Here is a 72,089-nt window from a genome sequence, read left to right as displayed (position 1 = left end):
CCCAATCAACTATGCACTCAGATTGTCATTACTGCATCGTTCACTAAGCGTGGACTAATAGAGTGGTGCTCTCACTAAATGCTATGTTGAAAATGTTACATTGTTGATTATAAAGTGCGTGATGAAGGTCGTGATTCAATTAGCCAAGACAATAATGTTCTCATTCACGTTACTGTCATGGGCTGGACTACAAGAGATGCGGTTGAACGCTATGACTGCGCAGAATTATTGAAATTCCTTCACACGTCTACTTCACGTCGCGCATGTCATTTTGTTTCACGCCTAACTCTTACAGTACAAAGTTACGATACTATAGAAGCACTGATTCTCTCTTCTTTTTTTAAACCAGAATATACTAAAACGGTGAGGCAAAAAAAAAAATGTGTTTATGCGTATTTTTTTTCCCTGGTCTGTTACTCCGAGTCGCAAGCTCTGATTAAAGTGATTCTAAACTGTCCTACTGTGAATATGAACTATTACAAGCGAATCACGTACTTCAGAAAATAATAATTAGAACTAACAGACAATATAGCCACTAACAGACAATATTCGTGAGCAGCCATTCTCGTACAAAGCCCACATACTGCCTGACGCCAAGCAGGCTATAACGAGTGTTCCGCACTCCCCATAATGGCAAGAGGTGGCGCTGAGTGACTCTTCCACGTTTAAATGCATATATATACCCTACAAAGTGGACAGAGGGATGACCACTACCGTAGCTCAGTGGCATAGAGCATCGGACGCGTTTCGCGAAGGTCGCAGGTTGGGATCCTGCCTACGGAAAGTTGTTTTTTCGCCTACTTTTCTTTATTCACATTTACATTACAAGTACTTTTAATAACATCTCATATATACTTTCCCTGGTATTATTGTCCGTTAGTTCGACATTAATAGTGTGTCTAACAAAGAAAACGAGCCCTTACATTTACGCTTTGCTTTCTTCCGAAAATAACTAGCTTACACTGTTATAATTTAAATCAGAGTGCATAACTGTTTTAACACTCCAACTTAATAAAGGTAGAATATATCACGCTTTTATTCCCAGCCACAACAATTATTGTATCGCTACATAAGGCAGTGTATACCTAACTAATTGATCTATCATTCAGCATGCACAAAACAAAACCTTTAGATTATTAACTTTCATACCGCAGTCGTGCATCATCATGATAACTGCGATATACTCCCTACAGCTAGTTTATTTGCATGTCATCTCACCATTCATCTGTTTAGGTCATTGAGCTATCTCATACCATCAAGTGTATTTTGTCCTCATGATATTTGCAACACATACTCCACAATATTTGCGTCAAATAAAAATTTTTCACTATCTTTTGTCTGAACCAATTACGAAACACACACTGATTTTTTTCGTTGTATGCACTTGGAACTGAATGTAAGTGCTGTTGCAATTGCTCCAAAAGAAAAATGCTGCTCCAAAGTGTAATATTTGTAAGTAATTGTTCGGAACCTGCTCCAAAATGGCTCTGGGAAACTGAAAACAGTAAACTTTAACCGGTGGACCATCCAGCAAGACTAAACGAAAACATAAATAAGCTGTCTACTACTATCACAATATATATATATATATATATATATATATATATATATATATATATATATATATATATATATATATATATATATATATATATATATATATATATATATATATATATATATATATTTAAATAGACAATGGAGGGGGGGGCATAGGTAGATTTGCAACCTTTATTACTTCTGTAGAAAAGCTGAGCGACTATTCTAGAAAAAATAAAAGTTAAAAGTTTCGATCAGCTCACTACAATTTCAAGTCGCTCGCCGCATTTGCCAAAACTTGATTACACCACGTTTTCCGAATGATTGCGGGAATGGCGGAAGAAAGTTGGTGTAAGAAATCTCAACGGGAGTTTATAACGCAGATAGATGAGCCGAATGGAAAGAAGTCATCGGTGCTCCTTACACTGCACAAGCTGCTGCTAGTGTTCCGCAGACGCCTATCACCTGCGGCCACGAGGCGCCACATGTGCGAGTACAGCACGAGCTAAATAGGAATTTCGAGCCATCACTTTCCGATCACTCCTTACAGCTAGTACAACTGGCGAAACGCGACTGTCCCAACGTTTTCACGCAACCGGCCTTGACCCACACACCATGGAGAATCAGCGCGCGAGGTTCGAGCACGCGTAAAGCCTGCTGCGTCGCCGCTTCACCGCCTGCGCCTTCGATTCAAGGAAGAGCGCGCTTCCAGTTGTGCCGCGCATGGTGCGCGTTGCTTGTGCTCCGCCAGCAGAGATGTCAACGGCTCGGCTGTGAGCGGCGGCGCCGGATCATTGCGAAGCTAGAGCACAGGCTGATTATTTCGAGACGCAAGACCTGGGTGCCGGTGCGCTTGTCGTACACACACACACACACACACACGCACACACACACACACACACACACACACACACACACGCACACGCACACGCACACCAGAATGTGTAAACCTATTATTATTATTATTATTATTATTATTATTATTATTATTATTATTATTATTATTATTATTATTATTATTATTATTATTACCTAACTGTTGGGGTTTAACGTCCCAAAACCAAACCACAATATGATTATGAGAGACGCCGTAGTATAAGGCTCCGGAAATTTCGGTCACCTAGGTTTCTTTAACGTGCATCTAAATCTAAGTACACAGGCCTCAAGCGTTTTCTCCAACGAAAATGTGGCCGCCACGGCCGGGATTTGAATCCGCCACTTGCGGGTTAGCAGCCGCGTGCCTTAGCCACTCGATCCCCGTGGCGGGGTCAGGATGCGCAAACCGAGTCCGACAAAACCCCACTGACCCTTTTCACACCTTCGCATGGCACATCAATATCTCTGGCACTACGAAGCCACACATATCCATGCGTGCATTCGGAATGCTCGCTACCACCTTTTGGCTGTTCATTAAAATGCGGGTATGCGTGCTTCTCCGATGTATACGCACCTTCCAGCGGTCGTTGTCCTTGGAGCCTCCGTTGTTGCTCTTCTCGGGCATCGTGCGGTCCTCGTGGGGGCTGGAAACAAGACGGCAGGCGCTCAGCTGAGTCGGAGTACAGTGGCGATGTGCCGCGTATTCGCCACTGGGCGAGAGGGTCGGCGTGGTCAACTGAGCCCTCTCCTGACCAGCGAGTGGCCTCGTCACCGTTTATCGGCCCTTCTTTTACATTTCTTTTGTTTTATTTTCCCCCTTTTCAGCGACACTCCAAAAATAACTCAGCGACGCGATCTTCTCCCCGCATGTATCTTTGCTGACGCACGCACGTGCTCTTCAGCGCAAATTCCGTTATGCACAACAGCGTCCCACGGGTCTTACGCGTGTCTCTATCGGCTTGTAGTGCGCATTCCGCGTTGCTGTGTCATCTGCTATCGGCGATGCGTTTCGATAGGCTCGTTTCGCGCCTTCGGCCCCCTCGCCCTTTCCACCGCTGAAACGTAAACATAAACACAGAGCCCACTGTAAATTACCTGCGATTCAATAGTTGGTAAGGTTGGGACTCCCTGAAGTCCCTCTCACAATCTGTAAAGAGTCTACATCGTCACGTGAAACTCGTTTTCACTTTGGCCTAAAACTATTATCGTCGTGGGAAAGTGAGCAGTTCGTGGCGCACTGTCGCCAGTAAAAACTCGGCACTTTGATTAGAAACATCAATGTAACGTTTTTCTCGCTCCCTTCCTACTTTTTTTTTTTGTTTAAACCAGATTACGGGGCACTCATCATTTAACGTAAGCAAACACATCTCAATGTTTACATGACGATGTGCATAATGCGAGATTATGCGCAAATGAAAATGTCTCGGTGAACAGTGTATATACACATATGTACAATATGAGTAGAACAAAGCATATTTACATGCAAAATGTCTTACAGATTCTTCTCTGTGCAACGAGAAATTTGACGCAGCCAGAGGAAGACGAGGTACCAGACTGGGCGCAATTTCTGCATGCCCCCTCACTTCGTCCGTCGTCTTTTGTTAATTGCGCCGCCTGTCTCTGTGAATCATGCGCTTATTAAGGATTTCTTCTAAAATTTATGGGCACTTCAGCGATTGACTGATTTGATTGATTGATATGTGGGGTTTAACGTCCCAAAACCACTATGTGATAATGAGAGAAGCCGTAGTGGAAGACTCTGGAAATTTCGACCACCTGGGGTTCTTTAACGTGCACCCAAATCTGAGTACACAGGCCCACAACATTTCCGCCTCCATCAGAAATGAAGCCGCCGCAGATCCCGCGACCTGCAAGTCAGCTGCAGCCGAGTACCTTAGCCGCTAGACCACCGCGGAGGGGCGGGCACATCAGCGAGTGGTTCCTTGCATACTTCAGAAGACGGAACATTTCTAGACTATCGTCATTAAACTTTACCCCTGGGATAAGTTACTACAGGTCAACCAATATTCCTGCGGTCGTTGTTGGTACAGCTTTTCTTCCTTCCCTCATCCCCCCCCCCTTTTTTTTTACAGTATACATGTAAAAACATGCTTGGAAACACAGTACGAATCAACGATGTGCACGAGTCGCACACTTTCCTTTTCACTGAGGAAAATTGTAAATAATTCTGAAAGCTTCGCCCGTACAGATAACGGAACGCTACAGCTACCAAAGCGCTCAGCCTGTATCGAAGCCGAGCAGCATGCGACGGGCAGGTGGTGATATCAAACGCACCCGTGGTACTCCCAAATGTCACGCGATGCAACGTTACGACCTATATTAGAAACCTATTAGCGCTAAATAAAAACCTTGGGTGAATACGCGCGTGGACTTCCGTCATGGAGCTTCACGGTCGTCGCCGCAATAGTAAATACGAAATGACGAGACAGAAACGCCGCGGGGTCGTTTCGGAAATCCTGTCAAGGTTATACGCGAGCTATTTGCAATATCGAGCCTATGGAGCGCGGTAAATGGGGGAAAGGTGGTTTGAGAAATGGCAAAATGTTCGTTATTAACACTTCCAAATGCATTTGCAAGCACCGCGCCCGGTAGCCCGTTAGTTTACGCTCCAACGCGAAGGGCACTTAGGCGCGCACGTACGAATACGCAATAAAAACTTGACTCGCTCGATCGTCGGACGCAACTCGTGGTGGCTGTGGTGAACATTCTGGCGCGAAAGGCGTTTGGCCACTGTAAAGTACCCTCTGTCCGACTGCGCGTGGTGTTCAAAGCGTCTCGTAAGATTCGTCACGTAGCACCAACTGTTTCAACACTGACCGTCCTTACAACTGCTTTTTGTATTGTCACAGTATATCAAGTCCACCGCAGCCTATCTCCACGATGTCTCACCTCCGCTAATGATATGGCTAAACGTGTTCGCTTAGGAACAATTCGCAAGAGTTTTCTTTACGGACACAGATCCTGCAAGCATAGGCGTAGCGAGGAGGGAGGGGGGGGGGCAAAAAAGGGCCTTTGGCCTTCTTAAGACACACCAGCACGTGCACCCCACCCAAGCTGCATCAGCTCTCGGGGTTTTATTGATGATGATTTGTGGGGTTTAACGTCCCAAAACCACTATGTGATAATGAGATAAGCCGTAGTGGAAGTCTCTGGAAATTTCGACCACCTGGGGTTCTTTAACGTGGACCCAAATCTGAGCACACGGGCATTCAGCATTTTCATCTCCATCGGAAATGCAGCCGCCGCAGTCGCGATTCGATCCCGCGGCCTGCGGGTGAACAGCCTAGTATCTTAGCCACTAGACCACCGCGGTGGGGCAGCTCTCCGGGTTTGCAGCTGCAGTAATATCCATAACTTCCTGTTCGATTCCTTAGTTATACTCCAAGTTTCAGCTATCTATGGGCATACTGAAAGGTGCCAGAATAGAATAACGTTCGTGAGACTCAGTTTAAAAAAAAACGTTCTTTATCAACTTATTACAACACGTTTATAAGTTATTGGTTACATATATATATATATATATATATATATATATATATATATATATATATATATATATATATATATATATATATATGTGTGTGTGTGTGTGTGTGTGTGTGTGTGCTGATTAGAATGCACCGTTTCCAAATTCTTAATTCGCCACTCGTCTATACGTACACCGAACTTGGGAGAAACATCATATTCATGTTTCACTTTGTGTAGCACACACTTTGTGCGTGCGCACTGTAACACGTAAGAAGAGGCTTTGTTGAAAAACGAAGGCATATTTATAGAGTTCGTTGAAAGGTGCGAAAGTAGCTCAAAATACAACACGCGCACGATACACACAACGTAGACATATGGTTTTTTGCTTTCAGTTAGTAGAACTATAAACATATTGCTCCGCTCCGATGTATACGCGCGCTCATGATGAAGGAGTGACTGGTGGACGGCCACGAAGGAGCGACCTTCGCTTTCGCTCCACATGCAGCTATGTGTTTGTCATTGCAATCTGCGTGCGGCGCACTCTTGCTCCTCGTGGATCTATAATCAGACGAACCTTGGAACTCAGGGAAGGGCTGATAAACACTGCCAGGGCAGCAAAGACGAGGCGCGCCCCCGCGCAGACAGCGCGTCGCGGCTTCCATTCCAACCTGCACCCATACGCTGTACGGAGAAATGCCAGAAACAAATCACTTACGTGGTTATATGCACCACTCACCTACCAAGACTGCATTTTACCACGTACACTAAACGTGCAATCCCAGTAGATATGCAATGTGGCTACGCGGTTTCCATTGCCACTTATCAGAGAAGTTTCATTATTTTAGAAGCTGGATATCTTTATTATTCGACGTAAATTTAGCAGATAAAACACGACAGATGCGCCCCCTCTTTAGCTTAGTATACTGGCCATTCCCGCTTCAAGAGTGGGTCGGCAGACGCGGCATTTTAGAAAAGACACTTTATAGAAGGCGTTTCTCTTTTTTTATGTACATGAAAGCATGCGTGTTCCTCGAAACTTAAATTAACCCATCATCTAAACCGTATACTGCATTGGTTGTTATCTGGAAAACTTGAAAGTCACTTGCGCATGTATCCAATAGCGAGAAGGGGGAGGGTATAGGTTGGATTTAAACAAAATGTAAGCGAACGTTACCATTTTGAAGAAGGGTTTTCTCATAGCTCACATATCGATCATGTATGAAAGAGATTTGACGTCAGCATGCGAGATGCGTATCGATAGCGATCTTTACAATGACTGAAATCTGTGCATCCGTAACACTGACAAGACAGGGACCACATAAAAAGATCAGGACGTCCGCTGTGGTCCCTGTCCCATAATGAGTGCTATGGTTTCATTGGACGTCCAAAAGTCTGTTCTCTTCATAGGTCGGCGGACTCACTCGGACTCACGGCTCGATCTGAGTCTCAGTGAGTCCGAGTGAGGGATGTTTTGTGAGTCTGAGTCCGGTTGAAGAAAATTTTTCTGAGATGTGCACGCGTGTGTGCGTGTGTATGTTTGTGTGTGTGCGTACTTTCTTGTCCCCCTATGAACAAAAATAACCAAACGGTAGCATTGTCTCAGTCGCGCTGTGCGTTCTTATTTTTTCCTATTCATGCAAATTTGGCCCACCGCCTGAAAAGGTTGCCGACGCCTGCGTTAGAGCATGTTTTAAATCTTAATAGAGCATTCAATAAAAGTGAACCCTTGATGTTTTTACCGAATTGTTGGTTTTCGTTTGAAAAATTATTTTAGTAAATTTCCTCTCTCTCTCTCTCTCTCTATCTCTACACACACACACACACACACACACACACACACACACACATATATATATATATATATATATATATATATATATATATATATATATATATATATATATATATATATATATATATATATATATATATATATATATATATATATATATATATATATATATATATATATATATATATATATATATATGCTCTAACGCAGGCGTCGGCAACCTTTTCAGGCGGTGGGCCAAATTTGCATGAATAGGAAACAATAAGAACGCACAGCGCGACTGAGACAATGGACGAGGAACACGCTACACAGACGATTGCTGACTTACAACTGGATTTATTTCGCACCAAGATGCCTTATAAACGCGCATAAATCTCACAAATGACGCATCAGTACGCAAACAGAAATTGGTGTACTTGGTTTATCAAGCATACACCAGTAACATTATTTTTGTGTTCTTTTTTTTTCTGTGAAAACATATCGGCAAGATATTTTTCCTGTCTGATTGTTTCGTGCATGTGCGTGTGTTTGTGTGTCTTTTGTATGTGTGAAGGTATAGAGCCATTACAGTAAGATGCGTACCTGGGGCCTGGGGCGCATTGTTCTATACGCAACATACTAAACGAGCACGGACTGTCTCCAACAACAACCATTGCACAAAGGAGGCCCAAGAGGCACAACCTTTATACTGAATAACTATGCTGATTTACAATTCAATCGATAAACTACCACACAGGCTAACCCGGAAGAGTAGTCACTGTTCTGTTCGACTGTCAGATAGTGTGAGACGTATACAGTCGCGCCCAATATGAGTAGCAACATGCAGCCTGAGGTCTAAGCGGCGCCAACACTGCACAGTGGCGCGGATATAGACAACAATCAATGACGTAAACACCGTTTCGACTTTTGGCCTTTGTAAAAGCAGTTTCGCGGTCGTCATTGTTACAATGTAGGCTAGTGACCTCTTGAATCACGGCCAGCCGACGTGGTGCAACGCATGCACATTGAGCGCCACTGTTCGTTGCCTGCCTTAACTGTATATTCATGTACTATTATGCATCCAGGAGACTTCGCGAGATGTAACAGCCTATTGAAGATGAGTTATCACTCTGGTCCTGCCATCCGCATCCGGGATTGACAAGCACAATGCGTATATACGTAAGAGCTTCATGATGTAGTAACTATACGTTATTAGTACAAACATCCTACGCTGAATTACCTCTCCGTTAAACGAATTACCTATCCGTAACATTTAACCTGGTAAACCTTACAGAACTTAGTCTCCGAGTTTCTCTTTAAATTGTGGAACGTGGACATTAGGTGACGATAGGAGTAATATTCCTCATACTAATGTTAACATATCCCCTTTTATCGTGCCATTTTGCTTCAGCAGTGATGTACCGAAGCAGACCACATATATCTGCACTGGCATTCAATTACTAATACGATAATATTTTTCAGTCCGCCTCGGTGGAACCGCGGCTACAATGCTCGGTTGCTCATTCAACGGTCACGGGTTCGATCCCTGTCGCGGCGGTCGCATTTCGATGGAGGCGAAATGTAGAGGCCCGTGTACAGTGCCATGTCAGCGCACGTTAAACGACACCAGATGTTCTGAATTTCCGGTGCCCTCCACTACGGCGGCTCTCACAATCATATTGTGGTTTTGGGACGTTAAACCCCAGATATTAATATTATTACCATCTTTTTCAAGCCAGGCTAAGAGGTGTTGGAAGAGTAGTCGGTGTAAACAAGGAACGCTAACATGTAGGGCATCAATAAAGGCCTTGATATATGTATCAGCCAATATACAGGGCCCCTTTAACGCACAGAAACAATGACGTCCACAATGATTGGTTGAAACCTGATATAAAATAATTTTCTGAACCATGAACCCAAACTTTGGAATCCAGAAATAGATTAATGTGGTTTCCAAGTATATGCAGTGCAGGAACGTCGTAGATATGTCGATAAATATATGTGTGTCAACCTGATACGATAAATGGAGAACTAAATGTCGGTACGACCTCGAAAAGATGGACTCGCTGAAACATCACAGTTGCAAGCCACATGCATTCACAAGTTTTGCAACTCCCGATAAGGGCATTACACCCTCTGTAACAATCGCATTCATGTTTGCGCTCTTATAACGTGCATTCACTTAAAAGCTGCATGAACTTACTCAGCGTGTTCGTGCGCATAGTTGTGGCTGCTTTCTTGTGGCCCGCAAACGACGTCTCGCGCATTTTCGATTCGAAGCACCCCATGAATTATATGTGAGGTTTAACGTCCCAAAACCACCATATGATTATGAGAGACGCCGTAGTGGAGGGCTCCGGAAATTTCGGCCACCTGGGGTTCTTTAACGTGCGCCCAAATCTGAGCACACGGGCCTACAATATTTCCGCCTCCATCGGAAATGCAGCCGCCACAGCCGGGATTCGATCCCACGACCGATTCGAAGTGCCTCAAAATTAGTACAAAAGAAAGATGTCTGGGCTTCTTGTGGAGGCTAAAACGTTTAATGTATGCGGCGCATTGGAAAGTATAATATGATTGATTGATTTGTGGGGTTTAACGTCCCAAAACCACATATGATTATGAGAGACGCCGTATAGTGGAGGGCTCCGGAAATTTTGACCACCTGGGGTTCTTTAACGCGATGGAAAGTATAATAATAATAATAATAATAATAATAATAATAATAATAATAATAATAATAATAATAATAATAATAATAATAATAATAATGATGATGATTATGATGATGGTTGTTGGGGTCTTACGTTCCGAAAGCACGATGCGAATATAAGGGACGCTTTAGTGGAGGTGCTCAGAAAATTTCAACCACCCGGGGGTTTCAACGCACATATAGATCTATAAGTACACGGGACATAGCATTCGCGGCCGACATTATATCCCACGGCTTTTGAGTCAAAAATAGTACATCATGCATATATATATATATATATATATATATATATATATATCAACTATAGACCATCACGACGGATCATAGAAAATTATGCCCAAATCTAATGAAGGAAGAATGTTGATTTCATCTGCGGAAATTGTAAGGCATACAGAACGGCCAGTAAGCATCGCTATTCCATTAAAAAAAAAGGAACGTTTGCCGATTCTATTATTCTTTAGGGTGGCCCACATTGACAATTAAGTGATATATCTCAGCTTATAAGATTTGAAATCTATAAATATCAGCTGTAAGAGATGGGTTCCCTGCAGATAAGGTATAAAAGCTACCGAAATCTTCTTTTATTTTTTTTTCGCCCGTTTCGCGATGCAAGACCGTCAATTCCGATGCAGCGAATTGATTGTAGGATGACGGCGGCCACAAAGGAAAGCTTTTAAAGCAGACAGCTTTACTTGGCTCCGTCAGTAGTTTTCTCTGTCGATTAGTAGTGGAAGGAGGTAGGAGAAAAATACTTGAACAGCTTCGGTTTTGTGAACTCAATTACAATAGAAAATCACCGCCTTAATTTTCTAGTTGTACTACCACCATAGATCGGCGAACTCATTCATGAGTCAACTCACTCAGACTCAGATCAAGCCGTGAGTGTGAGTCCGGGTGAGTAATAAGTTTGAGTCCGAGTGAGGCCAGCTGAAGATAATTTTAGTGAGTCTGACCGAGTCCATAGACAATATAAATTTATTGAGTGAGTCTGAGTGAGTTCCACATTTTTTTCCCTACCTATGGTCCTTTTTACACATTTTCAGCGTTAGATTCAGCCTCACCTCTCACGCCATGTCTACTCACACGTTCTTCAAAGCAGTATCATTCATAAACCCTTTTAATATTCATTGATCAGGGGCGTAAATTACGTGAGGTGGGGGAGGGGTGTTTCTTGACCTCCTCTCTGCCTACTCTTAAAGCGAAGTTCTTGATAAATATATCTTACGTTGTCATCTCTTTGAAGTAGAATGTCCTCATTCGTTTGCAACCTATCATACATCATATTCCAAGGTATACTGTATCAAAAGAGGCCAAGAAGAGCTATTGGTGTTAAAGTGCATCGACACCATAGTCAAACAAGCTGATTCTAGGCTAACCAACTCATGAGTCGATTCACTCGGACTGCACTCAGTCTCAGATAAAGCCGTGAGTCAGAGTCTGGGTGAGTTCGGGGGAGTAATGTTTGGTCAGCTTGAATCCGACTGAGTCCGGCTCAAGAGAATTTTCGTGAGTCCGAGTACGAGTGAGCCTTAAGTGCAAAATGCATGTCGTGAGTGAGTTTGAGTGAGCTCCACAATTTCTGCCGACCTGTGACAACCACTATATGGATGTGCTGGTTCACAGCTTTATTCTCCATATGTTGTATGGAGAATAGATTGATTTGATTGATTGATTTGTGGGGTTTAACGTCCCAAAACCACCATATGATTATGAGAGACGCCGTAGTGTAGGGCTCCGGAAATTTCGACCACCTGGGGTTCTTTAACGTGCACCCAAATCTGAGTACACGGGCCTACGACATTTCCGCCTCCATCGGAAATGCAGCCGCCGCAGCCGGGATTTGAACCCACGACCTGCGGGTCAGCAGCCGAGTACCTTAGCCACTAGACCACCGCGGCGGGGCTGTATGGAGAATAGAGCTGTGTGTGTCTGTATGAAACAGTTTTCGTGCGTATAAGAATTAAACAAGCATAGTACGCTTCGTTGGGTCGATTAGCCCTTATTAACAGCCCACGACTGCGGAACTGCAACTGCGAAGCGCGAGGAGCTAAAGACGGGATATCTGCGTGGATCCCGTTTACTTCCGCATTTCTTGTCGCGTCTTACTGGCACGCTGTAGCCGATGTTAAATGGTGTCACATGATTAGGCGCGTTTGCATGCAGCGTGTTCCAGAAAACGTCTTAAAATTTTCTTAAATGCATGAAATATGCGTTAATTAAGATTTTTTAAATTGATTCTTTTTTTTTCATATTGCACTCGAATCGAGGTATTATTCATACGAGTCGCAACAAAAAAACTACGGCAGTTTTGCATTGTAGTATTACCAACCCAATTCTTAAGGAATGAGCGCCGCTGGCTGGCCTTGCTGTTTCTCTTAGATTTTTTTCTTTCTTTCTTCTCTTGCTGTCTCTTTCTCTTAGTTTCCTGCGTCTATTTCTGTACATGTTTCTTTCTAATTCCTTCGTTCTCTCACTATTACTTCCTTTTTTTTCGCTCTTCCTATATTTGTATTTCTTTCTCTCTGCTTCTTTCTCTCCCTTTTTCGTTTCTCTCTATTTATCTTTTTTGTTCTGTTCTGTTTTTCTTCTATCTTTTTTTTCTGTCTGTTTCTTTCTATATCTTTCTTTCTCCCTTTCTTTCTTTCTCTCTCTCTCTCTCTTTGCTTCTTGGTCTCTGCGGTTTCGTCATGTAAAGGCCTATCACTAATTTTTTCTTTTATATTTCGCTTTGTCGTGGCCGGTAATGAACCCGCAACCTCGACATCAGCAGTGCAACGCCACAGCTACTGGCCAACCGCTACGGGTGGGCTTCAAGGCATACAAAGTGCGTGCGATTAGAGAAAAGCAACGCTTATCAGAGGCCATTCGTGCGGGCACACAGGCTATACGCGATAATAGACCACGATAAACGATGCAGCGTGCGAAGTTCGGTCGCCAGAGCTCAAGAAGCAGTTATCTGTAATCTGAAAGGGCGCATGCCGTGCTGTTTTGTATAGCGACAGAATATATAGGAAGTGCACCATAGCAAGAGTAGAAGAAAATCTGCAAGGCGAGTTTCCTAATGTAATTGCTGGGGTTTTATGTCACAGAGTCATGATCACGAGAGACACCGCAGTAGAGGACTGCGAAAATTCCCCAGGTCACGGGTTGTGATCCCGCGACAAGGAGGTCAGCAATCGAGCTCCATAACCACTATAGAAAACTGTGGCGGGTTGATCAAGTTTCATACAAGACTAACGTTGACAAATGTTGAACTTTGCGGCCGATCAGTTAATTTCGAAGCAATAACAATTATTTTACGCGGCCTATTCCCCACCATACATCGCAGAAAAGGAATAACTAATGAGTGAAGAAGGGAGAATAACAAGCGGACGAAATGCAAATAGAGTGAAAAAAAAATTGTGTAACCACGTCTACTCCGTCGACAAGTACATACGCAGAGTAAATCGGAGCAATCTGTAAACGTAAATCACAGAAAATTTGAAAAAAAAAAATGACGACCAGAAATTTGTAGCCGGTGGATGAAACCCCCAACAAGGCCGTCTAAAAATGGAAAGCAATCTATGCAGCTTTAGGCGCCTGCTGCAAAACATTTGTTGGGAAAAAAATGGTGCAGACTTACACCTCGCTATCTGCAGCTACACGTCTTTGAACAAATAATAAATTGTCGGCCACGATTTTCCATGTTCGAGTTGCCTCAATTTTTGGAAGATATGTCCGTAGTGTTTGTTCCAAAACTTTGTATGGCAAGTGAAAAGCGAAAGTACCGAAAAAAAAAAAACGCGAATCGCACAGCGGTACTGTTGCTTTCACTTTGCAAGACTTCTTACAGCTTAAACCGATAAAATAGTATTTTAGGAGGCAACCTTTGTATCAAGAGATTGTTCAAACAATGGTGTAGCGTAAAATGTGTTGGCTGTTTGCTACGCGCGCGATATCAATAACTGCTATTAAAACCTCACGGGAGCTTTCACAAAATGTCAACTTCCGCCTTATATCCCTAAGCAGCTGCGTGGGGGCCGATGGTGGAAGCACAAACCCTCAGCACGGCCCTTTCAGTGTTGAGAAAGGGGGAATTAAAGAATGGCAGATATATACAACGCGATATATCCTAATCGGCGATGAAACAGCAACGCCAAGACCAGCTGTATATAGTTAAAACGGATCACAGGTGGGGGGATGTTGGAAGATGAAAATGGGTGCTCATAGCACACTTGATTCGGTTAAACGGGAGTCATTCAGAGGTATTCTTTGGCGAAGTTAAATAAACTTTGACAGGTTACGCTTCACCGCAGATATATTACAAGAAGAGATTGCTCGGAAGCGCCAGCTATGCCCTAGCTATGACAACCTGCATCCTAAATGATGAATGAGAAAAAAAATCCGCAATCTAACACCTCAAGCACATTTTTAAAAATTATTTATATCACTCGTATCGCTCTCCCGAAACTCCTAATTAAATAATGTCAAAGTGAGTGTCGTCTTACAGGTGCAATGATGCGAAAAACTGGCATTTCTGGTTTCTTTAGCATTCTTACTGCGAGGCAGAATGATACAATTTGTCCGCTTTTTTTTTTCTTACTCTAGACTTGCGTCTTGCGCTAGTTTGCAAAGTACCGCCTATGCAGTTTAGGCGGGTGTTTTGGTGATCAGAAAAAATGCGACTAAAATTGTGCCGCGAATTCACATATATGGCCGTTGTCCTGCATAGGCATCGAGCGTGTCACTTTTGCAAATCACCGATTAGAATCACAGATCACGTCGAAGTGACAGCCACAAGACAGATAATCTTGGAATGGCTGCTATACAGACAACGCATTGAAAAGACACACACTCCGTAGCTCAAAAGTCACTCATAGTGCACGCTCACAAACCGGACCACACACCAGAGAACCTTCCGACAGCATGCAGCTTCCTACGCGACCGGTAGTAACCCTGTCCGAACTCCGTGCTCCCTCGTTTGTGACGAGCGGTGCCCCCGATCAGCTGGCGGACTTTCGCCGTCGGCAACGCGAATAGCGCGGCTTCAACCGGGTCTCAAGCCGTCAGAAGACGTCGCCGCGAGACCGCCCGCAAGCGGCGGCGACGGCGTCCCTCTGCTTGGTGGCGGACGAACCTTACCTGAACAAAGCGGCTTCTCCTTTCCCTTTCGGTGGCTGCGCCGAGAACGCCTCGCCGTGCCCCCTTCCGTGCACTTGTCTTCGCGCGAAAAGACCGCGACGCTTGCGAGGGCTCCCGACGGGGGAACGGCGATCGGCTTCAGCGCTCGCACGCCCCCTCACCCAAGAGCAGCAGGACCAAGGTCGCGAGCGCACAGGGATTGAGGTGAACGGCCATAGTGAGCCAGCCGCATGAGGCGCTGCCCAAGTCGCCGGTAAACCGGAATGGCGTTTCTCGTCGAGCCCTTATCATCGCAGAGCGGGTGAGCGCGTCGCGCGCGGAAGACGCCATCATCGTTAGACTACGCCTCGGGATGAGTACGGCACTCGTAATGGACATTTGGCGCCTGTTGCCGTGTGTGTCCCGCCGCTGAAAGGAGCGACCGTTTCAACGGATCCCGGCGGCCACACCTCCCGCGATATGTGTACGGCCTTGCCGCGGCATCGACGACTCGCCGTCGTCGCGCACGAGCCTCTGTTTTTGAATAAATGGTGGAAGTGTGCGCAACGTGAGGATGCATACTATTTTCACAGAAGTTGCGAGAAAGCAACTAGAAACCGTGAACGCGTGACAGGCGCTTTTCAGTCGTAATACATTCATGAGCGCCAATAAGTTCTCCGATAACCACAGCAAGAAAGAAAGAAAACGCTCGCACGTTGAGATAGAGGGAATCGATTGCATTCTCTCTACTGGATTCAAAACGGGCATGAAACACTGGTCGGGATAAAACGTAATCATTTATTAAATAACAGGAGTGGTGCTGAGGAGCAAGAACAAGTAGCCGCCGAAAACAAATATATTGCAGGTAGCTGCGAAACACTTGAATCAGTTCTGAGATTATCTATGAGTCAAGAAAAGAGCGGTGTGCATCGGACACGGTGTGATGTGAACAGAGTGCAAGAAGCCCAAAATGACCTAAACCTAGTTTTTGCCATGTTTGCTTGAGAAGTACCCGTAATATCCAATTACAAGCTTCAGAGACGTCCGTGCTTTTCTTTAACAATGTGTGTACAGCAAAATCATACAATTGTTCAATGAACGTTTTCGTTAACAATTGATTACCACACGACGCTCAACGCTCCCCCCCCCCCCCCCCCGTATACGGGACTCGCGAAAACATTGATCCTGTTTCAAAGCGTTCCCAGACAATTTTCCCGTAATAAATTTTAGAAAGAATATACATACTCCTCCCTCGGCTTTTACAGTCTCTTCTTCTTCTTCTGTGTGTGTGTGTGTAATAGTCGTGACGCCAACGGGATCATGCACGTGATGTCACCACGATAAAAGCTGTCAATTAGCCCTCACGTTACAGACTTCAGTGCATCCATTAGACGTCATGTGTGAATACACCTTGCGGTCGCATCAGATCAAGTGCCAGTTGAGCGCAGCCAGCCGATATCACCAAGTGTGCCACCAGCCGTATCACTACCTGCTACGGGGCCATAAATTAGTTCGTTATATCCGACATTCGTTCTCTCACTAGTGATAGAAGTGGGCCCCAACAAATCGGCAGTCTGGCTCGCGAAGCAGCGATACCAAAACGCATTATTCAAGGCTTGAAACCCACTGCAAACGAGATAATCCTTACGTGTCTCCGTGTGGCTTTTAAAACTTCTTTCCCACTCCTGTGCAGGGTTGCAAACCGGTTACTAGTTGGTTGGTTGGTTCCTGTAACAACTTGGCGCAACGCACCCAGGGGGATGCCGCACCCAGGGGGATGCCTCGGACGGTGCCTTGATTTTTAAACTAATTCACTTCTTGAAGAAAAGGCTTGAATTCATTAGGTACTACAGGTAATAATTTAAAGTTGTAGGATTTCAAAACAGAAAAAAAAATCGGTAGATCCCACGTACCTGGGAATCGACGTTATGCGAAACATGCGGGGGGAAGGTGACCATGTTGGAATTTTTTTATAGAGCGACACGTCATGAGTTGACGTTAAATATATGTACGAATGTTGCACACACAGACATATGCCGAAGAGTTGCAGATGTTCATATAACTAGTTGTTTGCACTTGCGCAACGATGTCAACTGGAACATGCGTATTAGCAACACCAGAAGCTGATATGAAGCGCTGATGCTCGCGAAAATGCTGGCCCTAGACATTGCTTTTTTTTTTCACTTTTTTTCACGTGGCTCGAAGCCAAGAACCGCATGACGGACTACAACGACATCACGAAAGCGCATAGCTCGTAGGACTTTCCCATTCTCGCACCCGCGGCTGGGTCGAGCAGAGGCGGTACTACTGAGGCAGCTCCGGACCGGATCACTACCGAGCCCGGCACTGATGCACCGCATGTACCCCGAGACATGCCCGACCGACAAGAGCAAGGTCTGCTGGAGGGAGACGGCAGATCACACGCACATCTTGTGGAACTGCATCAAACACCCAGAGGAAGCAAGATCAAGAACAATCTCGTCGCGGCTCGAGGCGGCCGCGAAGATCTACGACCAGGAAGAACAGCTCTGGCCATCCAGCAGGTCCTCGGCGTAGGCCCCCGTCGGGACGCGCGAGCGACCCACTGCAGGCACCAATAAAGTTTATCCACCCCAATCCCGCAACATGCCAAACGGCAGGCTAAGCCTAATCAGCGCTGGTTGCTTTTCGGTAGGGGACGATCAAAGTGACGGTTTGGTACGGAATCAACGAAACTCTTCGCGGTGGCGGCATTGAGGGAAGGGATACATACCGTTCATGAAAACAAGGCCACGGCTGGCACGTTCAAGTCTAATGGTGTTTCGCGACTCGATTGCAATGTCTTAAGCACGCACGTGAAATCAAACAATCAGTGCAGATCAGCGTGCAAAATTTCAGTCGTGATTCGAGATAGTTTCTGTGTAATGAGCGAAATCAAGGCGGTCTGAAAGGTGGTCGGCGAATTTCCGCAATGGTGCTTACTATAGTTAGACCCCTTCCATCCCCCCTCCGTATTTGTTTCGTTGGCAATTACCAAAGGCCTAATTTGAATGTTAATTTTTAACATTCAGAAATTTAAGTACGTCTAAGCATCACGCATCGCATGCGTCGATTCTCGGACACGCGAGGCTGCATGCTGAACACATTTTGCATAACTGCGGCCTTTGAAAAAGGTAGTTTTCGTTATAATGCGGTACCGCTTATAGCGCATACTCCCGTGCGGTCTATACTGTACCATACCTGCCAACCTAGTAGCATGAAAATTTGGGAGACCGCTGCGGGGTCGAATATCAGAAGTTACTGAGACTGAGACATTGGCGACCCGCTGTCGTTGCTTCCGTCCACTGCGATTGCAACAACACGGTGTTTCAGAGCGTCCACCATAGTGTTCGGCATCTGCAGTCATTGCCCCGCCGATGGCTGTTGTTTTCGTACGTTCGCACCCTTACCACTTCGTGTCCTTGCACTCAGCCGGGAACATTTTCCAAAACAACAGTCCTGCCTAATCACCAACGCTTAGCGACAAGTTGTGCTCCACAAGAAATCCCGTCAATAGGCATTCTGCGCGGATCGCACTACCTTTGCGGCTCTTTTGGAAAAACTTCTCATGTTGCCCTGCAGGCTCGAAAGAAAATAACTGAAAAGAAAACTTTCTTTTCATGTTGGCCTAATGCCCCATCTATTTCGATTAAAGCGATCTTACTATAACAAAAAAAAAGTTACAAATACACGGTTTGTCTCTTCAGGCAGAATGACATTTTTCCCACTATTTTTGCCATTTATCTCTATTTTTCTTCCAAAAATACCCTAACCGTCCCTTACTTGCTTCTATCGCGGACGTGTTCAGCTTTCCATGGTTGTTCCTAAAACCAAACACCTCATGTAGGCTCATACCCACACGTATACCTAGATGGATATCGCCACATTCAATCAGAACATGTTCCATCGTTTCCTTAGCTCCCCCATAGCGTGCGCGTACATATGTCCTTCTTTATTGAATCTCGCTTTACAACTATGCGTTGTAAGACAACCTGACCTCGCTTAGAACAGTGAATTATCATAAAACCTCTCCCTCCTTATTTCGCGTTTGCCCTTTCGGCAGTTACCGAAAGTCAGCTTGTTTTTCATCGCTGTCATCCAATAAATCCTCTCTGTCTCTCTCACTTTTCACTAAATGCTTTTTGTTGCCATATCGTCCACACTGCCAGCCGTATATTTACTGGTGAGCCTCCTAGTTTTTTTTCTTCCACTTTGTCCACGCTCTTACTATACAAATACCTGACCACATTTCTGGTCCGTCTACTCTCCATTTTCCTAAGCCTCTCTTCAAATCTCACTTTGCTTTGAGCCGATTCTTTTACTTCAAAGCCTGTGCATCCCATATCCCTCTTTAAATTCTCATCTATCGTCTTCTCGTGAGCGCCCAATGCGAGGTGTCCCACAGGCCTTTGATTTACATCCATTCCTGATTACACCTCACACTTCATACACACCACTGATTTCCCAAATGTAAGCACCGGAACCATCACGCCTTTCCACAGGCGTCGAAGCACTTGTACCTATTGTGTTTCCCTAAGGCTTTTTGCTTAATTACTGCAAGGTAAAGCAAGCGCCTAGTGATGTGCACCTTTATGTCGGCTTTGCCACCGTGCAAAACGCTCACATTGTAGGCACACGTAGTAAAGTATCAGTACTTGTCACCATACTGTGAAGTCGCAGAGCACAGATGCTCGGCTGTGTACGAGTCCAGAAGTAAATTAGCAGATTGGGCTAGTTGGAACGTACCCATCCCGATCAGCGCACGAAAAAGCACAAGAATACAGCACAAGAAAGTGGTGCACTTTATTGCACTTTTGTGCTTTTTTTGTGCGCTGATCGTTAAGAGTTCAGAAGCACTAGCAAGTACCTCTTTGTTTTCGACACCGCCATCGACTTCCCAACTGAACTTGGGGAAACACGCAACCCCCACAAACAGGTAAAAAACGCAGCTGAAGCCTAGGCATGCAACAGAGGCCATACAAAATGTGGGGGTCAAGACAGACAGACGCAAAAGTAGCAGCACTTGTTCCCTCATCTGCTTTTGGTACGACAAAAGCGCGTCCCTTGGCCGCCGACCTTCGCCCAAATGCGTCGTACATACTTTGCAGTACGATTTGTTAAAAGTGTACTCATCTGCAGCACCACCACTATCGCTGCAGAAAAGGCTGACATGAACGAGTGATTGAAAAAAAAAAAATCATACAATCAGGAAATTAGGTAAGAATTCGGAAGTCTTCCGGACAATTCGGGAGAGTGGGCAGGTATACTGTACTTGTTACGTCACGGCCTCGAAACATGACAGTGTGGCACTATTTTCAGACCACTCGCACGTTTATAAAAAAAATTTTGAATATTACATGAAGTGCTCGACTAAATAAACTCAAATTTCATCAGCTTATTTGTAAACACACACGAATTAACCCACATAAACATATTACAATCGAAAATTGAGTAAGGTTGCCTAGGCTGTAAGAGAAGCCATAGTGGATTGGCCTCTAATTCAGAGTTTGTGGCATTTTCTCCTCAAAGTCAGGTGCACTAAGCCTAAATTAACGGGCATGCAATGTCATGAGCCCAACGGCAGGTTACCCCGCCTTTGGAGAACATTGCCGAGTGAATTAATGAGACAATTTCTTCAATTGTGGTGGCAATTGGCTGCCATGCATTGGTTGTCTGGATAGAGCCAAAGCATTATAGCCACCAAATCAAAATGAACGGTATGCACGGCACACAACTCCAAAAAAAAAAAAAGCAATGCCATGTGATTTTATTTTTGCAGTGAACAATGAATCATGAAAACATATGACAATGGCTATGAAGGCACCTTGATTGCATACAAGGCTCCTGGGCTCAAAACAAAGATGCAGCGCCGACTTGCCACCATGCCCCGTATGCTATCACACTGCTCCAGGCTAATGACATGTAGCTTGGCTATACTGGAAACCTCACGCCCCGTCTTGCGGTTTCGCAGCTCCTGACTACTTCCAAGTGTTTCAGGCTGTCGGTAGAGGTACACGTGACGCACAGCATTGCACAGAGCAGCAAAGCTGAAGTCAGCAGAAGCAGTCTGAAAGATGATCAGAAAAGCGATGGGAGCAGACGATGTGATGTATATATATGGTCACCATATGGATAGTTAATTATAGGCACACAGAAACCAAGTAACCTTTGTAATACAGTAGACTTGGGAATATTCAAACTCTAATAATTAATACTTTTGGTTAATTCAAACAAAACTCAATCTTTCGGTTAGCCCTCAATTCTTCAAAATATTTGAAGTATTTAAAGGCCTCTGAATTCAAACTCCATGATTCAGTTAATTCATACTTTTTACAGGCCCATACCAGAAAATATCTGCTGCTTTGCCACTACTATTTAAAAATTTGTGTGTTTAGATATTCCTAACAGTCTAAAAAAGAAAAATGAGGCTTTGCAAGGCCTTTTTCCCTTCAAAGAAAAAGGCTTTGCAAGTAAAAAAATGTTTTAAAGAAGCGCAGGCATGGTAAACCGTCACGCTTTTCATCTGGTATAGAGAGCTTTATGCTGAAGGCACGTGCCTACAGCAATGAAGTAGTTAGCAATTCCCGATTTCTTTAGAATGTCTGATCAGCAGTAAATGGCCAATAGATTTGTGAACCTTACACCTCAGCTTTATGTTCACTGTGTGTAGTTCTAGCTTAAGAACACTTCAAAAAATTTTAAAAGTGATAAAATCAATGCCTAATCATATAGTGTGATGTCACCTCACCCAAAATCAACTATCTGTGAAATTCTGATGATTCAAACAAAATTCAGAGGTCCCTTCGAGTTTGAATTAACAAAAGTCGACTGCACTGATATATTATTAACCTTTTGTATCCAATGGCCAATCCAGCTATTCAACAAAACTGGTTGGACATTTTTTTTTGGCATATATACAATAACAATAGAGGCAAAAGAGGGAATGTCTTCTAAACCAGAAAAATTTAGCATTATCTGTCGAAGAAAAAAAGTCCACATATATGTGGTCGCTGAGAATATCAGTTGCACTTGGTCATCATCCTTCTTCCTACATTGGAACTTTTCATGCCAATGGCTGCTTCAATGCATTGATGATTATCCCCATCACCACTTATCATAATCAATACCTTCATCATCAGTTTAACATGCTCATCATCATATAACCATCACCATAATCATTCATAAGGCCTCTGCTTCAACATGCTTATTGTCATTGTTCATTGTTGCCATCATCAGCACGTTTATCATCACATGCGACACTTTCATCATCACCATCATTAGTACTATCCAAGGTGCAATTGCTTGTCCACGGCTCCGCTTCATTGTGTCCATCATCACCACTGTCATTGTTGATGATCATTATCAATGCATTCATTTATCTGTTCAAATTGAACACTTTTATCAGCAACAGCAGCATCGTTATCAAATGGCTCTGCTTCATATCAACAAAGCTCACCAAAACAGGAGATTCACTTCTGCTAGGCAACTCGAAAAACAAGGCATACTTGTCGATCACTTAGTCCACATCTCGAATAAAGTGAGTAAATTCAGAATACAACTTATAAATTGCGTAATTATCCCTATTGCAAACAATTTTTTGTAAAGAATCACAAAGCGGGTCCTACAAATGAGTGGCGTTCAATCAACTACTCACAAGAAATCAGTTTAACATGGACGCTGCAGCAACAACTCAACATAAAAAAAACTTGTTTTGTTACTCACAGGGCAACAAAAGCTACATAAAAATAAGATAAATTCTTCCTTTTCTCGAATGAAGTCCAATAATTCAGAAACTCTAAGACATTTAGGATGAATTGATTAAAAAAAAAACGCAGCCAACACCATGGCAGATGACTTGAGGGGAACACCATTGCTCTGTGAGCAATTACTACGGTCTGTTTGCTCACAGCAGTTGTCACATGGAGACATGGTCATGAAATGCTAGATTAATACCTACATTTGGAATCAATTTTTAAGATAATGCATTAATTAGCTTAATTACACTTCACTAATATGTTCAGCCCACATGTGGGTGCTGAAATGCACAGATTTAACATACTGTTGTGTCAAGAAAACAATTCCAGCTCTACCCTACGTACGAAGCAAATACTCAATGTGTGACAGCAAGCCATTTCACCTTTTCCAATAATCGCAATTTATATTTTTTTAAGGCTTCCAAGATAACATTTTTGTACATCAAAAAACTTTAAAGGAAAACATTAAGGTGTATACTATGATTATTTAGATCTCTTAGGGTATAACTATATGTAAGAATGATTATGAATATTGACATCTTACAGTTGGGTCATAATCTTGAATATAAATAAAAAATTTCAAACAAGCAGAAGTCACAGTTATAATTCAGCTGGCCACATTCCGATGCATAAGAAAAGTGAGCAATAAAGTTGCTGATGCACAGTTACTCATGAATTTTCTTGGCAAGCCTGGCAGTGCAACCTCCTAAAGAGCCCCTAAACAACCTCTGAAATACAAAGAAAGAGTGCATTATTCTCACCTGGCGTATCCCATTATTTCGGCACAATTTGTTACATCAGCAGTCTATTCATGTGACGTCACGAAGAAATAAGCTCTCTACTGGTCCACATTGTATGCCGTGGGAGCCACACCCATTGCCCAGCTGGCTCGACAGTGACTCATGCTGCATACAATAGTAGCAATGCGTGTGGCTCACTCGTGCGCTTTCGAAACCAGTGCCAGCGTGCAGGCTCTCACTGGATCGGGGTGGACTGGCAGGCAACTCAGCCAGCAGAGTGTTGTGGTTGTTATGCACTCCGCAGAGGGCAAAGATAGTGGCCCATGAGTTGCTTGACATTTTGTTGTTGAAGTCTTTTCCAAGTGTTGTCATTAGTTTTTCAGTTTTTAGTGGTCTCGCAATGCTTCCTTGGGGGTAGAGGACATGAACCCTCCTTCAATACTAATCATGTACTATATAAATAATATAGTTATTTATACACCCTTGTGAAAAAATAAGATTGTTCGGTGATGATTGCATTTTGCTTAAAGAAATTAGTTTGACACGGTTAATAAAGTAAAAAATATCTTAACACAAATAATGTGCTTGCCGTTCATAATACAAAAAAAAATCCACTATCCCAGTTGCATATTAGGGTCTTCACCATCACAAGTTTCTACAAATATCTCATGTGACACTCATTTACAACAACTTATCTTGAAATCTCCATATTGATGTTCATCTGCCTTTCGCAAACTTTGCATCCATAGACACATACTTAAAAGAGCACTGACATCAAATTTACTTATGTGAAGATTTTTGCATCAAAGAGTATCCATTGACCCCCTAGTAGCGATTCACGATCTATAACTCAACTGAGACACCAATATCTATCACTTATATTGATTTATGTCACTGGTATCCAGCACAATTCAAAACGGCCGACAATCCTGCCATTTTTAGCGCTGGGAGCACTACCAATGGCGCTACCTTGCAGTCACCTCCACATCGCACTACAGCTGAATACTTCTCCACAGAAAAGAGTGACATAAGGCTCAGCTGCTCCGCAAGCATTTCGTCTGCTAGGCGCACAGATTCAGTCATGCACTGTCACCTGCGTTGCCGTCATCGCTGTACAAAATGTCGACTAGGGTTGATTACGACATTCTGGAGTTTGGAATCAGTGCGATTCGCAACGTCACGAATCATTTTAGCTTTGATAGACCTTTTTGCAGAACAATGATTCCAAAATGGACGCCGTTCCAAGCAGCAATGAGGTGCCCAAGGATGTATGCTTCGGCCATTCTCGCTCGTGCGTTTAAATTAGCAATATTGGTGTGTTTTGGAGTGCACAGCATTCAGATATATGCAAAGGGGTCAACAAAATATCGGTATAGGGAATGCGCACCAGCTGGGAAATAGAAAATGTTCCCTACTTGCCAGGTTCTTTGCGCCTTCAGATGGCCCCACCTATCCGGCCTCTCACGGTGGCAGCGGCAGTGACCCACCTGGTATTATGTGGATGCAAAGAAACCTACGAACAAACTAAAATTCTTTATTAACAATATCTACATGCTACTTGTTAGCGACGATATCTGTTTATAGTCTACTCCACTTCGATAGCTTGTAGTCGTGTTGACGTGTAACATACTTCTAATGAAAAAACACCCTAATTGCGCTTTTTCCCCTCTTCGAACCAGACGACTGCAACTCACAATGGTTCCCTGACATGCTGACTGATGAGCACATATTGAATTATGCTCTTTTCTTTAACCAATTTTTTATGGGTGGTTTGCATCTTGGTAATTTCACGAAGCAATTCAAAGCGGTGCGACAAAGATCAGACATGACGAGTGAGTGCATTTACAGGCTTCGGCGCCAGTCAGCGTCACAATAAGAACACTCGGATTATAGGCGTCATCACTACTAGTGCATTGTCATTTAGAATAGTATATGAAGAATGTGTATCCCGCCGAACACGTAGCACTGGTGTCGATATCGCAGGGGCACTTCATTTTCCATTAAGCTCTCTTACACTGTTTGCTGTTGAAATAAAATAACTTCCATGCGACGGATGCGATTCGAATTTCGCCAAGAGGACCTACGCACACCGAGCAATCAAATAAAGAGCCCAATATCTTGATTATAAAAGTTGATGTCAGTGCTCCTTTGAAACTGTTGCCACTAATTTTAAACTTCTCTGCTACACAGCCCTAGTGCTACTAAGACTAGAGTACACATGCATAGCATGGGCCTCTTACACTAAGTGTAACATGGATACTTTTAAGGGCACGGGGCAGGTCCTATACGTCCCATGCATTTTTCGTCATTTCGAGGTACCGTTTTCTCAGTGACTAAAAGGGATATTCACGCAATATATACATCATTTTCTTCCAAATTTACTGCTCCATTAACTGAAGTATGTCTATTAAAATAGGGCTAATAGCACAGTCAAACATGGATATATTGAACTAGAAGGGGATCGCGAATTACTTCGATATATGAAAAATTCGATATAAAAAATTGAGGCCCCGGGAGCTTACCTGTGTAATCCGTAGCGTACCTTCCAGCTCGCGCAGCGCTCGATATATCCGAAGGCGGGTAAAAATACCGTTCGATATAAACATGCGAATTTCTATACTTTTACAAAGGAATTTCAAGGTGATAACTTGCGAGTTCAACATATCCGAAAATTCAATATATGTGGGTTCGATATAACCATGATCGACGTATTAGAATTTTTGCAATGTTTTTACCACTAGGACCTAAACTTTGAGCTAATTGGCATCTATAAAAATTTATAACTCAAAAACATAAAGTGCATAATTTCAATTATGTTTCAATAGCTGTATGCACTTATGCAAAATATAAAAATCTAACCAAGTAGTTATCTTAGAATACATATGAAATAATGGTACCTAAGCAATAAAGAACATGGTTTTGAGATAATAGAGTTTAAAGTTAAGAAAACGGCTGAAAAGCGAACACACTTTGTCACAAACAAACACAGTTCAACTACTTCATTTAGTAGCTACAAGCTTGGTAATTATTGATAAAGTAAATTTTTCACTTTGGAGCCTTTCGCAATGCTTGCCTTGCTTCTGCAATGAGGAGCCCACCTAGTGTTTGTGAGGGGTGGCTCGCACTGGGCCACCTCCCACATACTCCCTGTATATAGACAAAATGAAGTTTTTACAAACAAATAAAGACAAATAAACTTATCGGCAAGCACGGCAAAAACACCGTGTAATGAAGCTAGAAGCTAAAAGTGTTCGAACTGATGCGCTCAAACGACAAAGTGTGAATATAAAGGCACAATGTGTCTTGAGACTGCTTTAGAAGTTACAGGACAGTTTCCTATACATAGCCGACCCTTAACAAGCATTTTGACTTTCGTACGTACATGAAGTATTTTTTTTTTTCCAGAAAAATAGACCGTAAGCACCGAGTGCACACGAAGGGCTTGTCCTAGGGCGTGTTCTCACTCACTACTTGCTTTCGAGAAACATGGTTTTGATCCACAAAAAGTGCTGTCTAAGAAAAGCACAAATATTGAAAACATGCACAAAGGAACACCCTTCCCAAATTGCAAGTAAAAAAAAAAAGGAATATTCTAGATTTTTTTTCCTTCCCTGTACCTTGAACATATTAAAAAAAAAAAAAAGGCCGTACAAATTATATTTTGTAAATATCTGCATATTGCACTTTTATGTAATGCAAGCCAATGATCTTCCCTTATTACAGGCATGAGACCCAATATCTTGATAAGAATTTCATTCTCAATTTTTAAATGACGAGCTAGCTCTTACATCCCTGCCTTTGACAACCCTAACTAGCAAGCCCACCCGACACCACCAACAAAACACCCTAACCCCATATTTTGCTCGCACATACCTATTTGGGTTTCTTTTATTCCCTGAGAACTTTTAGCGAATGAAAGTGGCTTACTAAAACTAGTGATCCAACTCCAAAATATTGTTCTTCCACTTTTAATGTAGCTTTGACAATGCTATTCCTCCTGTATTTGTATTAACCACCCTCTTCGAAAAGCAAGTCTGTAGTATTGTAACAGCACAAAAGACGTAGGACACAGAAAGACTTGGGGCTACTCTGTTTCTGGATTTGTCAATCCCATTTAATGAGGACCGTGCTTGCTGGAAGTTTTCTCCCAGTCCAGGAAGTCCTTGCTCTGATATTTTTCCAGTCATTCCACAATTGTAAAATCTGGCATCACTCTAAACACAATTTTTTCTGGCCTAACAAAGTTTTGAGCCCACACAATATTTTACAGCCTTTCATCTCCAGTTCAATGTCTGAAACATGCAGCCTTCCTTAGTAATGCCCTTTTTTTTAGAATCATTAAATGTTTTAAACATAGTTAAAAAGGTTCAAGCAGAACCAAGCAATGCAAAGGTCGGAAAGCGTAAGAGGCTAGCAGTGATTTTTTATGTTCATGATATTTCTTGCTGTATGAAAAATATTGCTAAGAAGTTCAACATTGATGTTCACCATTCGGCCAAAAATAAGCATAACACGTGTGCACCAGAATTGATAGGTTGTCCTTGAGTGTGAATATATTGACTAGAAGAATGTCCACAATCAAGCACTGCATGCTGCTTGTCCCTTGCAAAAACAATGTCGTTTACTCCATTCTACTGTTATTTGGCAAGGTTTACATGAAGCAAACTTTCGTTTGCATGAGCACCATAGCTCTTTAAAGGGTGCACCGTTCTCCCATTTGTCTGCCCACTGCACCACCAGTGGCTGCACCCCAGGATTCTGCTGCACGACCATCATTTATATAGACCCATGGATTCTCGCATAAAAAAGATAGTGAAGACCTTAGCTATCTGAAAAAATAGTGACCCATGTTAGCGCACCATTGACTGCGTTACTTGACTGCGAGTTGACATACTTGGAGAAGACCTAATGATATCACCAGTGTAGTCTTTTATCATGTGCATAGATTGCCTGCGCATGTTTTGCTTTTACTTCTACTTACTTATGTTCGCTTGAATAAAGCAATTAGTTATCAGTCAGCAATCCCCTTGTCAAGTCTTTCTGTGCACTACATCTTTTGGGCTGTATCAACATGAACACTAAGCAACCAGCCCAACTCTCCCTTTTGATCCGTAGTACACTCTAACCTCAATATAATGAAGCTGGATATAATGAAATATCGGTTAAACGAAGCAAATGAAGCATACTCTTGCCATAGATACAGTATTAGGAATATATCTTTATAACCACATGTTTTTGTTGTGTGCACTGCGCATGCTTCTTCCTTGCTTTGAAGCTCATTTTTTAAAGAAGTGGTACGACCTAATAACCCGAGCAAGCAAACCACAATTTGCGGTGCCCGTGGCACACACGTGTCTAGTTGGCATGCTACAATGGTGACAGCTAGGCTGTTACTACATTGTGACAGACTTTCCACGTGAGAATTATTTTGATAGAGGCAGAATGATAGCTGCCCGTGCACTGTGCAATGTCAGTGCACGTTAAAGAACACCAGATGGCCAAAATTTCTGAAGCCCTCCACTCGGTGTCTGCCATAATCATATCGTGGTTTTGGGACGTAAAACCACAGATACTGTTACTATTAATATCCCCATGAGAATTCCCAGACTGTATACAACGAATTAGTGAACTTGTAAGAACAAGAAAAACGTGCTGCTATGATACCGCGTGCGGTGCACATGCAGAACTGTCAACATACATGTGAGAATGGTGAGTAGAGTTAATCACCACACATGGTTAGAAGTGCTGGTGGGATCTGCAGAACAAAAAGCCAATTTCCCCTTCACTGCTCTTTTTAGTTCTCCGGTTGTTTTGCATCCGATAAGCTTACTTTTCACTTTGACTTACGCTATGTTTTCAACACCTTCGGTGCGATTGTAAACGTGAAAAAATGTCTGTTTTGTAAGGACCTCACCACGAGAGATACTTGAGATGCAGGCACTTTTTTATTTACTCAACTTGTTTATTTACATTGAGCCTGGTGTTCTTCATCATCAGTAAAATTCATTAACAAACGCAAGTGATGAGCTGCCGGGAGCACTTTTGAGCACACGTCAAGCTGTAACAAAACAGTTTAGATGTGGTGGCGTACGTGAAATCCTCATCCTGAAAGTGCTTTCTGCAGACCTGTGCATTAGCATCGGCACGGCCGCGGGTTTTTATCCAACGGCCGTGCCAATGCTAATGCGCGAGTCTTCTTTACGTTTGGGGTAATGATACAAGAGGATCTGTCATATGCGTGCGGTGCACAAGCACAACTGTCAACGAACATGTGGAAATGGTGATGCATTGCCATGCATTCTTAGACATGCAGATGGGATATGCAAAACAAAAGGCCCATTTCCCCTCCACTGCTCTCTTTAGTTGTGCTCCAATCTTAGTGACGATCACCACTGTTTCGTGTTTTTTTAAACCACTGATGCACTTACTTTTAGCTTTAGCTTAAGACTTTTGAACGTATCAATGTTACTTTTCAGCGCCTTTAATATGAGTGACAAAATGTTTCGTAAGAACCTCGCCGTGAGAGATATTTGAGATGTGGGCACTTTTCTTTTTTTATTTTGTTAACTTACAGTGAGCCTGTCATTTTGCGACATCAATAAATGCCCGCGATAAGCTGCCGGAAGCGCTCATGTGCACTCGTGAGCACGCGACAGCTGTACGTTACCAATCATCATAGCAGCAGCGATGTACAAGAAATATTCGTCATGAAAGCGCTTTTTGCAGACCTGTGAATTAGTGCTGACATCTTTTCCCATTTTTGGCTTTACTAGCCAAGCGTAGCGCATCCCTTCACATTTAGAGGAGTGGTGAAAACTTACAGCGGAATTGGTCTTATACGTCTGGCAATGAGTCATCGAACAGTACACCAACAAGCTGAAGCTGCTTGCACGCGACCTCGCACTGTTCATGCAGCTATATTAGGGGCTTTTAGCTTGTACGTATACTTCTTTACGTTAACACGTTACCGGATACCGGTTTGCAATTACCCTCTTACCAGAATGCATGCTTTTAGACGTTGTAGCTCACCACACAAAAATGTATACCTATACGTTTTCACAGGCCATAAATCGTGATGATAACTACATTTGAACTATACTTAACTTATATAGAATTGAATCACTGCTGCAGCAAAATCATGGGAAGTTTTTTTTTTTCCTTATCGTGTACAGTATCCTCGTATGTGCAAAGAGATAAAGAAATACAAGGTTACCACAACGATGGTGTTGACATCTTTTGACACTTCGTGCAACCACAGTCATGAACATGTTGGCTTACGCTCAATGTTTTACAACAAAAGCTGTTATGAGATCCCAACTCGGGTCTCGCGCAGCGCCGTAGTTGTCCGCCACCGCCGGTGTCCGTAATCACATCGCGCGAAACCAGAAAAAAAAAAACCTAGTACCAATGACACAGTGGAGCTGTAGCCCAGGTCCGCTGGGTGCCAGCCCAGTATTCTAGCACTAAGCCATGCCGGTGCTTGGGACTTGGCAAATTTGCCATAGGCAGGCTTGGCGTCGGGAAAGCAATCGCACTGATACGACTTCTAAAGCGCTTTAAAACAGCGAAAGAACAACCAGTCGTCGCACAATGCGAATAGCGAAACAAGTGGGCCATCCAATTCTCCAACCCAGTACAAAAGCTTGTCCTTGTTGCCCTATTAACTGTGGCGCATACCCACTTCAGCATTAATTCCTCATCATCGTCAGTCACTGCATGAGCGATTGGCACAAAATGTCTAGCAAATATTTAGCGGATGCCATGCTTCTCAGAAGAATGACGAAAAATAGCATAGCGAATGCCGGCCTACTACCCAAAAAAATTTATTAGTAATGCCCTAGTGGGTATCAAGCAAGTGTACTTGCAGTAGTCACCCAATGAGTGTTTTGAGAAGGCTCTGAAAGGCCACTCTTCCAGCTTTCGCTGTGATTGAGCTGCACCTTCCGTGCAGGCCTGGCGTTTTTTGAGGTGAAGATGACTAAAAGGTAACTCATTCATAATAACGCCAATGCAAGGTTCTCACCCCAGATGTACAATGTAAGATGTTTCTGCAATTTAAACTTTGCGATTGCCTGGTTCATTTTGGCCCCCTGGATGGCACCACTTATTCAGTTTGTCAGGGGGGGGGGGGGGGGCTCATGCGTTTATGGCTTCCATGTTCTAGACCCTTCTAGCTTTGGTAATCCAGCCGAAACAATGCAATCACCATTAGCACTCGCACTTCGGCTTATTTTGACCCGACGGCTGGAGTCTCTGCAATGCGGACGAACGAAAGCGGATTTGCAAGGGCCGCAAACGTAAAGCCTATCCGGCGGGTAGTTTATGTAGCGTAAAGGTTTACGTTCCGTAAAGACCTGCCCTTGTGCAGACTCTATCCTGTACCCGGTAACACGGTAAGGCAAAAAAAAAGCCATTAATACTTCCAACTGGCCAAATAAAGTTTTACACACAAAGAATTAAATGTGGCATACCGCGATTTCACCTGAACGTTCTGTTCCACAACATGTAGGCAGCGAGGCAATCGCAGCGTCAGCCACTCCAGTGGAAGCTCTCGCGGCCAATAGCGATGGCGGCGGCAACGCACACAAGCCTTGCTGGAGGACGCAACATGCACGAGCTCGCATGCTACACACAAAGTCACAACCCAAAGAAACCAGCGGTGTAGGTGTAGGGAGCACCTGTAGTGCCAGTAGCTTACGATGGCCAGGTGACTAGCGCCACCTAGGCACTTCCCCCTCATTCACTATTATCATGATCATATTTTGCAGCAGTTGTTTGTTTGGTTTTGAATGCTCTATAACTCCGGTTTCATAATCGGTTATGGCAAGCACTGCATGAGCCTCCAAGCCACCGAGATCGCGCGACTCAAATCATGGAGCCCCGATAGCCTTCTCCGAAGTCGTCGGAGTTAACCAGTGCACGGCTCCCTCCGAATCAACGAGCTTTTGACACCAATGAAGTTTACACAGCTTTGCCGGGACTGCGCCAAGAGTGCAAGATAACTGAATTTTCAAGTTAATGAGATTCGGATAAACGAAATTTCACTATAGGCTCAATGCTTAGTGCTGACATCGTCCATGTATTTTATGCTAACAAGCATGCCTGTTGAACCCAGGGCTTATTATTGCTATAAAATGTTCATACAGAACAGAGAAGGTGCCAGATATAGTGCATATAACTTGGTTTTGATACAGAGAAGCTTGTCATGAAATCCACAATTTTGTTGCCACCTCCCATCAGCTATAGTATTGCTTTGAAAATAAACACCCTTGATTCAAATCACAAAAAATAAAGAGCAGGAAGGGAAAGACTGAAGCTTCAAGGCTGCAGCCGGGTTACAGCCTTGAAGAAGACAAGTCTGCTAGTCGAAACACCGGCTCCAGCAAACACTCCATAATGTTTAAAAATATCTTACCTATAATAACTGGCACAGAAAAAACCAACAGAAGTACCACAGGCTTTGTATTCATCATACTATCTCATAGAGAAATATAAAAATAAAATGGTGCATACCACAAACTTGCGGTCCTCCTTTGATGCTTGGACATAGCCAAAAGCATTAAATGTGGCCACATGCTCCACACGAAATGAGTCAGTGTCTCCATCAGCCATCACATTTCGGGGCTGCCAGACAAGGCCATCCACATCATGTCGAAGACAAAGGGCTGGCATATTGTCGGCAGAACGCATACTGAATAACCACTGGTGACCACTGAGATTGATCTAATTTGTGCCAGAAAGAAAAATAAAGAAAGGAGAATGTTTAGACACAGCATTATAACTTTTAAATGAGCCACACTACAGTAATGGTAAAGTTTATAAGCATGGGCATTGGCAGGATTTTGTCTTGGGGTTGCAAACCCGTGTTTCATGATGGGTGGGAAATGGTGCTACAGGTTTGACATTGGTGGAGGAGGGGGGGGGGGGGGTAGTGCTCTTGAAGCTAGAGGGGGGCAAGTCAATGCCAACCAGATAGAAAAATAATTCAGGCCTGCTCACTATTCCGGGCATGGCCTGTGACATCACTCAGTTTTGACACTTTTCTCCTACCGAGTAGACGTGCCCATGCATGCTTCCCTTTTTCGAAATAGCAGAATTGCTAAGCCTGACAAAGCCTATCTTATGGGTGACTGCCCAAAGATGGCCGTGTTTTTGAGCCTGTGTGAAGTGCTGCATGGTGATGTGATGTGGTTCAATCACTGAATGTTCGTGTAGTGTACACATGCAAGCTCTCATAATGGGGCAGTGCTGTGGGCTCAACTGTCACCGATATTGACGATGTCCTGAATGTTTGAGTGTTTTTGTTCCCAAAAGATCACTCGTAGAAGGCCAAAAAATCACTCGTAGAAGGCCATGTATCAGCCATTGGCTGATTTGAACACGGCACGCTCGGTCGTTACAGGGATCGCCGCAAAATGCTGCAACTTGTCCACACCCGCGCGGGCGAGCCACATTTTCGAAGAAAAAACAAAGAAAAAGTGCTCAAGATCACAAGGCATGCGTGAGATATTTTCCTTGCCCATGCCATCCCTCTCTGCTTAGCTTCCAGTGTTTTCGTCAGGACAAGACAAGAGGGAATGCGATTGCAGCGTGCGACAAACCTTTGTAACTCCGCTTGTACTGGAGAGATTCTTCAAATTTTTGTGGCATTGAATTCCTGAGGTACTAAGCACTTTCAGTGAATCCATTCCAAGGTTACTTGAAAAAGTGTTTCTTTGAAATATGTACGGCTGCTCTTCAACGAAATTTGGACACCTGTACACACCTCGAAGATTTTTCTGTTCTGTAGCTTCTCGATACGGGGTAAGTGGAGCGCAAAGCCCGAGATAAATACCGTAATTGCTCGAATCTAACGCGCACCTTTTTCTGGTTAAGCGAGTTCATAAATCGCATGCGCGTTAGAATCGAGTACGAAAAAAAAAAAATGCATACGGTCATTCTATTGCCATGGGCATTTCCAAAATGGCCACCCCCTACGTGCGTCGGCATGGCGTGTCAGCCATTTCTGCCAATGTGTTTCCCATGTGCAGCACTTCGCACGTGTGCTGAGGAGTTCGTCATCTTGTAGTGCATTAGCATCGACAGCATGGAAGGCCCGACTCCAAAAACTCGAGTGCACCACGATGCCGCTTTTAAAAGAAAAGTTATTGCGTGTGCAGAAACGGACAGAAATCGGGCCGCATCGCGGTCGTTCGGAGTTCCCGAAACGTGCGTGCAGGACTGGCGGAAACAAAAGCAGAAGATTGTCAACAGCAAAGCTTCACGCAAAGGCTTCAGTGGACCACAGCAGGGTCGGTTTCCGAAAATTGAAAAACTGCTCAGCGAGTATGTGCTTGAGCAGCGAGCGGCACAGCGGCCCGTGACGACAGAACTGCTTCAAGTGCGGGCTATGCAATTAGCCTTAGAAAAAGGTCTAACGCGGAGCCAGTTTGAAGCGAGCAGGTGCTGGCTAACTAACTTTATGAAGAGGAAAGGCTTTTCCTTCCGAAGGTGAACGGGCATATGCGAAAAGTTTTGCGGAGGAGTGCGATGAAAAGCTTCACAATTTTCAGAGATTCGTCCTAAACTTACGGCACAACAACGGCTACCTACTTGGGCAATGCGGAAACGCCGATCAGACGCCTCTTTACTTCGACATGCCTGGCACCACAGCCGTCGAGAAGAAGGGGGCGAAGGAAGTTCGCGTGCTGACATCGGTCCACGGTAAAACTACAGTGACGGCAATGCTCTGTTACATGTCAGATGGGCACAAGCTTCCCCCGTACCTCATATTTAAATGAAAGACGCTCTCGAAAGGAGTTGTTTTTTCGAGTGGTGTGATCGTGCGGGCCAGCGAGAAAAATGGGTGCGCGTTGCAATTGATGCCTTACCTTTTTTTTTGTCGCGGAAATCGGGTGCGCGTTACAATCGAGGGCACGGTAGAATCGAGTAAATACGGTAGCTTTATGAAATATTTCTCAGGTGCGTGAGCTTCATTTCAAGCTGAAATACGTAAGGACAACTAACAAGTACTCCGATCCAACAACAGGCACAACAGTTCAAGCGCACTGACTCAGCAGAGAAAACCATAGAAGTTTGTCAATCAATAGGAACACTTTCTGTACATATTCTGACTGTGTGTCGTGTGTGTGTGTGTGTGTGTGTGTGCATGTATGCACACGCGCATGTGAGTATGTAAATGAAAAATAATCAAATAGATTTACCCTATTTATTCCCCATCTTTGTTGCACCATCAATCTTCACTCATATGAAATGGTGACACGTTCGATAGTCCACAGTATTCTCTAAAGTTTAGGTGGAGTAATAGATGGCAACAAATAAATCACCAAAGAATTGAAAGAGCAATACATTCCTCAAATCAGTGCCAGCCCAGATGCAAAAGATTATATGAAGCCGTTGTACATGTAAAATTAGCTGCAAGCGTTGCATCTTTTCACAGAAGACGATGCTGGCAGAGGCTTCACAGCCTCCCGTGCGCACTCGCTCGGTAAAGCCATGTGACATCATGGTGGCAGTGAGCAGGCCTGAAATCTAGGTGGCATTGGGCAAGTGCCGCTTTTGCACTCCCCTGCCAACGCCCATGTATATAATAAATAGACATGAATGGAAATGAAGATGGTGCATGCATTTTTGATGATTGTGCAATACTACTGGCAAAACAATAGTGTATGAAAAATAAAATTATAAATTATATCATCAATACAAACACTTTTTACTGAAGAGCACATTCAATATTTTAAATGTGAATAGTCTCTCAAATTTATGGCAAAGTAAAGCCGTGATTCCAATGCAGCAACACTGATACTTCCATTCTGCACAAGATTATTTCAACAAATGATATAATATAAAGAGGAAACAACACACCTGATGTGTTGCTCGGTGGGAGTCGCCACAGAGTCTTGTGAACGTAAAGTACTCCATTGTGTCATCACAGTCATCCAGTTCTTGGTAGTTAAAGCTTGGTTTATCTGATCCCGAAGCCTGCAATGATATTTAAGTACACTATTGTGGCTTAATGTAAAGAATTACTAGGAAATAATGGAACAAATACCCAGCATACAACTGTAAGCAGCAACATTATTGTGCTTTAAAAGCCACAGGTTGACTTCCTATCTAGTAGTCTCCAATACAAACACGTGAGTTGAGCATTTGCAGCATGGTTACTAGCACAATTTTATCAAAATTGAGCAACAACAGCAAAGAATGACTCACCTGTAATAGATCATAGTAATTCAGAGATCAACACTGATCTCTCGCCAGCCCTGGGAGTGTATTGGTCACTCATGGTACTAGCATCAGCATTGTTAAATGGTAGATGCCATGGTTACATTTAATGGTATCTACACCTAGGACGCTCGAACTGAATCTAAACCAAAAAGTGCACTTTACCTGAAATCCAAATTGATAACCTTAAAATGTGCTGGAAGTTGACTCAAACTTCAACCAGAACAAATAATAATGGTTAGTGGTTCAGCACAATATGGTTTAAGGCTATAAGGTGCCTGTGTGTGCTTAGTGGATAGTATTAAGCAGAACTAATGGACAATAATGCCAAGGATCGTATTGGGGGCGTTATTAGAAGTAATTATTGTGTAAATGTGCTGAAAGAGAACTTGCCAACAGCGGGGACCGAACCTGCGACCTTGAACTAACGTCCGTTGCTTTACCACTGAGCTACGGTGGCGGTCATCTTTCCGTCCACTTTATAGCGAATATATGTACTACATGTTAACGTAGGAGTATCAGTCAGCGCTGCCAGTAACCACTACAATGAGTGTGGAACACTCTTCTTTTGCCTGTTGGCGTTACATAGCACATGACCTTATTACGAGTTGGCAGCTGACTAATAATCCCTCGTCTGAAGGCATCAAGTCTGTCAGAACGAGACCCTCACCGTAGTGGTTACTGAAGCCGCCGACTGACGCGCCCACGTCTAAATGTGTATGTACGGTGGACTCGCAATAATTCAAACTCCAAAAATTCATATTTTCAGCTAATTCAAACAAAATTCAATTTTGTGGTTAGCCCTCTATTCTTTCAATGTATTTAGGAGCCTCTTAATTCAAACTCCATCATTCAGTTAATTCATACTTTTTGAGGTTCCATACTGGAAAATATCTCCTCCTTTCCCACTACTATTTAAAAATTTGCCTGCTTATATAATCCTAAAAGTCTAAAAATGAAAAAAAGCACCTCAGGCCTTCAAGAAAAAAGGCTTTGCTAGTAAACAAATGTTTGAAACAAAGCCCACGCAGGGTAAACCGTGATGCTTCTCAACTGGTATAGAGAGCTTTGTGCCGAAGGCACATGCCTATAGCAATGAAGCAGTTGGCAATTCACGATTTCTTTCAAAGGTCTGATCAGCAGTGAATGGCCGATAAACCTGCCGACCTTACACCTCTGCTTTCTGTTCATTCCGTGCAGTTAGATTTTAGAAGTGTGATGTCACCTCTCCCACAGTCATATATCTGAGAACTTCTGATAATTTAAACTTCTTGATAATTCAAATAAAATTCAGAGGTCCCTTCGAGTTTGAATTAATGAGAGTCAACTGTATATCCTACAAAGTAGATAGAGATATGACTGCCGCCATAGCCCAGTGACAAGAGCATCGGATGCATTATTCAAAGGTTACAGGTTTCGTAGCTGCCAGCAGCAAGTGATCTGTTTGTCCATTTTCTTTTTTCACATTTACATAACAATTAATTCTAATAACATCCCCTATACTTTCCTTGGTAACATTGTCTGTTAGTTCTCATCAGTATTATGTCAAAGACAAACGAGCCCATTTACACGTAGTGGATAGTATATGGCTCCACAAAAGTAATCACTTCACCTGGTGCACCCCAATAGCACAGTGTCATGATTCACATGTCACACTGTACGCTGAAAATGAGGACATGTGAAGGGTATGTGCAGGTAAGTATACAGACTGCACAGAAATTACAGGAATAGGTGCATACAATTATGACCTCATGTCTTAGACTGGGTTACTAGTATTGATCAATAAAATGTACAAGCAACAATCCAGGATACACAGACATTAACAAGGCAGTGTCCTGATGATGGAAAAAAAAAAAAAAAAGGAACAAAGATAACGACAAAGAGGTCAATATCATGGCTTCTTATAACAACAATAATGCTGTTGCTAATGCACCCTGTCACCATTATAGGTGTGCAGTAATGTGAAGGGCATTGGAAAACTGTTTTAGTTGTGGGCCCTTGTTCCAAGCTTGTCTGGCACTTCCTAGGACAGTAAAATGCTCCGCAGTTTCAACAACTCCTCTTTGGGATAATAATGCAGATGGGTTAATTTTTTTTTTGATCTTAGCACAAGCTACCCTTGTTAAATAGCTAATCTGATGTTTGTCTCCTCCGCTACCGGCACAGATGAAAATGCGTAACCGCTATTTCGATCCATCCGTTTGGTGGTCGTCTGCCCTCGATCAAGAGGATTCAGTGTCAAATCTGTCAACATTGGTCGGATTGGCATGGCAAAGAAGCAGGCTGCCGGCTTAAAAGCCACGTGTTTTAGTTTTGCGGCAACGCCCAAATGTGTTTCGTGTGACAGTGGAAGAGGCGAGTGGTTTTTGGTGGAATTCCCCGCACAGCCTTGGTGACCACAAACACGAGTGCGGTATGCTGCATAAGCATAGGAGTCGAGAGTATGCACGACGATTCTGCGAGCGCAGCTCTGGCTGTGTACGTGCGACGTCTCCACTGCTGCACCGAATCAAACTAATCAGTGACTATTCGGTCCGCAGAGCAGCGAGATTTTGCCCTCGTGTGTGAATCTAGTTTTAGAGTCAAACATGTGTCATTTAAAATAAATGAAAGTGGACAAGAGAATGGCCACCGCCACAGCATAACTTGTAGTGATCACACACAGTGTGACGACTGTGGCTTTTCTCCCCATCAGCAGCAAGTTGTTCTGAGCCCAATTTCATATTACTTTACTTCATAATTATTATAATTAAATTAAAATATATAATAACAATCACTATGCTTTCTTTGCTTTGTTATCTGTTGGATTCAAATGGTAACATCGACATTCAGGCACTCAAGGAATTCAAAAATGAAACCATGATTTCCTCCTCCAGTAATGAACTTATGATGGTGACACTAACAATAATAGAGTCCTCAAAGAATAGTATATCAGTTTAAACTGATTCAGTATATGTATTAATTTAGTGGCCCTTTAAGCGATTCTGTTAGTCGTAGTTAGACAGCACAAGCACTGCCTGTCAGTCTTTTCCGAAGTGCTCCTGGCAGTCGCAACCCATCAGTCATTAAGATAAGTTTTTTCTGCAAATCGGCAAAATTTTGGGTGCAAAGCGAATGCAAATATTAAAACATAAGTTAATTAAATTCATTTTTTTAATACTTTTATGCAAAATTACCGGAAATGTTGTAGAGGATCCCCAGGCATATTCTTGTCCGATGGACAAAATTAAAAAATTTCTTTTGGCTCGGCTGGTGTTACAGAGGGGTGCTGCTAAGTAGTGTTCCCCGAGTTCAACGCAGAGAAGACAGGTTTCTTAAACTCCTCAGATGACCTTGCGCAGCAATACATCTTCATTGTATTTCCCACTGCGATTATAATAACACACTTCAGATATCGAAACCACGCTCCTTCTGCGTGACCTGTGCAAAGCTGCCCTGCATTCCTTGAGTCATTTCTTTAGCCACAGGTATATCTACACCCTTCACAATAGCATATGTCATAGTTTTTCTGAATAAACAAGGCATGAACTTGTGCATGAGCGGAGCGCTTTGAACCAAAAAAAAATAGTGATCATGCGTTCTAACTGTATATGGGAAAACCATCCTGAGTAACGCTGTTTTATTACACACTGGTTGTTTATAATGCCTAGTGGTCGTAATATATCACATGAATTGAGTGTCGTCGTCCTGGTTTTCTTGGAACGCTTTAAGTGTGTGTTCCAATTGACTCATCTTTCTAAAATATCATGCTTTATGTTTTCGCATGCCACGGAGGTGTGCATTATCGCGCGCCACAGGCTACTGCAAGTAGCAGACAAACATATAAGTGTCTCAAATCAGCAAAAAGATGAGTACAACAATCTACCGAACAAATACTAGCTGCATCTATAGTGCGGCCAGAGAACATGTACGGCTTCGTAACCGAGCACTCTATGTTCGCAGCGCATGCTGGCCAAAGGGAACAGAAGAAAAAGATACAAAAGCAAAGTGTGTAACGCGAAGGACAGAAGCAGCATGACGACTATGCATGTACTTTGGCGCACTGAGACCAGCGCACACTGCCTTGCGAAGCTAGCTTGCAAAGCAGTGGCTGTGTGAATATTTCGATCGGGTCTCGTGTGGCAGCACTGATTCATCATGTGTATGCACAGCAGCATCTGTGGCACTGCTTATACCGGTGCAAATAAGCAAGTCCTTGTTTTCATCGATCTGCAACACTGACGGGGCTATGTCGATCAATTATGCTCTCCTGCGCGTGTGCGATGTCGACAGTCTGCTTTAAAATGCATATAGTATCGCTATATTGCAGTCAAGCAATGAAATTGCACAGAGGAATAAGAAGTGAGGTTGTAAGAGTGCCAGTCACTTCTGAAGGTGCCGATCTGATTGACGAAAGAAGTGCGTGTCGGTATGTTCTTTTCTTCGTTCATGTAACTGATAAGTTTGATTAGTCCTACCTAGTTCCCGTTAGTGTCCGTGCTCCCTCTGTGCCTGAATAGCACACAAAGCATTGGGAAGTCATCGCAAACGAAGATAAACAATCAGCAACTTGCACCACAAATGCTGTGATGTGCGACTGGTTTCGTTTTTGTGCCCAACACATCATGGCGGATAGAGCTTACTGGATCATCGACAGATGATGGTGTACTTTTTGAATATCCCTATCCCTGTCGAGAGAAGAAAAATCACAATGTCGATGAATCGTCTGCCAATGTTGACGCCAAGCCTATATCATTGGCATCGGACTTGCTGCAACCAAGTGTTGCAAAATCAGTATGCATGCTGCTGCAACACTGCCTCCACAGAATTTGCAAGCCAACTGATGTGGAAAACAAGGGTGCGCACTCTTCGATTCGGGAGATCTTCTGCTGCGGGGATTCCCCTCTCCTACTCCGTAGCAAGTTGTTTCAGCAGCAGTTCCTGGTACCAGCATCAGCACAAATTGGTGAAGCCGTGTGTTTTCCGCAAATACCTTCAGCAGGCACCAAACGAATGCATGCTTTTACAAGCCCGGTCAAGCAATGCTTTCACGCTAAAAATGTAGAGAAAAACATGACCAAAAACAAAACAATTACTTTTTGTGGCAGAATGCTGTCTGCCGCGTGATAACAAAACTGCGCTGCTAGCTGTCACGCAGCGACCCGGGTGACATAACATGTAGTATTGGCACGAGCCTGGATAATTTAGTATTCACTAATTCAAGAGCCCGAATTTGATATCGCAGGCTGATGTTGCGGCACCAACATGTTATTTGTGAAGCACATTTCTCAAAAAAGTCGATGGAGTATGAAATCAAAATCCCATTCGCAACATTAGCAATAGCATCACCCTCATAAAGTGGTGACGGAACACATTTTAAAGCTAGTCCACAAGGCTTCTTTCGATCTTGACTAGAATCTTTCTGCTTCAAATTTGTTTTCAATGAAGTGGAAATGAAGCACACCCCTTTCATTATAAGCTCTTATCAAAGAAAAACAATTTCACATGCTGCCACCAGCTATGTGGCATCTGTATTTTGTGTGCTTGAAACCTGTGTCCATGAATGGTGCAGACAAAAGGAGATCAGCTGCACATCAAGAAAAAAAAGTCTCTATAGGCCGAAAATAAAAAAAATATCCGGACTTTGATAAAAAGATAATTTCTGAAGAAAGCCAGCACACAAAAGAAGTTGCTAATGCAGCACTGTGTGTTCCCTCTCTTTTGTGTCAACATTTTTTGCGGACTGTCTTCTTTTTTCCCGAAAATGAACAAACTACAACACGCACAACTTGCCATTTTGGTGACGAGCTTGCGGGAATTCTCAAGAAACTATGTGTAGATTGAGCTTGTCAAGATAATGGCCCTTGAACCAACATGCTATTGAGGCATATTCGGAAGCCTACAAAAGTGGTTCATTAATTGAAAGCAACTTCCAGGAAAATACATTCTGCTTTCCATGAGGGTGCATTGAGCTTGCGTTTTTTTGATGCTGCAGATGCTGTGATTCGCACTCTTACAGTGCACCAGAGTTTCCTAATACTTCTTATGATCATGGAAGTGCCTCTACCATTTCAATGGAGCCGGCGCAGTCGCAAAAGGATCACCTGTCCACGTGAGGGCAGGTGAACAATGATATGCTTTGGTTGTTTCTAGAACAACCTCAGTGTTCTAGCTTCTTAACCTTCCGTGACGGTTGCTTTACTTTCACATAGCTACTTTTAAACCACAATGGGCGTAAATGAACGCCTGAATGCGTCGTAAGTCTTGAAATGAGCACTCGTGTGAAAAGAGTAGCCACTGAAAACGTGCAGCTTGTGATGGTTTCAGCCCAGAAGATACAAAAATTCTGCATTTAAAGTGCCATAATCGTCATATAATTATGAGGCATGGCAGACTGAGATACCCCAGATCCATTTTTGATCATCTAATGCCTGTAATCAGACGAAAGTACACAATCATTGAAAAAACTTTTTGTTCACCCCGAGTAAAACACAGCTGCCACAGTTTAGTAAGCACCGTTAGTCTTGAAGCTTCATTAGGTTCTGCTCCTTATATTAAGAAACAAAGTGCATGGCTACGCCTGGCCTACGAGGTGGCAGGTGCACGGCGAAGAAACATGCCTATGCCCGCTATCTCAAAAGTCATGCAAACCTATTAGAAGTATTTTAAAAGAAGATTAATAAATCATCAATAAATCATCAATCAAGAGCTGCTTCTGTAGATTGTATTAATCTAATGACCAAGAAAATGAAACTGAGGTGCTTTGCCAGCTATAACTTTTTCACCAAGGCAAAGCGACTTCTGAACAAAATTTGGGCTACTGAAAAATTTAAATTGGAGGCAGCGATAATGTACGAAGCATTATCAATGTTGGAATCAACAATGTCTAACAGCAGTAGGGTCCACTTTCGCATCTCATGCTGCTCCTAGTTACTCGGTAAACCAAACACGCCTTTTGGGTGTTCTCTTATAAATGGAATTGTTCACCCGCATACACAATGTATTTGGCATCATAATTCCACACCCACACTTCAACTATTTCAAAAAATAATGCAGCTGGTGCACAGAAAGCACCAGAACCATTAGCTTGTATGGAAGAATTTCAGCACATGAACGATGCCCTCTGTAGCACAATTGCGCTGCGTTGCAGAAGCTTCCGGCAGCGTATGGAGCTGCCCCATAGCATGACAGCGAATTTCTTGACAATAAAAAACATTAAAGTCTGTCTGCACACTTTCTAGTCTGAGCACACTTACTGCGCAAGCTTGTCTAATATAGCATCAGGGTATTGTGACGGTCGTTAATCTCAACAATCAACTTTAGTTCAAGAAGAGAACTGCATTTACATGCATCATTTAGAAATTAGATTTTTAGGAAATGACACTGGTACATTTATTTTCCAGAAGTTAGAGTACCATATTTACTCGTGTAATGAACCCACTCCCGTAAAGAACACACACCCCACCTTGGTCCTTGAAAAAGGAGAAAAAACTTGTTCGATATATCTGTTCATTTTATTTCAGTACTTTGTACGTGGCAGTGCCATTGACAATCGAAACAACGTTAAATCAAGCCATTATACCATAAAAAAATGGTGCAATAAAAGTCAAAACATAGTTTCGCAACCATACCAAACTGTTGCAAGGAGCGCGAGTGCAGACGACACCAATAAAAATTTAAACGTTGCGCCTTTCGCCGCAAAGCACCATCTGTCAAATGCAGAAGAAACCTCTTTTCTTCTAGTGCAGCGCAAGCACAGCGGCACAAAAACAAAGCAAGAAACAAAGTGCATGGCTTCTTCTGGCCTAAGAGGTGGCGGGCGCACAGCGTAGAAACATGCCGTGCGCCCACCATCCCAGAAGTCATGCAAAGCCCAACCGTGCCGACAGCATGTCGTGCATCCGCGAGGTTTGTGCGCCAGCATTCGCAGCTGTGTTTTTGTTGTCGACTTTGTTGTAGTGAACTTAGTTGAGGGGAAGGGGGAAACGCATGCTGCGCAGGGCGCATTCGGCCGGTACATTAGCTGCACAGCTGGTTTAAAACTTAAAGCTAGTCTAGCATAAGCTGGAGCATGGGAACCGAGCAGCTGGACGACACTTTGGCGTCGATCCGTGTGCTTTTGTTACGGGAGAAAACACAAAACGGTTCGGGCTACAAAAATCATTCGTTGCACATTTCAAAGGCTAATACAAGCCAAAATGTCATGCAAAATTTTTGCTGTTATAATCTCGTGACCTTTCTCTCCTACGTAATGAACCTTCCCCCAAATTGACGTCAACTTTTCTGAAAAAAAAAAGGGGGGGGGGGGGTTCATTACACAAGTAGATATGCTACTTCAGATAGTAAAATTTTGGCATGAATTGAATCGAATTAAAACACTAGTTCAAAAATATTCTAAAGTTTGAATATTTGCACATCCCTAATTAAAATCTACACAGACTAATAACACCACAGCCATTACATCTTGGAGTAGATTCCACTAAGGGGAAATTCCACTAAGGGGAAAGATTTCACTAAGGATTGCCAAAGGCACCGATTAAAATTTTCGACAGCCAACCTTAAGTTTCCAGATAAATACCAGACCAGTTCTTTTCTTTTTTTTTCAGGGTTGGTTTGGGGGCATGTAGCATTGAATACAAGGGTGACACAACTGAACATGTGTCAAATTCATTAAGAACATAATTTCTGACCGATGAAAAAGTAAAAAAATAATCTTGAACAAGCTTTATAAATAAGCTTCTATCATTAATAAGGGAGTTATCATGGTAGTAGACAACTTTTTAGAGGGATGATTAACTGATGACATTTGCCATTCCGAATGTATGTACTATAAACTATGAAAGGTGCCAAGGTCATTGGTTACCGATTCATTCAATTTGGGCATTTGTATCAAGAACTCAAATAAGTGAAATGTTGGCGCACAAACATTGATTACTTTTTTTCTCATAGCAAAGCAGCATTAATTGCTGGCAATCAAACACATAACTTAATGCTTTGCAGAAAAATTTCATAGCTACGGAGCAAGCACATAATGTCATAGGTGTTTCCACTGTGAAGGAAGCGCAAGACACTAGGATATTTTCTATGAGCTCATAACACATTAACCGTTATGTAACTTTGCTACCTCGGTATACTGCATAAAGTTTCACAGAAGTTCACCTTTTGCTTTTTTCATAAATGAAACGATTAAATTTATAGAGATACTGAACAGAACTTTTGTCATCTTCAGTCCAAATGAATGCTGGGGTGTTAAAACTGGTTGACACAACCTTGTTTTCAGGCAGAAACTGGCAGAAAATGATGAATTTAATACATTTTTCTCATACTGCTGGGTCTATCAAGCCAGTGATGCTATTGGCTTAGGCTGCTTTGGAGCAGCTTTTGGAGCAGACAAAAATGCGTTTTCGAGCAGAAAAACTGGCTTTCGGAGCAGATATTGCAAGAGTGAATTTTAAGACACCTATGTGTTATGAAGAAATCCATAAGCAGGGGTTGTGTCGAGCCGGCAATCCGACAAACAGTCTTGTGTTCCTCAGAACAAAAGTGTTCTGTTTTAGCCTTGAGAAAGACAAGTCCACTCCTTCCTGCCGTGTTTTTAAAACTGTGTTTATGACACACGAATTATAAATTTACAATGTGCTTCATGCGATTCAAGCATTATAGAGTAATAAAGAAAAGAAAATTACATCACTGACAGATAACCTGACCATATTTAGTAGACAAAGCAAATGATAAAATTTAAAACCATAACACTTCATTATAACGTGACTAAATATCGGTTGACTGCCAATTTGTCGGACACCAGATTCTTCAGACATGCTTCAAAATTCAGACGATTTTACGACAGCATCACAAGCCCTATCAACGTCTATAGATAAAAACATCGGAAATATTTGACGTTGAAACTCTTCGGCATCTGACTTTTCGAGCTTTCAGCCAACATTACTATGAACAGCATTACGGTTCCTAGCTTTGCTACGTCTGTGACCTCGTAGGCTTAAACAAGCGCTTTCAAAAATCGTTCGACATCACAGTGACGTTTGAAAGTTCGCTTCGCCTCAATGCACAAGTGCTATAGGGTGAAGCAGACAAAAAAAAATTCATAGGGGCCGGTATTACTATGGGGTGAGGTGATGTCTAACAGATAATCACCGGAAATGCTCAAAGGCGTGACGGCGGCAATGCGGCAAACACACCAGTAAGACTTAATCGCTTTATGATAAGCATTTTCAGCTAACTGCTTGTTGCTGCATGTAGCGCAGTTGTCGACGTACTGCAAGCTTTCAATCACTTATGGGCGCCGCAGTCTATACTGCCTTGAGCAAATCAGCTAAGTGCGCCGCAGAGACTTCACTATAGTACCTATAATACCTTCACGAATGAAAGCAGCTCACCATTGCTGTTCCTTGGCCACGTCCTTGTGTGATCAGGAACAGATTGGGCATAAAGAACACTTTTTTATGACAAACACGTGCGTACGTAAGTGTCCCGGTTAGAACAGCGTGAGCTGTATAGACAATGTGCTGCAGACAACTAGGAACCATCGGTCTTGTGTGGCAGCAAGTGCTACATGTAGCCGGAGATTTTCATACAGTGGCTTATCTTGCAAGTTCACACACGCATCGTGAAGGTTTGGACAAGTATTCCTCTATTCTGCCACATCCTTTATGTTCTGCGTCATTGTTTCCACATGCTCCATACAATAAATCCACAACTCATTCTGCGTTTTGCCAATATCAGCGGCGCTCATCCCGCGATGCATATTTACAAATGGACGTCCACAGGCCCTGAATGTATTTACGACAGCCTGAGCGTGCACCAAAATGCCTGATAAGTGTACTCTATGAGGCATTGAAGCTATTTCAGACGGAGCTGTGGCGATGTGATTACTTGAGCGGAATAAAAAGTCATGAATTTTTTTTCGTACAATTTCCTGGTCCCTAGAAAGTCTGAAAAATTGGGAATTCACTGTGTTCCAACCATCCATGGTTACCCTACCAAGGTCTCAACAGTGACATTTGGCCCAGTTTGACTTGGCTTGGCTCAGATTGTGTCTTACACAAGTGCGCCGCGATGTCATTTTCAACGGGAGAACCCCAAGTAGTTTAGTTTCTGAAAGTCGGAGCACGCCCTTTGGCGCAGGTTGGGCACAGACTCCCAAAATTTTGAAGAAATGTAGCCAGGGCAATTTGGCGCAGTTTGGTGCAATTGGAGCAGCGGTAGCATCACTGATCAGCGTGCCATAAACTAGAGAAGGTGGTGTTTAACTCGCCGAAAAATGGTGTTGCAACTATGCTAGCCACCCCCCCCCCCCCCCCCCTTGCACTTCTCAACCAGCCCTGCTTCCACTACTGTTCCTAAGGCCATTATAAACAGCACCCGCAGTGAACGATACTCCCAGGTGGGGGCATGTCTCAGTGCCCTGGCGTTCAGTTGCCACAGGCTCTGCTCGCCATCTTCCAAAAATGCAGCCAACTGGTAGAAAAAGAACGTCAAATAAACTCTGTTCATTGGAATAGTCACGTCTTCAGAGTGCAACTTTGACGCATTTACTATTTTTTCATATTTTTGTTCAGTATATGCTTAACAGGTGTCACTATAAGCTGGTCAATGGCAAGGTTTGATGAACGCACTATATGCACACAGTTTATAAATATAAGTAGATGTCTGTGGTTCTCTCTTGAACAGATACAGCAGCAAACAAGATTGGTCTCTTGTATATGCCTATTAATTAAGAAGTGAAACACTTGCCTCTGTCTCTGAAGTAAGGTGCGCCAAACGAGCATGAATTTCTTCCACAAAAGCAGGATCGAAGACCTCTTCACCTCTTGCATCCCCTACAACCACTTCACGCCAAACGACACCATGCTCAGCTTTCACAAGATGAACTTCTAGCCTACAGGAGATGTGCAAAACAAATCACTCACTTTCTGTAACTAAGCTAACAGTATGCATGAACTTAAAATTGTCACATTCAACATCACATCCAGTGCTGCCCCACAGTGTACCTGGCCCATTTTCAATACCATAGAGGAGGGGCTCTAAACACAATGACATTAACACAACATCCAAGTTTAATTTAACTCTCCTACTTACTGAAGTTCATGAAGTTTAGAAAAAGTGAAGTTGCAACTTTTAAATAATGAATGTCACAAAACTTCTCTGATAATCTAGAAACAAAACAAAAACAAGATGTCAGAACGTCTTCAGCAAGTATTTTTTATTTCTCTGAACTATGAAAGATGGGCAAGTTAAAAAATGTAAATGAAGGCAAACAAGTGCTTGTCTTTTCTCAGCTAATGCCATAGTAGTGATAATTGTAGTTTAACAAGATTTATGTTTTAGCATAATCGAAAAAACTGAAACATCGAAGTTTGTGAAGCTCAGAAACAAGCTGTTACACTTGTAGAATTCAGTTACTTTATTCTTTTCATATACTTAAGTATCTCTAAGCAAGGCTCGGTCAAGAATTTTAGTGATGTACCAGAAGTTGTAAAGCAACAGCAAAGGAAAGTTATACTGCGAGAATTTCTAAAGGGTTGAACTTGACTGAGATAGAAGGAAATGAAATGCCAGTATGGTACGAGCAAGTGAGCTACCTTACCCCAAAAGGGGAAGAAGCCCCCTATCTAGAAGGATGCCGATTAAGGCACTCCACCAGACATAGCGACAACCCACCCTTCTGTGGTACGAGTCAGCTTGCAGAGACGGCACAGCACTCTCTCTTGAGAAGCTTGACAATTCACGGCCATTTGGAAGCAGTTCAGTGGCGAATGCAGTCTGCTCTAGAATAGGTACTGGCAGCTCATTTAAAGGGCATCATGGCATGCCATTTTGGCAATAATTAGTAATAAATACAGTTGAACCCCTTTATAAGAGACACTTATCTAAGAGACAAATGAGTATAAGAGACACTAGTGAGCGTACAGTAAAATACTGGTTGATAAGAAAATGCATACGTGGAGCCCTGCTTATAAGAGACATCTCACATAAAAGACAAGAACCGCCGCAAGGAGCATGCCTCTTATAAAAGGGTTCAACTGTACTGCAAACTTATCTGTCACTGTTGTTTCTTGCCATTAATGAAAGTAAGCTGCAAAAACTTACAATATATGGGATGATATTATAGTATCTGTGTATAACATCCACAGAAGAGCATTCAAATGATTGAATGGTGATAATATTGTGATCTAGTGATCAATTAATTGATATTTTGTAATAAAGGTACTCATTCTAACCGGTGAACTTACTATGAGTGTCCTAGCCAAATAAAAAAGAAACAAAAAAGACAACTATCATGAGTTGACAAAGATTTTCAGAAAAAATATCTAGAACATTACTTGTTGATTCACAAGGTTATTAAACAATGCTATGAAAGTAGCGTTCAGTGAAAAAATAAGCAAGGACTTACTTCTGGTCCAATATAATCCATGTGCTGCCATCTTTGACTACCTCATGAGGAAAATCTCCTTTCAAAACTGTCTTGCCCTCAATAAGAATTTCAATGCCTTTCACTTGAAGGCTAACCTCAATGTCTTTCTTGGTAGCTGCCTCATGCAGCCGGAAAACAACTGTAATTTCTTCTGCAGTCTGAATGAAGGAGTAAAGTGGTGGCTCTTGAGCTAGAAAGCAAATACAAAAGTGTGTCTCAGAAATACACAGAAAAGGAAAGCTCAAAAGATTACAATAGTAGCATTGCATGACAACATCAAAGTGCACAATTTTTTATAACTATATAACTTATAGGATTTGTTAACACAAACGGTTAGCCAGCTGGAATGAATTACGAACAAGTTTATTATTCATTAGCACATTGGTGTGAAATAAGATATTTATATGAAAGAGGGTCCTTTACAAGAAAAGCTCATACATCTGTAACAGCTACTGCTGGCACTGGCTGGTGTATTGAACTTACCTACTATTGTTGCCTCCAAGGTGCATCTTGAGGAACCTTTAGTACACTCAGTATAGAATGCTTAGGATGTAATAGTCATAACCAGGAACACAGGATGTACATTAAGCTCCCTTGTGACAAGTGTGCTCAGTTTTTGCTAACGGTAGAATGTGAAAGCAGTCGAGGAGCCTTTTGCAGCTCAAGCAGTGGTCTATGAGGGGGACAGACTCCATAGTGCTATGTTGCTCACAATAAGGTACCTTAATGAAAAATGCCCATGAGGCACTGTGGATCACAATAAGGACTTAATGCAATTTATGAGAAAGTTGTGGGTTTGGATCTCAATGATGAAAAAGGTGCTTTTTGTCCCCTTTAATTTCTTTCCATTTAGGTCATGATCATTACACTACATTTAAAAACAAATAATGTTCCCTGCGCTTCATTTGACTTAATGGTCTGTTGGTTTCATATCATTGTTTGCATGAGTGAATGCAGTAACACAAAATAGCATGAGCTGGTTTATATAATATATTAGCCCTTCAGATGGCTAGCATGTGCCACATGCAAAAACGACTCACATCTATCTTTTCATATTATGAAGCTACTTACGTTTGCCACCTTTAGTTTCTTCCACTTCATGACCCACTTCTGCTTTGCAAGAGTCAAAGACAAAACTAAAGTCCTTTTCTGAAGCTAAGCACAAGGAGTTCCCATGGGTATCAAATGCCACATACATTGGAATAGAAGCACCCACAAGTCGTCTGTGCCGCCGGAGACTCCACAAGTCACCTTCACAATTGGACACTGAAATAGCAGAGATGTTTCACTGGTTGAGGCCGCTGGTACTTTTTGCAGTAAATAGATTACCTTCTAGCATATATGCAACCAGAAAAACCTCCTAATGTACATATTAGCAAACACAAGCACATTGACAGGGGAGCTAACATTATTCAGTTTGTGTTCATTGTTACTACATAAGCTATTGCAAGAAGTAAACGATTAAGGAATAGCCCAGTGTACGGCAAGTTCAGCAAAATTTACAAAGCAGTCAATAGATAAAGAATCGTGCAGAAGTGACAACCTGATGCAGAAAATCCATGAATAGCTGATAACTACATGAAAGAATTACCAACTGCTAATTCAGTACATTTCTTTCCCATAATTTACCCCTCATTTTACTTGAATGTACTCGTTCAAGACATTAAACAGTTTTGGAAAGTTATGAAAATACAGTACACCAATACGGCACGGGACTTCTGTAGCGCAGCTTCTCTCTCACTCGTTGTGCTTGACGAGCTAGTTTCAGTGACTGACAGTGCATTCCCCGATCGACAGGTGCATCATTAATAAATGCGCAGACTAACAGGCAACAATTAGGTGTGACATCCCATGGCAATTTTTTAAAAGACATTTGCGGTGTTGGGATGCCTCTGCTAGAATTAGGAGTGGTACAAGCACAACGAGCAAGAAAGTTTGAGCAGTACTGTAGTCCTGTACTGTATTTACATACCTTACTAAAACTCTAGTAAATTAAGAGTAGGAGTGTCAGAAAAGTGAAATTCCTATGCTGAAGGAATATATACACGTACAAATTTTTGTGATAACTGCTTATAAAATATTTTCTTTTTTTTAAATAGTGGAATCTGAAGGCTGCACAAACAAGTGATAAATAATTAAATGAAGACTAATCAAGATTTATTTGAATGAATTTAGGCATTTATAATGCATTTAATAACTGATTATCCAATCTAATGAGTATCTTATATATGAAAGAAAAACAACCTACAAGATTACCAGTATTCACAATGTTCATAGACTGTCACGCCACCTAGCGGAATTCAGGAGCATTCTCTCAAGGCGCTTGTTTTTTACATAGAGTTAATAAACACTCTAGAGGAAAAGCTGGGCTGGAAAAGCTGTAACCACAAAAGCACTGACATCCTGAAACGTTACCATCGTTGCCATCAGAATACTTTGAAGAAGCGCTAAATTTAAACGTCTAAAACACTCAAACTTTCGCAATACAAATTGTAAACAAGCGTGCTCACGAATTATAAATAAACAAAAATTGCATAAAATTTATATAAACTACTTTTAGGGTGGATACATGGCGATTTATCCAATTTACTGAGCCCGGAGAGGAGCGTTTCCAGGTTTCTTCAGTAGATAGCGCTACCTTTTTTGTAACGTTGATAGCGTGGCGGTGCGACCTGCGACCGATTGCGCCGACTAGCTTGCAAGCCGGGCGAGTCGGCGTCCCTGTTTTTTGTTGCCATGCACCAAAAACTCGACTTCATGCGACAGTCTCTTACTGCAATGTAACAGAGATCCACAGTGTAACAGTGACGACTGAGAGTGAACGTCACCCGAAAACCGAGTGTCGTTCCATCATGGCGGCACCCGAGCGGTTATGGGTTTCAATGCATGGGCTCTATGGGAAGCTTTTCCTCTGTATATTAACTCTGTTTTTTTTTTACGTTCGTTGATAGATGGCAGCACACTGCAAGCGATTCCTTTCTATCAGAGAGAAATGATCTCGGCACCCCCAAATAAATGCGGAGTGTGACGCCGTGTGGGTGTTGTGCGTGGTGAATGACGTGCTGTTGGTGCTATCGAAGTCGCTCGGCGGAGAGAATTCCTCAAATTACTTTTAGCAGTGATGTTCAAAGAAACCGTCTTGACATCGACGATTTTTCTCTGGAGATAGATGGTTGTCATTGTGCTGAGAGTGACAGCGACGCTGAACGATCGGCTGCTAGCTCACAAGCAGAGTTGCACTTCACGTCCCATCGTGTGTTAATGTTTTTTCACCCTCGTATGTTACTTTGATTGTAATTATTGTGTAATATTCTTCAGCTCAAAATAAAGGCATACATTCTCTTGTGCATTGAATGTACCCCATTACAATGGATACTACAAAGCACCGCATGCCGCGAACATGCTCGAGCTCGATCAGCGAAGCGAAATGGTTAGAGCAATGAAATATTCAGTTACGACTACAGTCCCCGCTAACTTCCTCTGAACGTCACAGGTGCCATCCGAACGACGTTGTTGTTCAACAAATTTTTGCAATTTTGACGTTGCAAAAAGCGTACGCCTGTTGATATCTTTGTTTTGATCGGGCTGAGGGAACTTGCAACATCCGAGTGCAGAAAATTGGGCACTCTTAGAGTCTGATCACGGCTGCGACACAAGCGCTACTTAATGGGAAGTTAAATACTTGTGTTCGTTGAATCAGCAGCTGCATAATACATACAGCGTAAGTAATGACGACGGCGTAATATGTTTGCAAACCATCGCTACGTTAAACATTTGGTCCTGTGCAGCAGTGACGGCACGCTACTCGCTAGTGGATCACTACTGCGGCAAATCCGTCAGGCAGGCTCGGTACCAATTATCTCAGAGTGCCGTTCAGTTCATACGTGAATTCTAGTTCGCGCAGTTTTCTGTACCACGCACAGTATTACGCAAGGCATCGTTGATACACGGTCGATCAGCTGACACCACTAGCCTTTGCACTGCGGCAAGAAATGATGTAGCGAACATTCAGCATTTCCTATTGGTTGGGAAAGTACTTTGGTTCGATATATGTATATCCATTTGACGATCAAGAGTTCATCCGGTGAAAGCGGCACGGTGAGTACGTCCGTGCGTCCTATCTTTTCTTATGCAAGTTCACGGGTTGTTCAACCTTCCGCAGCCATCTTGGATTGCACGGTGCGCCACCTATAAGCTGTGGTCAATGCGAATATGTACCTAGTAATGCAGATACAGAAATGCAGCAAAAGAAAGAGCAGGTTACCAGATACACACAGACTGTTGCACTGATTAAATGAGTGAAGTGTAATACTACAGAACTACGCAGTATTTTAAATTAATGCTGATATTGTGATAGTGCCAAAACAATATATTGTTTTGCTTGAATTGAGACAAATGCTTGGGCTGTCTAAAGACAAGTTACTGATCTGAAATGACAAAAAAATTATGTGACAGAAGTTCATAGTGTTGATTCTGGAAACGCTGGTATGGATTCTATGGCAGATCAAACAGAAAGAGAGATAAAAGTATTGACAGCACCCTAAGCTAGGGTCAGCACCTTACCCTCTCTACCTTTACAGTAAGACTGTCTGATGAACAGACACCAGTGCACCCCACAGAACAGCACAAAGAAGGGGCTTTCTCCCCACCCAACCAAATCTAGCATATTTTTATACGAAAATGTTAAAGTGAAGCATGTTAAAGTGAAGCAGAGAGAAGTCCCAAGGAAGACATGATTTTGGTGTGTGGGGTGTGCTCTCTTCCTTCATTTTTCTTATGCTTCAGCACTGTGCACATATATGTGCAAAACAATATGTTAGATGGTTAAATCATCTAATTTTATTGTAGCTTTTTCTTTCTTTTTTAAATTCTCACCTTTCACCCTATGGCAGCCCTCACTATTTTATGTTGCTTTCTAATACCGTTTCGTTCCTATGTCTAGCACTGCGAAAATTGTGCACATCTGCTTCATCGAGAGCGATGGGCTGTCTGTGTTTATTCTTGGAAAGGCACACAGACCTAAATATAACTCAGGCCTCAAGAAAATAAATGCAAAAAAAGTGCAGAAAGAAGGCTGTTGCAGGATAACAAGGGTATATTTTAAGGAAGTACTGTACTGAAACACAAAATTATGAAGGTTAGATAACTTCCAGGGTATATTTGTGCGGACGCATACACAACATCAGCAAAATATAAACAGTTAATATATCTTGGAACATATTTAAAATTAATTTTAAATTACATGTTGTGTATGCATGCGAAACCGACCACCGCGTGACAATGACACCAACTTTGCTCTAAAATCTTTTGCACATCTAAGTACCTTAGTTGAACATGATTATAACGTAAACGATTGATATGTTGAGTTTAACGTGCCAAAACCACCATATGATTATGAGAGACGCCGTGGTGGAGGGCTCCGAAAATTCCGACCACCTGGGGTTCTTTTTAACGTGCAACCAAATCTGAGCACACGGGCCCACAACATTTCCGCCTCCATCGGAAATGCAGCCGCCGCAGCTGGGATTCGATCCCGCGACCTGCGGGTGAGCAGCCGAGTACCTTAGCCACTAGACCACTGCAGCGGGGCGTTATTATAGCGTAAACAATCGGCTACCATATACAGCACAAGATTGTATTGTCTGCCACATCCCTTGTGTCCACTCTCTTCCCAACTGTCAACGACTGCGCTGATATTCGGGAAGAGAGTTCATCACTATTAGTGTTCACATAGCCAGTTGTGTTGAAGGAACACTAAAGAAAAGAAACGACGACTTCATTTATATTGATAAACTGCACTCTGAGAACTACTCTGAGAACTCTAATGCCATAAGTCTCACTGTCGTAAGCTCATTATAAGTGGAGAAAATCAAGGATTAATTTTCATTTTTAAATTTTGTGCCTAAATCTCTGTGCAGCAAGTCAAAAATGTCAAAATGCAATTTTCATACTTTCGCGGCATTGGCTCGATAAAATTTTCTGAAACTTTATAAGCGTCTATGGCACCGACAGATGACAATGTACTTTATTTTTATCAATCGAACGCTACATAGAACCTAGTAGACCCGTTCAAAATTTTCAACATCACGGTGTTCGGTACGGGAATCTCAAAATAGCATCACCTCGCTGCAAGAGCGGTGTTTTTGGGGTTGTAAAATTCCATTTTCATAATGCGCGAAAAATTGTCTTTGTCTTTAGTTTCCCTTTCACACAAACAACTCACTGGGTCCCGCCTCTCTCGGTGTTCTCTTAAACCGAAAGTGAAAATCGGTGATAAAAATGTATCCAAATAATTAACCATTGAGCACTCCGGCAAACGAGGTTTCCAGCCATGATGAGTGGGTTCTTAGCTACTTATTGCAACAAAAAACAAATATAAATTTGTATTTAAAACACACACCTTGACAGGCACTGACAGCGACAAAATGAGGTGCGTTCCTTTCCAAAATGCTATCGTAGGCAGCGCACAAGAAAAAAAGCGCAGTATGTTATTTATACTGTTCTTTTCTACCTTTTTTTTTCACTATTGCCATTTTAATTATTGTTTTTATATACCTCTGACGAGTGAGCACCAGCTTTTACTTAGCTAATCAAGTTCCAACCTGGACCTGCCATGAAACCATCTGTTTTTGTCCTCACATGGTAGCCACTGTAAACACCCTGATGAATCCTTATTGCTGTTTAGTGGAAGACTCTATGGTTCTTTCCCACCAGACTTGTCTATCCCTTGTGCATTATTATTTAATTTACACATATTATATTCACGAAGGCGTGTGTGCTCACTCCTCGTGTGTAAAAGTTGAGGTGCCCTTTTTTTGGTATTGTGCTCAATTGTGGAAAAGCAAGAGGGTTGGGGTGGGGGGATAACGTGGCACCACAATTATTTAGGTTCCAGGTGTCCATTCTCAGGTTTGGCAGGAAACACTCAGGCACACTGGTGCCAAACATTTTAAACTGTCCTGAAGCTCTGCAGCGTAAGGGATTTTTATGCATGGTCTTATACATGTGTAAATCATAAAACATGGTTACCACTTGACCTGTTTCAAGAAAACAAGGTACTAAGCAAATGCCACGCATGACCATATAGCTTAAAAGAACCGAGCGTTGGGAGAGTTGTCATCCACAATGCCATCCACAATGACCATATAGCCTGCATTGAGACTGATATCACTGCCCTTTAACTGCCTTATTTCTTTGGTTTCAGAACATGTAATTGAGAAACCTCATTACCAGCTTCATACTTTAAGATATCGGTCACTCCAGCACGGGCATGACAGTGCAGAACTCTCTTGCAAAAGTTGGAAATGAAAACTCTATATTCGGCCGGACTTGTGGCAGGCAAAAAGAAGGTTAACTGCAAGCGAGCAATGCACACAGTAGGAACTTTCACTGATAGCAGTGAACAGAGCATCAGCCGTAGAAAAACTGATCATTGTTTAGACGTGCTATCTTTTATACATCACGCACCGAACTTTGATATGTGGGGTATAACGTCCCAAAACCACCATATGATTATGAGAGACGCCACACACCAAACTTTCCAGCCTTATAACTGGTATTCGCGCAAGCTCTAGAATAAGCTCCACTGTTCGCGTCCTGCACACGATCTTGACAAAACCACAATCGCGAAGCTTCTCGAATACTGAGGAGCAGTCAGCAGTGAGCATTACTAACAAACTTTGTGAGTGTCAACTGAGTACAGCAAAATCGAAATAAGAAACGTGCATGATATTACATATCTTGCAATTTGTCATCATTGTTCTGTTGGGAGCAGTTGATTGATAAATTCACAGGCCAATCTAATGAATACATATCTTCCCAAAACACTTCCGACAATGTTATGAGGAATCTACAGTATATTAGTGAATCCGCTAGTACCATGCGTCCATAGCTGCACTGTATTCGCAAACTATTTTGAATCGATTATCTTGCCAGTATTTTTATGTATCTTTTTTTTAAGATATCTTGAGTTTATAAACAATAAAAAGATGAATCGTTTTATGTTTCACATATACACTGCCAAGCATTTTACTGTTGGAAAATTTTACAGGTGCTGAAACAAGACAACAGGAATAAAAATAAAATTTGAAAAGTACAAGTGATGCAATACGCACTTTAAATTACTACAACCATGCCTGTGCACATTTAACCTGATATAATGTTACTACGTACATTGTTGTTTATTCTTTAAACATGCAGTAAATAGGCCCACAAATGATTTTTTTTTTTACAGACCTCATACAAGCTTGCTAATTAATTCAGAAAAAGGCAGCAACAACCTTTATGAATATCAGAGCGTTGCATGCCATGCATACGCCTTATTTTGAAAAAACAATTCCCTGCCCCTCTCTTGTGCCTGACCAAAGCTCTTCTCTGTAATGTAACATTGCCCATGGGCAACATTATGCAGCACTGACATCGTCTTTTGATGCTTTGCAGTATGATACTATGCCTTGGCCCTTTTGGTGATGCAGTTTTCGCTATGCAGTTGTCATATTATCATGTATATCTTTAACTCATCAGGAAATAAAGCTGTTTATTACAACTACTACCACATCAGTGCCTTACAACCCGGTTCCTCACTGTGTGAGCGACTGACCCAAACAACACATGAAGGGACTCTTGTTCTGTCATCTGCGTACCAGTGACACGATCGCTGATGTCGTATCACTAGCAGGAGCTCTGAGCTACAGAGAAGGGTGGCAAGGTCTAGCATGAAACTGAAACCAGCTGAAATTATTGTTCTATTCCCTGTAGCTTCAATAAAAATGCATTTATTCACAAATTTCTTGCGGCGGAATGTTAACGTTGGAAAAAGGCACAATTATCTCATCACATTAAGATTGTTTACAGCATTAAGGTTGTTTACTGGCCCTTTAGGACAGAAAGCAAGCAGTTGGTCCTGAAAAACAAAATGTAGGGAGCTCACACACGGTCGCAAAACTGATTAGAACAGAGGAGTGTGATCCCTCTAAGCAAACGTAAACAGCACTTATACTATGTGGAAGTCATGTGATGACATTAAGTCCTTCAAACACAAAATGGACTCCCCCCTTCCCCATTTCACTTCGAGCAATCACCCCTCCCAAAATCCAATATGAATTTTCTAGAAGGACAAAACCCAAGAAAAAAGAGGGAGAGACGAGTACAGGTCTCTTTCTATTCTTTCCTAGTGTGATGTTCATCATGCAGCTGGAAAAAATATAAAACTGATGTTATCTGTTCCATGCATTCGCTTAAAATCTGGTGCTTCTGTGCAACAACCACGACTTCCCACTTAGTGGAATTGTTTTGAACAATCACCGTGCAAAGCAATCTCTTGCCATGTAAGCTCCAACAAATGTTATGCCCAATATTTTAACAGAATTAATCTTCCATATTTTTAAATAGTAAAACTATGAACTCATAATCGGGACATTGAATATTCACACACCCTGATTCCTTTTTATGAATGTAACATCAAATAAACAAGTAATATAAAAAACAAACATAAGCTTGTCTGGGTGAGGGTGGTGTTGATATCATTTGAATTATACAAAATGATTGAACTATTACAGTGCTTTCTGAACATGAGCACTCAGTATAACACAAGAGGAATGAGATGCCTCACAGATACAAGCTTATTTTAGTACAAAAAAACTCGCTCGCACATATGATATAGGTTGCTGTACAAATGGATGAGTGCAAGTAATGCAAAATGTACTCACTACAAGTGAATGTCAGCCATTCAAGGACACATACAAAGTGAACTGTTGTTTCAGGAATGCTGACACTACCATGGACGTCTTGCGGCCGGCTAACATATGCTAGAAGGCATTCCATCTGTTGGCTGCTTGGAAAGCTGCTGTGAGCACTTGTCAAGAGTATGGTGCCTGGCTGACTCCACTCCAAGCAGTGTGTGTAACATAGCTGTCAGAAGCATAAAGGATCTGATGAGCTGGCCATTCTTTATGCACTTGTATGACTTACTGGCTTGTTCCACAGATATAAACTCATACTACTGAACGAGTGTTATGTCAGGAAGTGTTTGATTTTTAAAAAATGCTTATTAGCAAAGCCGTGCAGTTCTACTAAGTTGCATACATAGTCTCACTTCACATATCTTGCAGTACAGCTGTTTGTGACCTGCAACTATTCCCGCAGAATAACTGCAAAACATGTTACAACTACAATAACGCAAACATAAGGTTGCATCAAATTAAGCATCATTAATATACCTTTGTGCATCTACTTGTTGGTCTATTTTGTTTTGGTTCTCAACATAACTCACAAATAAGTCATTCTGGTCATTTTTAGGTAACTATGTTCAGAAGTGTGACCCTTCCCAGGCATTGAAATAGTTGCATTTCTCAACACAGTTGTCTGTGACTTCTGACTTACACATCAAATTAGACTATCCTTTCAATTTCTTTATTATGCAATTTGCAATACTTTGGTAGCAAATGTGAGCAGTAATTTCTAGCACTTATAACGATGCTTACATCATACAATATGCAGTATAGCTTCAACATACCGAAAGTTTCAAAGGAAAGCACACTTTTCCATAAACCAACACCATTTCACAGCAGAAGGCCACAGAAAAATGGCCAGACATGAATGAGAAGTTATAAAAAATTGACTTCTTTTTCAAAAACTAATATGCGAAACATGACATGACACTGGTTTCAAAACAAGCATAATCTCATCAGCCCTCAAAAAGAGAGTGCAGAAGAGAAGCCCACAAAACTGACTCGCTATGAAAGTGAAGTATCGTCTACAAACTATCAAAACAGATGTTCAATGCCCCCCTCCTCCCCCCCCCATAAGTGTACTTAATAATTCCAATTAGGCAGTTGTGGTGTTGAAATATAAATCCAAAAAAGAAGATAATGACACTGCACCTGCCAAGGTTCTCCTTGTGGCCGGCTAGGGGAGTTGAGAACAAAGATGGTACCGAGACCATCAGAAATGAGGCACCACTCGGCATGAGGGAAGTCCAAGGTACAAGCCCGTGAAATACCACTTGGCTCAGGAATTTTCCACACAACTTTTGGTTCTAGGAGATGACTGTCCTAAGAAATGAGTCCAAGAAGGAGTCACACAACCTAGCAAGCTTGGAGGTCACCAACAACAATGTTTCTCACAATCACTACGCTTCAACAACAAGACTTACACTTCCTTTCACTCAAACTTGATGTGTGTAACTAGTCTTGGCTAATGAAATCACTCTTAGGGACGATTTCACTCTTGCATATAGCACCTCATTCGACTACACATTGAAAGAATGAGTCGACAACAAAGCCTTGAAGTTTAAAGCATCTAACAACCCTTTAGGAAGAATGGTGATTGTGCTACCTACAATTGCCGATGAAATGAAAAATGATAAAGCAGATCTGTATAAAAACAAGATGAGATCACTGCTAGCTATACAACTAAACATACAATTTTGGGATGAGCTCTAATTAATCAATGTGAAATATCCTGTCTGTGCACACAGAACTGATGTTTTTCTACACAACTTCTGAAACAAGAAAAAAAAAATGCAGTAGCAACAATGACACCATAAAATTGGACCACAATACAGTTGTGTGACAGTATTGTATGTCAAAATGATCAGCAGAAGGTGAAAAACAAGTATATTTATCGCGAATTGATGGCATGGCTATCGTGTAAGGCTTGCCACATCAAGTTCTCGATGAGAAAAACAATCTCATAAAATGTTTGCTCCCAGTTTTATGATTATATGATAGAAACAGTATACAGTGCATTAAAACAGATCGAATATTTTTACATAAATGACACCACGACACGCCTTGTTTGTGTTAAATGCTGCAAAGAACGAACAAGACGGCCGCAACAATATAATAATGCCAGCAAGCATGCATATTTGGAAGATTTCCATGAAACAAGGTGTGCACGTCACAGAGGCAGTAAGAGGTGCAGAATTTGCGGTGCTGCACCCAACGATACTACTCTAGTCTGCACCGCACTTTCTGCCAGCACACATGCACGCAGAGAAGAACTAACTAAAAAAAAAATCACTGCCAATTCGGTGTGAAAAAATTTGGCGGCTATGCGCCGGGTACACTAACTTGGGAGAAGTGTGCCCACATGACGTGGCGGGCTTCGGAGATAAAAAAGAGTGTATTGACGTCCCATGGATCTTGGACTAGGGCGTTGATGAAGCCAGCCATCTGGACGTGAAGGTAGCCGTACTGATCATCTTCCAAGTGTACCTTTTGAACGCCTGTTCCGGGGGTAGCAGAGTAAGCATACGATTCGCAAACACACGAATCAGTGACAAGAACAGCGACAAGAACTCAACGTAACGTTTTCCGATCGTGCCGTTCTTACCTCCTTGAAATGCCAGCCTTATGATCGGCAACGGCTCCAGTGTCAGCCGATAACTATCAAATTTCGCATCAAGGAGGTTTCGATTCGGAACAAGATCCAGCTTCGCTGCGGTTGCCGCCATACTTGCGGGCGATGGCAGCAATGGCAGGAGAGATGTAAGAACGTTCAAGGGATAAAGAGGATGAAGTGCCACATGAGCTTCTGCGCCGAGGCGTCGGCGCGCCGCCGCTGACAGTTTTTGCCAACCATGTTTTTTTTTTATATATAACATACTGCAGACCAGTGCAGGAAGGGCACTCACAGCACACTCAAAAAAGAAATACAATGCCAAAATATCAATACAGTGAGTACAAGGAACACGCAAATTTTCACACTTAACTTAGTAAAGGCACTCAGACTGCTTACGATAAAAAAGAAAAAAAAAATGCAGTACTGTAATTACAACCAAAGTAAAATGAAGTAAAACATACAAAATGGAAACACAACACCTAACGCGTGTATTGTGGTAACTTAAAAAGGGTCATTCATTATATGCCCAGCATTCCACTCCGACTTACAAAATCATACAAAATGTAAACACACCTAACGCGGGTATTGTGGTAACTTAATTAAAAAAGGTCATTCATCTCATGCCTAGAGTTCCACTCCGACACTGTCCTGGGAAAAAATGAGTATTTGTAAATATCTGTCCTAGCAAAATGATGGGTTAAAGCATGTGTGTGATCGTGACGTGTACGCCTTGTGGACAGAGGTGTTACATATAATGCGGGGTCAATTGATAATTCACGTTTAATGAGAGATTGTAGGAAATTGAGGCGGAGAATCTGCCTACGTGTTTCGAGGAGGGGGATGTCATTTTCTGTTATAAGCTATGTGGGGGAATCGGTCTGCTTGAACTTAGAGAAAATGAAGCGAACAGCTTTTCTCTGGACTTTCTCTATTATTTTAATGTTGTGTTTAGTGTAGGGATCAAGGAGGATTAAAAACATTGCTGGAGTGGAAATGATTGCGCAGAAGTGAAGCCGTTCCTCTGGCATGATGACGGCTGTAGCGGTCATCTTACTAGGGGCATAATAAATTATCACCGTTGACCGATTAAAAACAAAACGTTTCCCTCGCACGCCCAACGAGTTTAATGTGGGAACTTTTTCGGTCAAATAGTGCTCCAAGTGCGTCTTACAGTTACTAGTTTTTTTTTTTTTTTAGTGAGCCTCTAATTGGAGGCAAAGTTTTTTGAAGATTCAGTCATCCATACTCGTTTCTGTGTGCTATTTCGTCGGGAACAGCTATCTCTTAATATAGAACTAACGTAGCATTTACATAACTTATCAAAGCCGCTTGATATTTAAGTGAGTGGGCACTATCAGAAAAGAGCATGTTTCCGCCATCTTGGCAGTGGAAAAAGGTGGCGTCACTTCTGCTGGCAAGGCATTGCGGGAGCTTCCACTACAGAAATTTTTCTTTAATCCTCCTTGGTAGGGATCCCATGTAAGGCAAGCATACTATAACTTCGGTCTAATGAGAGTAATGTAACTCGGTAGTTTAATGTGGTCGGATGAATTTTTAAGCTTGTGTTTCAGGAAACAAATTTTATGGAAAGTTGAGGAACATATATTACTAATATGTAAATTCCACGAAAGGTTGTTTGAGAATGTTACCCCCAGATATTTATAGTTTTCAACTTCTTTTAGCGGTGAGGTGGCCAGTGTGTAGGTGTATTTTAACGGGCTTTTTTTCCCCCCTTGTGATGCGAAGACAGACAGATTTTTTCTTTGTTTAAAGACATGCCTGATCTGTAACACCACGCCTGTATGTTGTGCAAACTAATCTCGATCGTCGGTTTGGTTATGTACTGTAGTTATTTCCTGATATAAAACGCAATCGTCTGCAAACAATCTGATTTGTGTGCCAGGTGTAACAACGTTGACAATGTCATTTATGTACACCAAAAACAACACGGGAACGTTTATAGAACGTTTATAGAACGTTGGTACGTTGGTTTTTGCTACGCCGCCGCCGCCGTGTGCTTTCACGCGCGCCATTTAAATAGGATCTTTTTTTTTTTTTCAGTTAACATACGTTTATTTTGCACCTTCTCTCACCAGTCTGGCCTTTCTTAATTCTGCGCAATTCGCAAACTCAACTCATCGCAATTCATTCACCTGTCACTTAAAGCAAAATAACTGGACCAGAAAAAAAACTTGGGAAGTGCTCCTAATAATGTGGAAAGGTAATATTGGATTCGATTTAATCGTGAATTTCAGGATACTTTTGAGTTGACAATAGTTAAGCGAATCCCGGTCAGTGATACTGCCAACCGTGCTGTTTGGTGAGGACTATCGACCTATTCTGGCTGACAAGAATACATAGTATGTGAGCCGGGCTTTGAACAGTGATGAAAGGTGTGGAAAGCCGGTACTGGAATATTCATAATTATGACTGTGAAAGTGAGTGGATGAACAAAGGCAGTTCAAATGTGAATGGTGGGATCCAGGACTGGGGACGGGAAGGGCAGAAGCGCTTCTCTTCGATGTGTATGGAAGATATTGTTATATCTCAGGAATGGCCAGCTGTTTAGGGCATATTTAGAAGGAAAAAAAAAACAGTGAAGGAACTGGGCCACATGCACACTGCCTAGGTGTCACGAAGGTCTCGACCCGTCTAATCTATGTATGTGTGTGTGAAAAGAGAAGTAAACGTTTATTTTGAAACAGTGCCCCGAGCAATGCCCGGTGTCACCCTGAGGTGGGAAAGCTCCTTAGTCAAGGAACCCTCTGGCTTCTACTGCCCTCTTGGCCCTGGCGACGAGTTGTTGATCTTCCAGGTCCTCGAGGGCGAGCTTCGCCTCCCACGTTTCGGTTAGGTCTTCGTTCGTCCGTCCTGCTTCGTTATCAGTCGTGTGTTGTTGCAGATTACGTCTGGCAATACACTGGCATGCAAGAAGCAAGTGCGCCAGGGTTTCCGGTACGTTGCAAAGCGGGCACATAGAGCTATATCTCGTTGGGTAGAGACGGTGCATTAGGGCCCCATGTGTGTATGTGCTGCTTTGCAGGCGTCTCAGTATTACGCTTTCCTATTTTGTCAGTTTTGGGTGTGGTGGAGGGTTGTGTGTGAAAAACATTTATTTATTTAGAGTCTGCAGGCTCATGAGGGCTCTTTACACAGGGGGATTCCTTATTCCGAGACCCAGCTGGACAAGGCCGCTACCCGTGCCCGTTTGACTAGAGCTCTTTGAGCTTCCAGCTCGGAGCAATTGAGTGGGGCTGACTCTCGTGTCTCTCTAGTAGGGGAAGGGAAGGATCCATCTGACATGAGCACACCATGTGAAAGTTATCGGAGTCTGCCCCACAGTGAAGGCACCACCCATCGACTTTCGTGTCAAAATGCCTTACTATTGCAGGACAAGGTGTTGGTATGCAGGTGCCTTAGACTTCGTTCATCGGTCAGGCCCTTAGCAGGCAACGGGAAAAGCCGATGTCGTTCGCAATATATAGGAGTAGCCGTCGCCAAGTATATAACGGTGACAAAAATTCCTTTGTTTATTTTTTACTTCAATAAAAAAAAAGCGGTTGGCTAATCTCTGAGCCGGAAAAGCCAGGGTGAGCTATATGTGCTCGGTGTGTGGGCGGCCGCATCCACAGCCTCGTTACCTTTAAGGCCCTGGTGGATTGGAGTCCAAACGATGCGTTTGGGTGAGGGGTCTGAATCCCTGACGGCTCGCTTTAAAATATGGTAGGCTAAAGGTGCATCTCGGCCGCCTGATAATTTTCACAGGCTCTGCGGGATCTCTGTAGACACGGTCGTATGCATGACAAAAGAATTTCTTTCAAATCACTGGATGACATTGGCAGAGGAATAAATAAGATTGAACGCGAAACTTGTGAGGCCTTCGAAATAAAAACAGAGCAAAGTGTCATGTGTGAACGATCCCCCAGATTTCCTCACAGATGAAGAACTCGCGGTTCTAGACAGCGGGTACACTCGGCGTTGATATTTTGGTGTTCCATGGAAATCGGCTGCTTATACCACCTTGACACATTTCTTGGAAAAATTTGCACGGCTAATTGTGCAACTGTGGCTCAGATACCCTTTTTAAGCATGTGCTTCCGACTGGTTCATTTATGTAAGGGCTTTCTTTAATAAACATTTAGTTGTAAGTCCAGCACTTGTCTTTCCTAATACCTACGCTGAGTTCCTGTTTTTCGTTGGTTTCTTCTTACGTAGATCGGTAAAGATCATCCCTATTATCGTCATGTGAGCATATATATTGCAGCGATATTATTCTCTAAAAATCTTTATGCGATAGCGTTAAGGAGCCCGTGTTGCTGAAATGCGGCGGCACCGACGTCGTCGACCATAAATGAAAACTACCGATGGAAGCAAAGAACAAAAATAAAGGCTCGAGCTGGAATCTAACGCAGGCATTCTGCATGATAGTGAAGTATTCTACGACAGAGCTACGCCAACGATTAAAATTACTTTCGAAAGAAACTCGACACAAGCATCCTGTCAGGTAGTGCCAAATCTTGTTGCAGTGCCTTATTAACGATGCAATAAACATTCACTCTACAAGATGCATGTAAACAAGAGTTGCTCAAATCCGCTGACGACACCTACTTATGGTATGCAAATTATCGCACCGTAGCGTACGCTTCATTTGGACAAAAGGGACATCACTCTAATTTGAGTGCCGACGTTACGTCTGACCATGATTTATTCTCACCACGCGGCTGACCTGCCTGAAGCCCACAATTTTCACACAACTGCCAAATTTACCCAAAGACATCTATCCGCCTGGTAACATGCGATTTAAAGCGAAAAATCCGGCATAGACAGCATAAATGCTCGCTGACTGGTGTGCATGGAATCGATTCCCATAAAGCTGTGGGAGCTGCGAGGATTTCGATGGATGTGATGATCATCCCGAAGATCGAAGGATATTATCGGTTCAAGCAGCCGCTCGTGGCGCTGACATCGCAGCAGTAGGTCGGCCGCAGGCGATCACGCCAGTGTTCGCTCGTTTATATTACACAGTAACAAAGTATGGCTTGGCCGGGTGTGCTCAGAAAAAGTGGGTAACAATTAGGAGTACTAGGTACTCTACTATGGGAGAGCATAAAGCCGTCCCGTTGTTCAGCTACTTCATTATCTACTTCATTGTTCAGCAGCTGCGCCTCGGTAGCTTTAGAGCCAGAATAAAGTACATTCCATTCCACCCCCGTACATGCCTCAGGGAGATGTCTGCAACTTGCCCATATAATTTTGTTAACACGCTGAAACACTTGATTCTCTTAGTTCATTCAAGATGTATTGCATTCTGACCACCTTTCTGTTAACATAACATAGCCGGTTAACCGCAAGTCCGGGTTCTATGCTTGATGCCTTGAGCAGTGAACCATCGATGCATATGCGGTACCGAGAGCAATATGATTTTCATCGGGCGACGTGACGGGGTAGATCTGAAAAAAAAAAAACACTTTTTTTTTTACGATTGCCCTCCGCCATAATAGGAAGGAGTGTGTCCAAATTTAACGAACACGTTTTTTTTTTGGAAAACCGTCTAGTAGTGAACAATGAAATGACACATGAAAACGACGTTCAAGATCGGATGGTCGGCTAGGCATGAGCCCTGCTGTTCGCAGGTGGCGAATACGGCTTAAGTGCTGTGAAGTCAGCTCATGCGCTTTGCAAACAAGCGCGTTCAATGTGAGGTTAAGATACAGGTAGCAGTTAGGTAGTACAACAGCAGTTAGTCTGTCGTGGTACGTGACTGTGCTTCGAATTCTTTATTCTAGGCCAATAGCTCGCTAATATAACAAGTTGACCACAGTGAGCTGGTAATCTTTTGAATTCCAACAAGAATTTTATGCCAGAAACGCCCAAAGCGTTCCTATTACGCGCAAAAGAAGGTTGAATGAACTTTCAACCGTATTTGGCACTCATCAACACATTCGGTTCTTATGTAGACACTTGATTGGTGCTTTTCTTTTTGACATGAACACCGCAGAGTGTTCAGAAAGAGGTGTAAAATAGCTGCTCATGTTCTCATGACGCCAAAAGTTTTACATCTCCCGATAAATAAAATGAAAGCTAAATAGAAAGAAAGAAAGAAAGAAAGAAAGAAAGAAAGAAAGAAAGAAAGAAAGAAAAAGGAAAATGAGCTCCTCTGAACGATTTAGCGTAACAGAAAATAAAATGGCATTTAGGCCATGTGCACTATGTCTATAACTTTCAGAATTATAGAACGAGTTAAGTGCGTAATTCGGTAGTTCTCTGGTCATCAGCAGCTAAGTACACACCAGCTATCTTTAAAATTTGCATTTCCCTCTTTTTGAATCACGGCCTTCTTCATCGACGCACATGCGAAATGGTACCGTTACATGAAGAGCCACTGAATTTAATAAAACTTTTTCAGGAAGTGTAGTATTCAGAAAACGCCACTGAGTTATTTGCATATGGGCGCAGCAAAGGTCATTTTCTGAGAAGCACTTTTTGTGTGCCATTGTTGTGTCAGAACTGGCGCTCCCTCTGGTGTTGTCAACTGGTCAGCGGTGCTATAGTGATGCGCCAAACATTATCACACTGTGGAATGGAATTTCACTGTACTGAAATACCGACGCTACGTCAGACCATGATTTATTCTTAACTTACAGCTGTAGTCGACATTCTTGGCAAGTCCACGATATTGGCGCAGCTGCTAAATTTACCCCAAAAAGGTCAATTCCCCACGTAATGACATAGGTTGCTACTCATCGACCGTTTCGCATGACATCGATTCACAGGTCGTGCTGTATCTGCCAGAATTTTTTTCTTTATGGCTATCAGTGAACCCAATCTCAGAATATCGAGCTGTATGCGCTGACACCAAGGCTTGGCAGCAGGGCCAGGGCCCGAAAACTCTCGAATCCTACAACCCGTCGCAGAGGGCGAAAAATTCAGCCAGGGAGCGTTCCGGCTTCGAGCACCGGGAGGGGATCTACCAACCTTTGTGATCTACTGAACTTAATTAATCGCGTGGGCATCGCTATTCGTGCTATGAAAATTGCTTGAAGGGGCGTCCTCATCGGACCAGCTTTTTTAATTCAAAATATTCCCCAAATAACCAAAGAGTACTTTATTTCATATGGACACACCTAAAAAAACTAATTGCTGTTTATATCAAGTAGCCTTGCGTTGCTATGTGCCACGTAATCATTCTTTTGTAATATTTTTACAGTGAGAGCTGTATATGGCCAGGCAAAATAAAAAATTGTTTGCCACAAGCAGGGCTGGGCAGTATCGAAGATACATGTATCTGAGATACTATCTTAGATACTCTTTAGGTATCTTGTATCCGTATCGCCATACGCCTCGTAAGACGAGTATCTCTATTTGTATTTCCGTTACATTTGATAGTGTGTATTGTAAGATACAAGATATTTTGGTCACGACTTACGCTATAATGTGCGAAAGATTACCGCTGACTTAACTCCACTTTCCAGGCTGGTACTGGTGACGTAAATTTTTCTTTCCGGCCGACTCACCCAGTGAGGTCAGGCAATGAGGTCTGCGCGTTCCTTTTGGTGGAGCAGAGGAACATGACACGCTGCCTCGACAAAAACTATGTTCATGTGCTTACCTGCGTGTGTTTCCGTGTGCTCAGATTTGTGCGCACGTTAAAGAATCCCAGGTGGTTGATATTCCTGGAGCCCTCCACTACGGTGTCTCTCAAAATCACAAGGTGGTTTTGACACGTTAAAGCACACATAACAATCAATCAATCAATCAACCAATCAATCAATCAACATAGTTTGCGTATTTTTCTTTTCTCAATTTTTTCCCCTTTTCAGTTCTGTCAATGTCGTGTGACACCCTTAGCCACTTGCGATTGCCGCGTACCACAATGCGTGTGGAAGTACCGATTTCATATCAAACAGAAAAGGCGTTTACCGATTATACGATATATCGGTATACCATGTAGTTTTCTTCCTGCCAATTCAATTCAATATCCTGCCACGTTTCTCGTTTTCGGCCCGCCGCCTACCACCCACAGACAAATTGTCTCTCCGAGCGGCTAAACAAGACAATCGCCGACATGCTAGCCATGTACGTCGAAGTCGAACACAAGACGTGGGACGGCATCCTTCCGTACGTGACCTTCGCATACAACACGGCCGTGCAGGAGACGACGCAGATGCAACCGTACAAGTTGGTCTACAGAAGAAACCCGGCAACGACGGCCGACGCAACGCTGCCTAACGTCGCTGACGAAGACAACCTCGACGTCACCCTCTATCTTCAGGGCGTTGAAGAAGCTCGTCAACTCGCCCGCCTGCGCATCACGAATCAGCAGACGACCGACCGCCGCCGTTACAATCTTCGGCGACGCTTCGTGGAATTCCAGCCTGGTGAAAGTGTTTGGGTATGGACGCCGATACGCTGACGTTGACTGAGTGAAAAACTTCTGCGACGGTACTTCGGACCATACAGGGTAGTACGACGGCTGCGCCCACTCGACTGCCCGTTGTCCCCGACGGCATTACGAACTCTCAACGGCGCCGATCGCGACCAGAAGTCGTCTATTTCGCGCGCCTAAAGCCGTTGCATGAGCGTTAACGAACTGAAAGAGTGTATTTTGTTGTTATTATTATTTTTGTATTGTACTTTTTACATTATTGAGCTTCATCGATTTACCAAGTCCCGGATCACTCGTGGACGGCCCGCGGACGCCTCGGCTCACTTGTGGTTACGTCACATGCACGTGATCTAAAAGTCCCGAGCCAGCGAGCGGCCTCGGGCCATCTGCGCGCTTGATGCTGACTGCATCCGCTGTGGCGTCTGCTATGCCTGGCTAAGCCGTCTGCTCTCTCCATAACTGAAACACAGGCCACAACGCTGACTCATTTGCAAACTAAACAGCAGTTAGGTAGTGAATTATACCTATTTCTGTTGTGATGCAACTTACTGTAAGTGAACTAAACGAGCGCGTGCGCATCGTAGACCGGCGCGGTCGTTCCACCACTGTTTCTCCTAGCGGGTATAACCCGTGTTTGCCCGACCTTCGGGAATACGCACATGCTCGACGTGGCTCAGAACACCGATGGCTAGAACTGGGTGCGCTAACAATGCGAAATCCAGAAAC

At 42.8% G+C, this 72,089-nt stretch overlaps 1 protein-coding gene across 1 annotated transcript; it reads right to left on the bottom strand.

Moving 5' to 3' along the window:
- Positions 1-21,257: 21,257 nt before the first annotated feature.
- Positions 21,258-63,142, bottom strand: LOC119176183 (nudC domain-containing protein 1). Its single transcript, XM_037427344.2, has 10 exons — positions 62,969-63,142; positions 62,707-62,861; positions 61,516-61,686; positions 60,343-60,544; positions 51,707-51,901; positions 50,615-50,825; positions 48,955-49,099; positions 36,865-36,981; positions 33,514-33,723; positions 21,258-21,573 (listed from the first exon to the last, which is right to left on the bottom strand). Exons 1-10 carry the CDS (start codon positions 63,087-63,089, stop codon positions 21,319-21,321), a joined length of 1,782 nt encoding a protein of 593 aa, XP_037283241.1. The 5' UTR covers positions 63,090-63,142; the 3' UTR covers positions 21,258-21,318.
- Positions 63,143-72,089: the final 8,947 nt, after the last annotated feature.

The sequence above is a fragment of the Rhipicephalus microplus genome, chromosome X, assembly GCF_043290135.1.
Source record: "Rhipicephalus microplus isolate Deutch F79 chromosome X, USDA_Rmic, whole genome shotgun sequence".
NCBI classification, from domain to species: Eukaryota; Metazoa; Arthropoda; class Arachnida; order Ixodida; family Ixodidae; genus Rhipicephalus; species Rhipicephalus microplus.
Note: the sequence above shows the minus strand (reverse complement) of the source record. Positions and strands in the feature narration are given on the sequence as shown.

Bases quoted from the DNA above. Each gene is read 5' to 3' on its own strand.
- LOC119176183 (XM_037427344.2), bottom strand. From the start codon at position 63,089: ATGGCGGCAACCGCAGCGAAGCTGGATCTTGTTCCGAATCGAAACCTC. The intron at 62,862-62,968 runs GTAAGAACGGCA...CCCCCGGAACAG, and splicing joins AAGGCTGGCATTTCAAGGAG to GCGTTCAAAAGGTACACTTG. The intron at 60,545-61,515 runs GTGCAGTGTCAT...TGCTTCTGACAG, and splicing joins CACAAGGAGAACCTTGGCAG to CTATGTTACACACACTGCTT.